Source organism: Microtus oregoni, unplaced genomic scaffold (assembly GCF_018167655.1).
Source record: "Microtus oregoni isolate MIOR12 unplaced genomic scaffold, Mior012 000063F_ref0000156, whole genome shotgun sequence".
NCBI classification, from domain to species: domain Eukaryota; kingdom Metazoa; phylum Chordata; class Mammalia; order Rodentia; family Cricetidae; genus Microtus; species Microtus oregoni.
The window spans coordinates 3,639,118-3,711,206 of record NW_024543873.1 but is presented as its reverse complement, the minus strand read 5'-3'; the positions used below and the strand labels follow the sequence as shown (position 1 = coordinate 3,711,206).

General features: G+C 43.4%; 1 protein-coding gene across 1 annotated transcript; it reads right to left on the bottom strand.

The window, feature by feature from the left end:
* Nucleotides 1–28,761: 28,761 nt before the first annotated feature.
* LOC121439824 (glypican-3-like) lies at nucleotides 28,762–70,544 on the bottom strand. The gene is made up of 2 exons (XM_041640442.1): nucleotides 70,388–70,544; nucleotides 28,762–28,931 (listed from the first exon to the last, which is right to left on the bottom strand). Exons 1-2 carry the CDS (start codon nucleotides 70,533–70,535, stop codon nucleotides 28,762–28,764), a joined length of 318 nt encoding a protein of 105 aa, XP_041496376.1. The 5' UTR covers nucleotides 70,536–70,544.
* Between the last annotated feature and the right edge of the window lie 1,545 nt (nucleotides 70,545–72,089).

The following is a 72,089-nucleotide window of genomic DNA, read 5'->3' as shown; positions in this document are numbered from 1 at the left end:
AGAGGGTGATAAATTATAATATGCCTTCAGCATGGCGTGGACTTGGAGCAGCTAGAGGAATAAGGAAGGAGCGAGGGACTAGGGATGTGGCTCAGAGTGCTGAGCAGCCCGTGTGAAGCCCTGGGTTCCATTCCTAATGCCGACTGCCCTCCAAAAAAGAACAAAGGAGAGAAAGAAAGGAAAAATAAGGAAGAATTAAAGAAAAAGAAGGAGTTGGAAAGAATAGATATGGCTGAGATCATGAGGTGTCTTCAGTATTCATCGAGGATTTTAGAATTTAGTCTGTTGATACAGTCAGGAATCTCTCCTTCTCTCCCTCCCTCCCTCCCTCCTTTCCTCTCTGCCTCCCTCCCTCCCTCCACCCCCCCCCGTGTGTGTGTGTGTGTGTGTGTGTGTGTGTGTGTATGGGGTGCTCATATGTCTATGAACACAGGTATCCTTATCACGCTCCACCTTTTCCCTTCGAGCTCGGGTATGTAACTGAGCCAGGAGTTCACTGCTTTTTGGCTAAGCTGGCACTTGGCAAGTCTCAGCATCCCTCCTGTCTATCTCCCCACTCACCTCATCCAGGACAAGGGTTACAGGCATGTGTGGCCACGGCCAGCTTTTTGCATGGGTCTCACCCATGGAGTCATCTCCTTGATGAAGAAAGGCTTTGAAAATCGGTAAACATAATGGGCTGTGCTTCTGGAAGACCTTCCTATTGTCAAGAAAAAGATTTCAGAGGTGGGGGAAAGTGGAGACAGGGGAACCAATGAGGAGAGCCTTGCTATAGTTTAGATGAAAGATAATGAAGGCATGAAACAGAGAAGATACATCAGGCATGAAGAACAGTGACATTGAACCCAGAAGTTGAGCCTCCACCTTCCCTATTTAGGTACTAGACTCCAGGCAGGTGAAGTAGTTAGGGAAACTGAAAATATTTTAGAAGAACAATGCACTTGAGGATTCTATTACTTACCCATAGTGCTAGGCCAGGGGACAATTCGATGCCTCAAAGGCGCCTTAGGCTTGTGGTCTCTTGGACAACATCCAAAACCGAATAGACAGGCTGTTGTGACTGATTAGAAATTTGGAATGAAGAGCCAAAGGAGACGTCAAAGTTTAAGGCCTTTGTGACTGAGTAGGTCTGGACATGTGGAAGTAGTGTCTGGGCATGTTGAGTATGTGAGGTGCTGGGAGACACCCAAGTGGAGCCATCTGCAAGGCAAGTGGGTATATGGGCCTGGAGCCCAGGACAGATGTGGGCTGAAGATGGTGATCTGGGAGGTGCCAGCTTGGAGACTGAGATGGAGCCATCAGGCAGAAGAGATCACCAGTGACAGTGTGTGAAGGAAGAAGAAGAACAACAACAAAAAAAACCCACTGAGGACAGAATCTTAAGGAAGCACACATCAGAAGAGGAAGTGCAGAGAAAAAAGCCCACAAAGAGACTAAGGAGGAGAGGAGCAAGAAGCAAGGAGGCAAAGAAGCCATAGGACAACAAGAAAGAGAGAGGGTCTATTCCAAAGAAGTTGTACAAATAGCCAACAAGCACACAAAAAGATGCTCGACATCATTAGTCATTAAAGAAATGCAAATTGTACCCACAATGAGGTATTACTTCACACCCACTAGGATGGCTGTAATTCAAAAGACGGGAAACAACAAGCGTTGGCGGAGATGCAGAGAAACTGGAACCCTCATACCATTGCTGGCGGGAATATAAAAACTGTTGTCACCTCAGCAAACAGCCTGGTGGTTCCTCAGTAAGTTAAACCGAATTGCCAAATGACCCTGCAAGTTCTTTCTGGCATGTACCCTACAGAATTTAAACATGTCCAAACAAAAACATGTACACAAATACTCATAGCATCACTCCTCCTAACAGTCAAAGGTGGAAACAATCCAATGCCCATCCATGGATGAACAGGTAAACAGCATTTGTGTTTACACAATAAAATATTATTCAGTCATAAAAAGGAATGCATGGCTTGTGCATGTTATGACAAGGGTGAACTTTGGAAACATTAAGCTAAGTCACAGGAGGCAGACATGAAAGGCTGTATACTGGATAACGCTTTATATGGAATATTTGAAACATTCAGAGTAATAGGCAAAAATCAGATTAGTGCTTGTCAAGCATTCATGAAGCTTTAGGTCCTATGCCCAGCACCACCTAATCCAGGTGGGGGAAGACATGTCTGTTCTAGTACTTGGGAGGCTGAGTCAGGAGGCTCAGAAACTCAAGATCAGTTTCAGCTACATAGCAAGTTTGAAACCAGCCTATCTCAAAATAGCAAAAATAAAGGAGAGAAGAGGAGAGAGGTAGGGAAAGGACACACATGGAAGGGGGCGTGTAATAGAAAAGAAAAGAGAGAGAGAGAGAGAGAGAGAGAGAGAGAGAGAAGACAAAAATGGAAAGGAGAGAGTTGAAGAAAGAAAGGAGGGGAGAAGGGAGAGGAGAAAGGGGAGAGGAAGAAGAGAGAGAAGGTGAGATTGATTTTGAAGTCTGGGCTGCAGAGTGAGACTTGTCTCAAAACACTCAAAAAACTAGATGGAAGCAAACTCTGACATGAAACTGAAGTATGGCTCAGAGAGTTCTTACAGCAGCAGACATTTGTAGCAAGCATCCAAGGACATGAGCACAAAATTTCCACCTATTCGAGAAGTCTTTCCACCTGCCCCATGCAATTATAATTCTTCCATTCCCCCAAACATGCCCCCTGGAGTTTTATATATAGATGGGGAATTCCCATTTATGGAGTAATTACTTCCTGCCCATGCCCAGCAGACTTCTTGTGCTTTATCTTGGTGAACCCTCGCACCATTATGAATTATATATCATGACTGGTTTCATCAAAGAAGTCAAAAACTGAACTTTAGGAAGATGTGGAAATTTGCCCATGGTAACGTGGGGGGCAGAGCCAGGGCTGTAACTGTGCTGTGTCTGGTTTCCAGAACCCTCTTTCCTCCTCCCACCTTGTTCCCTGCTGTATCTCCCAGCTGAGCTCTGTGAATAGCCCCAAAACAATAGGCTGTCCACGGCCTGTGCACAGCCTGCCTACTGTTCCCTGCCTTGCTAGCATAGAGGCTGCCTTCCAACGAAAAGCAGTTCTCAGCAGAGAACTGAAGGCTGGAGTCACCGATCAGAACTGGCAACAGAAAGCTGGAGCATGCTGACTCTTGCCCTGTGGTCGGAGCCAAGCCTTTCTTGGACTCCTTCAAGAGAGGGAAAAACAACACCACAGAGAGGAGAGAGAGCCCCAACAGATTTGCAAATGTCCGTAGTCTACATCCATTCTCTCCTTGTCATCTGAGGCTAACATCTCCCCATTACCCACTGGGAAAATAAACAGTGTATGGCCACACCAGTTAAAGTGTTTAATTACGTACACTGGGAAGAATGACATTTGTGTACATTCCCAGAGGACGTGGATTAAAGAACTGACCTTTCCCTTGGTGTGAAACTAACTTGTTTTGTATTGGAATTCTGATGGCTTTAGTTGAGCCAGGCATTTTGTTGCCCCGATGTTTATGTCTGAGACTAGAGATCAGGCTGAATGAAGTTCCATTTTAGCTTGGATTGATTTGTATATTAGTATTTTCTAAAACATTATCAAGTGAAATATATTTCTAAAAGTGTCTCTTCCCGGTTTTTTGTGTGTAAATTTATATAAATGTGTATGTCTATGAAAATATCCGACGAATAAAAAAAGTGACCTTAAGCTAGGGGATTTTTTATCAGGTAAAGCAAAGGGAGCCTGAATTTGATCCCTGGAATCCACTGTAAAAAGCTATAGCATCAGGATTCCTATAGTGAAATGAGAGGCAGACCGAGAAACTCAGAAACTGGAGTGATAACCGGCCTGCTGTGTACAGCACAGAAGCAGAAACAAGAGAGATCCTGCCTCAAAAATAGGTGGATGAAGAGCACCTGCTCCGAACGGTGATGTTCATTGTAATAGAGCAGGGAAAAGTCAGGCATAGTGGCACATGCCTTTAAGCACTTAGGAGGCAGAGGCAGGTAGATTTCTTTGAGTTTGAGGCCAGCCTGGTCGACATTTCAAGTTTCAAGACAGCTAGGGCTGCATAGAGAGACCCTGTCTTCCAAAATAAAGCAAAAGAAGAGTGAAGAAAAATACCCAGAGATCAATGATGAGATGATGACTATTTCAAAGACATAGGCCATCGCATTGATGGGTCTTGTGTCCTTTTTATAATTAAAATAAAGTCTGGAACCAGATAAAAAGTCATGGAAGTAAATGCCAGGTGTCTCATAGTGAAAACTTTATTAATTACTAAGCAGAAAACTTCATTAATTCTTAATTAACTTCACTCTAATGTTCTTCTGGAGAAGCAGCACCCCATTCCTTTTCAGTGTTCTTTGGAAATGTGCCACCGTGAGAGTGCACGGAGTAGTGTTAGCCCTTGCTTAGCACGTACAAGACTCCGGGTTTAATCCCAGCCCTGAAAAACGAAACTAGTCTCTACTTAGATTCTGGGGATTCTTGACTGATATCTTGGCTTCTCTCTCTCTCTTTAATGATTAAATTTATTAATTATTATTATTGTGCTCATGTGGGTATGGTGTGTGTATGGTTGCATGTGTACATGCTGTGCTGTGTCTGTAGAGGTCAGAACACAGCATTAGGGAGTCAATTCTCTTCCTTCCGCCTTGTTTTTGAGGCAGGATCTTGTAGTGCTATTTCATTTGTGTTTTAACAAATAAAGTTTGCCTGAAGATCAGAGAGTAAAACAGCCACACTGGTCAGCCATACAGACCAGGCAGTGGTGGCACACACCTTTAATCCCAGCAGCCATACTCGTTAGCCATAGAGGCTGAGCGGTGGTGGTGCACACCTTTAATCTCACCAATAGAGAGAGATTATAAGGCTGGATGAGACAGGAACTTGTTCTTTCAGTCTGAGGATTTCTTTTATATATATATATATATATATATATATATATATATATATATATATATATATGTATATATATTTCTTTTTTATTATGTATACAATAGTCTGTCTGCATGTATGCCTGCAGTCCAGAAGAGGGCACCAGACCTCATTACGGATTGTTATAAGCCACCATGTGGTTGCTGGGAATTAAACTCAGTACCTTGGAAAGAGCAGGCAATGCTCTTAACCACTGAGCCATCTCTCCAGACCAGTCTGAGGATTTCTTAGAGGTAAGAGCTCTCTAGTGGCTTGGCTGCTTTGCTTTTCTGATCTTCAGTTGAACCCCAATATCTGTCTCTGGGTTTGTTTTTATTTAATTTGCTGTGCTTTGTATTGAAAACATCTAAGTGATTCTCCTCTGTGTCTCCCATTTTGCCACTGCTCCTATAGATGCCTGAACTATATCCAGCTTTTCACATGGGTTCCAGGACTTGGACTTTTTCCTGCTAAGCCAACACTAGATCTTGCTACCTTTCTCTCTCTGTCTCTCTTCCTACCTCTCTCTCTCTCTGTATGTGTGTGCCTTTCCCCCTCTGTCCTTCCTTTCATTATTTTTGACAGGTGGAGTATCTCAGGCCAGCCTTGAACTTCTGATCTTCCTTCCTCTACCTCCCCAGCACTGGAATTCTAGGCATTTACCACTGTATCTGATTTTATGTAGTCCTGGGGTTTGAACCCAGGGCTTCATATATGCTAGGCAAGTACTCTACCAACTGAGCTACTGGCTGCTACTGTGTGGGCTGTTGAATTGCAGGTTCCCCAGTTTCATGAAAAGAAATGGCAACAGTCAAACAGGAAGTGTCTCTGAAGTCCCAGTGAGCTCTCCTGGCCACCAAAGACAGTAATAGATTTGGGGTTGTGGTTTTAATTATTTTTTTTCCTACATTGCTTTTTCAGAGATAAAATATTACCTGACAATCTATAAGAAATGTCATTTAATAGATTCCCCATAGGCCGTGACATTATTTTAGATGTTTATTTTCAAAAGGCTTGAACTCCCAATAAAATATACCGATTCAACAAACAGAAACTTTCCTAGATGACAACATTACTAGCTGTATAAATACGCCCAGAGCTACTCATCTGCTTCTGACAGGAAGGAGGCATCTTCCCTTAGCAGAGGGGAATGTTATGAAGCTGTAACTCAACCCCAGACACTTCCTGGGCTCTCTTCATTGTCTTACTTGCTGTCCCCAGCCCCCTCCACCTTTACCTCCCAGGACACAGTGCTAGCCTAAGGTGACTCCACATGCTCAATACCTAGACGACTGTTTTCTTCATCTATGGAGCCCTGATGCCACCTCTCTGACAATGGGTCAGAACCAACCTAAGGCCCTATGGCCTGACCTAAGCTGCCGAGGGGAGTCTAGAGGCTGAGTGGGTTTGTGTTCTCCTATATTCCCAGACACACTAACCCCCCTTTACTGCTTTGGCCCTCTTCTTAGCTGGCGTGGCAGACTCAAATCCACCTTTTCAGTATACTGGCTCCCACAGCTCTCCTGAAGTTACATTCTCCACTGCCAGTGAGTACCACTGATCCTGTGAACTAGGGAGCTGGGCAAACACACAAGGAAGCTGCAAATTTCCTTGCACCTTGTTCAAGTAGGCCTGCTTGAAATCTTGGGGTCCTTTCCTCCGAAGCCTCACTGATAGTTTTCAAGGTCATACGTTTCTGCATTTTGCTTTAAGTGTCGTAGGTTGCTCAACAGACAACAGGTGTCACTCAAGCAAGCCAAGAACTAGGAAGTACTTTCCCGACAGTGTTCTAACTCTTGAGGCCTATGATGATACTTGGATCAAGCAATCAGGAACTAACTGCTAAACAGTTTAGTGTTGGAATCAAACTCCAGAACGTAATTCATCAGATTTATTTGCACAGGCTAGTTCTACCTAGCATGATATCCAAGCCTATGTAATGGGCAGTTGATGATGAAATGGCGGGTACTAATCAGAACACTAATTGCTAATGGTCAGCACAGCTATTTTAGAGAAACTTCTGGAAGCGGGGGAGGAAGGAAAGTTTTTACATTGTTTACTTCTGCAGGTCAGTTATTACTGTGATGACATGACACACTCTTTTTCTAGCAGGATGAATTATGCCAGAGCTGCCCCTGTCTCATCTCCAGCACATGTAACCTTAAAGATCAAGTAATTCTGGGACTCCAGGGTCCTTTCAGTCTATGGGAGCCATTGATCCTAGCTGTAGATTTTTCTTGAATATCTGCAAGAGAGTGAAACTCCTTCTAGCCTTTACTTAAAGTCTCACAAGAGCTCCTTGTTTCATTTCTCATTGCCCCATTCTTCCCCTTCCAGGCAGGGGTGTCCAACCTTTTGACACTGTGATGCGACATTGTCACATACAAATGCTGGGCTATGTTCGTAGCTATTCCAGGATGCACGTGGCCCATGGATTGAAGGTCGGACATGCCTGAGAAGAAGATTAAGATGGAAGTCTGGTTTCAGAAGATACTTCTGTCTCTTCATGCAAACCTCCCAGGGTTGTGAATTAGGCCAAGTACCGAGACTGAAGCAGCCATTTCTCCAACTTGGCTGCATATTTGAGTGGGAGTTTTTTTAAAAAATACGATTATCTGGGTCTCATCGCCAGAGAGTGTTCTAATTGATTCAGCTTGCAACTTGTGTATCAGGAATTTAAAAAACTCCCCCTAGTAATAACAGTCAAGGCCAAGAGAGAGAGAGAGAGAGAGAGAGGGAAGGAGAGAGACAAAGGGAGAGGGAGAGGGAGAGAGGGAGAGAGGAAGGGAGGAAGGGAAGGAGAGGAAGAATGTGTTTGTAGATAATTTTGAGCTAAGGATGTAGTTGAGTAGCAGAGCACTTCCCTACCTTGTGTGAGGTCCTGGGTTCCATCCCCAGCACTGCAGGAAGAATTGAAAGTTTATACAAAGCTCTTTTAATTTAGGACTCTCTGGACCACCTGCCAAGAAGGTTTCAGAAGCATCAGTGCCAAGATTCATGTGGTTCTCCCTTGCCAGTGAGGTTTCTGGGAGGTACCGGACCTGTCACAAAGTTTTTCACCACTCCAGTGTCTTTTGTAAATTCCAAATGCCTATGATTTGACATCAAGTAACCACCACTCTTCTCTGGGCTCCCCTGGCTTCTTGGGCTCCAAAGTCTCACCCTATGGAGAGTGAGCTATGTGTTACCCCTGTCATTATTCCCTTTTGGGTATGTCATAATGGGAACAGACCTCTCTATGAGAGCCAGCTAATGTCTTCCACCAGCCTAGGTTCTTGCCTGAACACGAGAAACATCTCTCTTGTATTTGATTCCTATGGCTGCTGTCAAAAAAAAATTACCACAAATCTAGTGGATTAGAAAGCACAGAAATTCAAACTCAGGTTTGGTGACACATGCCTGTAATTCTGACACTTGGGAGGTAGAGGCAGGTAGATTAGGAGTTCAAAGATGCTGCTTAGAACCCAGTTTGTGCTACAAGAAACTTTGTGTTAAAAACACTCTTTTTTTTGAGGCAGTGTTCCTCTGTAGCTTTGGAGTCTGTCCTGGAACTAGCTCATATAGACCAGACTGGCCTCAAACTCACGAAGATCCACCTGCCTCTGCCTCTGCCTCTTGAGTGCTGGGATTAAAGGCGTGCGCCACCACCACCCCAGCTAAGACAAACACTCTTCAAAAACAAACAAACTACAAAACAAGGAATTTTATTTTCTCACTAGTCTGGAGGCAAGAAGTCCAGAATTAGTAACTGACCCGAAATCAATGGTGAGCACACAGTTCTTCTGTAGGCAGTTGCTACCCTTCCCCGACTTGTGACCACATCAGTCTCCCCCTGACGTTTGTAGTCACAATGCCTTCTCTTTATCTCCCTCTTACAAGAGCATTTAGAATCCATTCAGATAATCCAGAATCATTTCTACATCTCAAGATCCTGAGTTTGATCACATGTCCAGAGATACTATTCCCATATATGGTAGCAGCCATCCTTGGGCTCTTGATAACCGTTATTCTAAGAGTCTGAATTCAGCCTACTGGGTCACAGTGATCTTTTGAGCTTGTAGGGTCACAGTGATCTTTTGAGCTTATAGCTGCCGCGAGTCCCTATTTAAACCCTTCCCTGACTCACGTGCTAGGGAGCTGAGACCTACAGCCCAGGGATAGCATCTCCACAGATGCTGAGATCTGGCCTCAGCACAGGAGAAGGGAGAGAGCAGGAACTTGGAGGAGATGGCGTTTAAACTGGGCTCCGCCACTCAGCTGCTTGTATGAGTTGCAGACAAACAGGACCAGAATCCGGGCTGAATGAAGGCGAGGCACGTGACTGCATCTGGCAAGGGTGCTCACTGACTTCAATGGCCCTCCTATCCTTTCTCCATTTCTGCCTTTGGAGACAGTCCTGGAAAAGAACGGAGGCAGTGCAATGCCAGAGAGATTGCCTCACCAGCCACTAGCGCTATGTGTGTGTAAGTGCCCGCAGAGCTCAGAGACGTTGGGTCCCCTGGAACTGGAATTACAGACGTTTGTCAGACCAATATAGGTTCTGATAATTGAACTCAGGTCCTCTGGGAAGGCAGAAAGTCACTCCTAACTGTTGAGCCATATTTCCAATCTCCATGTTTTCCTTTTTACACTTTTATTTACTTTACTTTTATGGTTCTGGTGATAGAAATGAAGGCCATTCACTCACTAGGCAAACGCTCTACCACAGAGCAACACCCACGTCTTTTCATTTGCCACTGGAAATGCCTAACTCGGACTGAGGAGGTGGCTCAGGGGTAGGACTGAGGAGGTAGCTCAGGGGTAAGAAAGGTCGCTCTGCAAGCGTGAGGACCAGAGTGTGAGTCCCTAGCACTCTCGTCAAAAACAAAAATAAAAACAAAACAACAACAACAAAAGGCACGGGTGCGTGCTTGTAAACCTGACAGAGACAGATTTGGAGCGTTTAGCCACTCATCTGTCTGGGGCACTTGAGTTCTTCCACCTTTTGGTTTTTGTATGTGTGTGTGTGTGTGTGTGTGTGTGTGCATTACCTCGTGTGTACACACATGTATGTGCTTGCGTGTGGAGGCCAAGGTTGATATTAGGTGTCTTCCTCAATCATTTCCCACCTTTTGTGTGAGACAGGGTATGTCTGTGAAACCCTGGCTGTCCTGGAACTCGCTCTGTAGACCAGGCTGGTCTCGAACTCAGAGATCTGCCCGCCTCTGCCTCCCTAATACTGAGATTAAAGCTGTATGCCAGGACACCTGGCTCCCCAGCTTAGTTTTTGAGACAGGGTTTCTCGCTGAACCTGGGGCTCACCAAGTCCTGGAGATCTGCCTGTCTCTGTCTTTCCAGCTCTGAGATTATAGACATGTGCCTCTATATCCATTTTTTTTAAACATGGGAACCTGGGATCGAAACTCAGGTAGGTCCTCGTGTTTGCAAAGACGTGTTTCCCCACTGAGCCATCTCTTCAGGACATGCATGGGTAGTGGGACTGGTCCTGCAATGCACGGGTGTGCTGTTGCGGGAGGTCCTTCCATGCAAGGGCATGAGCAGCTGAGCTCCAGTCTTCAGCTTTTTGGGGGCACATAGCTGGAGCTGAATTGCCATGTCATGCGATCCCTCTGTAGTCTCCTTTCTGAAAAGCCCGCTAGGCTATTTTCCAAGCAGCTGTGCAGTTTCACATGCTCCCCAGCAATTGGGGAGAATTTCGACTTCTTCATTCGCCTCCAATCACGTAGTATTTGCTGGTATTTTTGTTATAGCTATCTGAGTGGGTGTGAAATAGTAATTCACTGGGGACTTGATTTACATTTCCCGAATGATGACACAGAGCGTCTTTGCATATGCTTATTGGTAATTTGTATTTTAATTTCTTTTTGAGACAAGTTCTTACTCAGTAGCGCAAATAGTTCTGGGGTCTCTGATGCCCCTGCCTCAGTTTCATGAGTAACTGGGATTATACGTATTGCCATACCTGCATCCATTCTCCCCATTTTTTTTGTTTTTTTTTAAGGGGAGCTTGAACCCACAGCCTCTCGCATTAGGTGGATCTCTACCTTGAAGACACATCCATAACTCTTCTTTCTCCCACTTTTAGTTGGTTGACTATTTTGTTATTGAATTTTAAGGATTTTTAAATCTTTTTGAATTATTTGTTTATTTTAATTTTGTGTGCATTGATGTTTTATCTGCATATATGTCAGGGTGAGGGTGTCAAAACTCCTGGAGTTGGAGTTACAGACAGTTGTGAGCTGCCATGTGGATGCTGGGAACTGAACCTGGGTCCCTTGGAAGAGCTCTTTTCTTCTGGGCCATCTCTCCAGCCTCAGGATTCTTTATGATAGATTCAAGTCTCTTATATGATTTTAAACACGGTTTCCCACTCTGTGGGTCATCTTTCCCTCAATACTACATTCAAACATTATTTAAAAATGTTTAAATGTATGCATATGTATGTATCTATGGGAATATATGCCATGTGTATGCAGGTGCTCGAAAATGCCAGAAGAGGGTGTTGGATTACCTGGAGTTAGAGTTACAGCTTGTGAATTGCCCGACATGAGTATGGAGAAGCAACCTGAGGTCCTCGGGTAGAGTAGTAAGTACTCTTAACCATTGAGTCAACGGTTACTACCAATGCTACATTTTAAAGCATAAACTTCTATTTGTATCTTCTTGCTTCTTGGTTTGATGTTATGGCTAAATAGATATAATTAAAAATAATGGTATAAAAATTTGCCCATGAGGATGCTGTAGTTAGAGTTCTCATATTTTAGTGTTTGATCCACTCGAGTTAATTTTCTGTATTACAGGAGAGAGGGTTCAGTATAGTGTCCACTTGTCTCTGCACCCTTTGTGAAAAACTACTTTCCTCCCTTTTGTCAGACACCAATAGATTTTAGATACTCAGGCCCAGCTTTAGAATCTCTATTTTGTTTCATTGATGTTCTTCAATTTGATGCCATTATTCTACTATCTTGAATCTCTTTGCTGCTGCTTTGGTGTATGTTTTGAAACAGATAAAGGTGATTTCTCTCACTTTGCTCTTCTTTGTCAGTATTGTTTGAGCTATTGTGTGTTCCTTGTGTTAGGCAATTGCTAGGTCCGGTAAATTGTACAGTCATGATGTCAATTTCTGCAAAACCCAAAACAAACAACAAAAACTGAGATTTTGATAGAGGTTTGAGGCATATGATACTTTCATTCTCTTGAGATTTTTCAATAGCTGTAGATCAGGCTAGCTTCTGCATGATTACCAGGAATCTAGGGTGGCCCAAGAATCCAATTAGTTAAGTTTTGTATTAGTCCTGAACTATACTGACTACTTCATATGACACTGTCCATGTATAATAAATGAATACTTCAAACATGGCTAGTCCAAATTTAGATGAGCTATTCATTAACTTACAGACCTGACTTCAAATATTTAGTGCAAAATCCTACTGGAAAGTTGTAGAAGGAAGAGAGTGAATTGCTTGTTCGTTCCCGGCTGCTCAGCCCTAAAATAAAAACACAGAAACTGTATTATTTAAAATACTGCTTAGCCCATTAGCTCTAGCTTCTTGTTGGCTAACTCTTACATATTAATTTAACCCATTTCTACTAATCTGTGTATCGCCTCATGGCTTACTGGGTAATGTTTTCAGCATCTGTCTCTGGCAGAGGATCCATGGCTTCTCTCTGACTCCATCCTTCTTTCTCCCAGCATTCGGCCTAGCTTTCCCTGCCTACCTAAGTTCTGACTTGCTATAGGTCCAAAGCAGTTTCTTTATTCATTAATGGTAATCACAGCACACAGAGGGGACTCCCACATCAGAAAGTATCCAATTAATTTTAATATCATTACATGTTGTAATAATATTTTAGATATGTTTATATAAAATATATTTATTAAATATATTTATACTTCTTTTTTAAAAATATAATTTATTTATTTTTATTTTATGCACATTGTATATATGTCTGTGTGAATGTGTCAGATCACTTACAACTGGAGTTACAGGCAGTTCTTAGCTGGCCATGTAGGTGCTGGGAATTAAGCCCAGGTCCTTTGGAAGAGCAACAAGTGCTCTTAACCACTGAGCCACCTCTCCAGACCCATATTTTCTTTCTTTGTTTCTTCTTCTTCTTCTTCTTCTTCTTCTTCTTCTTCTTCTTCTTCTTCTTCTTCTTCTTCTTCTCCTTCTCCTTCTCCTCTCTCCTCCTCCTCCTCCTCCTCCTCCTCCTCCTCCTCCTCCTTCTTCCCCATCCTCCTCCTTCTTCCTCCTTTCTCCTCCTTCCTCCTCCTTTCCCCTTTCTCCTTTTCCTCTTTTCTTTATATTTTGGGAACAGGGTTTTACTATATAGCCCAGGCTGACCTTGGATTTATAGCAATCTTCTGCCATGGCCTCCAAAGTGCTGTGATTAAAGGCATGAACCACCATGGTTGGCACTGGTTCCTTTTAATGTTTCTTTTTTTTTAATGGTTACTAGAACATTTAAACCAGTCTCTGAATGCACCATGTTTCTGTTGACCAACACTAGTCTAAGGATTTTTTTTTTGTTTTTTGTTTTTTCAAGACAGTATTTCTCTATAGCTTTGGAGCCTGTCCTAGCACTTGCTCTGTAGACTAGCCTGGTCTCAAACTAACAGAGATCCACCTGCCTCTGCCACCAGAGTGCCGGGATTAAAGGCGTGCGCCACTGCTGCCCAACTAGTTTAGGGATTTTTTAGCATAGAATTAGCCTAGGAACAATGTGCCATGAGATGTAAGATGTTCACATAATTCCCTGAACATCTAGCAAAATCTAGTGCACATGTTATCCCTTTCAGCATAGCAAATTACTGCAGCACATAGCAGCCTTAAAAATTATTTAAGGGCTAGAGAGATGGCTCAGAGGTTAAGAGCATTGTCTGCTCTTCCAAAGGTCCTGAGTTCAATTCCCGGCAACCACATGGTGGCTCACAACCATCTGTAATGGGGTCTGGTGCCCTCTTCTGGCCTGCAGGCATACGCACAGACAGAATATTGTATACATAATAAATAAATAAATATAAAAAAATTATTTAATATCACTTGGTTCCTTTGGGGAGGAATCTGAGTATGGCTTCACTAGTACCTCAGGCTTAGGGCTATTCCATACTGTAATCAAATATTGACCAAGTCTGTATTTATCTCAGGGTTTGACTGAAGATGTATCTTTTCCAATATTCACTCATGTGGCTGTTGACAAGCCTCATTCCTTGATCGTTAATGGACAGAGGCATTACTATTTTGCCATGCCGATCTTTGTACAGAGCTGTGCACAATGTGGCAGCGAGGAGAAGTGAAGCAAAACAGAGCAACAAATGTGGAAGGTAGTCTTTCTAAAAATTATGTGCAAATATTTGTATGGAAGTCACATGTATAAATTTACGTTAATCTCATCCCATTTGCTGCAACCCACTTATAAAAACAGGCCATCAGATCTACACTATTTTCCAGAGGAAGGGATTATACAAAGGGATAAATACCAAAATGCCATTATGACTCAAAGATGCTTCCTGTTACAGAGTCTTTGTAATTGTTTTCTTTAATACAGAGCCTTGACATGTAGCCCGGGAAAGCTTGGGACTCACTATGTAGCTAAAGCTGACTGACCTTAAGCTCACAATGATCCTTTTTGTCTTATGTAGCAGGCTTTTTTGAACTGCCAGCCCCCAAACCCAAATCATGACACAGAGACTTATTAATTATGAATGCTTGGTTTTAGCTTAGGCTTCTTTCTAACCAGCTTTTTTTTTTTTAAATTTAAACTAACCCATTTCTATTAATCCATGTGCTGTCCTGAGACTTGTTTACCTCACCTACATGCTGTCCATCCTGCCTTCCTGCTTTCTCTGTGTCTGGCTGGCTGGCTCCCTGCTGGCTGGCCTGCTCCCCTTTTCTCTTTGACCGCCAGCCCTGCCTATCTCTCCTCTGCCTAACTATTAGCCGCTCAGCTTTTTATTAGACCAATCAAGTGCCTTAGGCAGGCAAGGTAAAACAGCAACCCATCTTTACATAGCTAAGTAAGTGCAGCATAGACAAAGCAACACATCTTTACATAGTTAAACAAATATTCTATTCCACAGTAGTCAGCCTTACTAGTACTGGCTATAAGTGGCTCCACTTTGTTTCTATAGAGAACCAAGCTCCCAGCTGATTTTCAAAGATATCTTTGTATAAGTCTGAGAGAGAGAGAGAGAGAGAGAGAGAGAGAGAGAGAGAGGTAAACCCTGAACATTTAAGAACTAACTTGGAAGCCAGGTGGTGTTGACACACACCTTTAATACCAGCACTCAGGGAGGCAGAGGCAGGTAGATCTCTGTGAGTTCAATGCCAGCCTGGTCTACAGAGTGAGTTCCAGGAGAGCCATAGATACACAGAGAAACCCTGTCTCAAAAAACCAAAAAAAAATCTGACTTGGAGGAGTTTAACAGATGGCTCAGTACTTAAGGGCATTGGATGCTCTTGCATCAAAATTCTGGGTTAATTCCCAGCACCTACAGAGCAGCTCCAAGCCATTTGTAACTCTAATTCAGAGGGATCCAAAATCTCTTCTGACCTCCAAGAACACCAGGCAACAAGTGGTAGTCATAAATACACACATACATACAGGCAAAAGACCTATACAAATTACATAAATAAATCTTAAAAAAAGAACTGACTTGGAAGGAATTAAAATACAAGTTTTGATTAGGGAAGATATTTTCATGAAAAAATTTAAGGCTAAACACAATATATAACCATTTGGAGTAAGTTTTAAAATGTAAGGAACATAGAAAGGATAAGATCAAATGAAATATGCGTGTGTGTGTGAAATATATAATTTTTGTCACAGTTTGTATGGTTTTCCACTAGGCCAGTTAGCTTTTCTGAGCCGATAATGTTCTGTGTTACCACCAGGAATAACCTGTCAGAGAGGACTTTTGGTGACTAGATTTGAGATGCAGATAAGATTGCTCTAATCCAGATGTTTTTTTACAGGTTCTCAGTGCTGTCCTAAAACCCATGAAGCAGAGATACAAAACCATCTCAGAGGAAATTACACCAATGCCCCAGGTTAGGTCAAGATTTTAAAAAGTATTTAACTTTTTTCCATACAATATATTTGGATCATGTTTTCCCCTACCCCCAATTACTCCCTAATTTGTCTTACCTCCCTACCTACTCACCCAATTATATGTTCTTCTTCTATCTTACTCTTTAAAAAGAAAGAAAAATAAAATAAAAAAAAAACAAGAAACATTCACATGAGAGCCCCTGGAAAAACACAAAAATGAAAATTCAAACAAACAAGCAAAATAGCTCAAGTTTTCATCTCTACATCATACAACATTACTGGAGCTATAGTTCAAACGAATGATTTCCTTCTGTAGGGAGCGTATTAGTTTCTCCTCACTTGTACTTCTTACTTGTGTCAACCCTTCTTCCTGGTTCTACGAGTTTTAGAAAAGGGCTTTGTCCAGGACTCAGTTGATGGGGGTGGATAAAACTTCTTTATTCTGCCAAGAAACAGAAGTGAGAAGTATAATACATTGAGCCAAATGTGCTATTGTTCTTGGAAAATGGTTTGTGAAGTTAGCAGTTCAATTCTGCTTCCTTATAATTAAAGGCTGAGCGTACTTGTCAGAGGCAGATCTCCAGATAAGCACATGGCTAAATTAGTTTCCAGGGTAAGGGGCAGTAATCTGTGCATGAGTTAACTGCAGAAGAAAAAGATCACATCAACCAAGCAATTTTTTTCTTCTTCTTGACCCTGTAAGTGAATATCATTTCTCTTAGGAACATTCAGAATTTTAGGACTGATTGGAAATGCTTGTCCAGTGGGCCCTCCAATGAGTACCCTAGCATCCATCTTCCAGGCAATTTAAAGTGCCTACAAAGGAGTTTATTGGCTGATGTTTGTCAAAAGGACTGGTGATAAGAAGAGGCAGCGATAAGAACCCAGGATAACTGAAATGGACAAAGATACGGCCTGTCAGATGTCTATCTTGTTTCTGGTTCCTCTTAGGAGCTGGAAAGAAACCAGGAGGCTCCTGGATCTAGAACCATTCCAACATTCCTCATTTACCCCGAGGTCTTTCTTATCCCGTCAATGGAGAAATCAGAGCTAGTTGACCTCAAGGACCTACCTGCTTTGCCCTGCCTAACTTCTGCTTCTTCCAGCACAGGCCAAGGAGAAAAGCCAACATCGGGGCCTTGGACTGACTGCAGCAGGAAGCTCTGCTCTTGCTCTGGTCAATTTCCTGCTGGATCCTAGCATGGACTTTGGCACCCCTCCCCCACTCTTGCCTCTGCTAACCCTAAATCTTACAGCTATCCCATTCAAGGCAGCCACCTTGACTATTAATAGAAAAACTATTTTTTTTTATTGAGGCTGGAATCAGCACTGTCCAAGGGGCTACACGGGGCCATTAATTTCATGTCCCTTGAAAACTCAGTCCCGGAGAGCCAATGCGCCCTTCATCATTGAGCTGATCCCCCCCCACACACACACACTTTCTCTCCCAAATCTCAGTTGTTGTAAGAATGTCGAGTGGTTTTGGAATGATTGCAAATAAAAGCTGCCAGCAGATTTGTGGAGAAGAAGCTCTAAGCTCGGCAGCTTCGGCAGAACTCTCAGGGCAGAAGAATGTAGAAGGCACTTGAAACTGCTCGCGGCTGCCTGCCTGCTCGGGAAGCCCGCAGTTTCAGGCAGACTCCCCGGACCCTTATGGCCAGATGCGTGGCGCTGATTCCAAGAGCTCTGAACCAAGGGAAGGTGGGACCAGCTGCTCTCAGTAGCCTTTCTGAGCTGAAGTCCCATGGGTTAAGGATGGGGCTCCGATGGTAGAGTGCTTGCCTAGCCTCTACCAAGCTTGGTACTAACTGGGCGTGGTGATGCTCACCTGCAATCCTAGCACTAGGGAGGTAGAAGCAGGAGGATCCCGAGGTCGTGGTCATCCTACTGAGTAAGATCAAGTGCGGTCCTCAAGGTTATCCTTGGCTACATGATTTGAGGGCATACAATTGCTTCTCAGACAAAACAACAGATACAACACAAACTGAAGGCCTTGAACATAAAGGGAGCCTCAGAAGGCCAATAGGTCAAACTGAGTTTGCTTGCTGGGCCATTTTATCTGAGAATGGGGACTCCAGGGAGGGCTTGAGCCAAATCTTAGGAATAGTCACTGCACATGCTACTCACACTATGAGCATATAGCAGACCTGAAGACGTTTTACCAAGCAACAAGAGCAAAACTTATAGGCTCACACACTAGATATACCTACTGGTGGCCCACAGCACAGCACAGGGAAGCCCCAAGGCAGGCACAGAGCAAGCAAGCCTCGCAAAGCAGGTCTGTGTGGGTTTTAGGCTCCTGCTGAGTCAGGGAAGGGGATGTTCGTGGCTGTGATTGTGGGAGCATGAGCAGGTGGACTTCTTGCTCATTGCTCAAGGAGAATCTCTGCAAGCTGAAGTTTTCACTGGGATTGAGTGGAGGGCCCAGCCAGCCCTTGGAGGACATGAGTCCCTCCTTCCTTAGATCTGTGACTGGCTTGACTCAGGCTTTCGCTGTTCTGGTCAGCTCTGGGGAAACCTAAGCTTTCTGCACAGTCTGTCTACATATAACATCTCCTCTTATTAGACCATGCTCATTCTGCTCCCAGTCTGCAGCTGGGCTGTAACTGATACTCATCCCTAAGTCGTGGGGGACTTTGCTGAGTGCAAGCCTAGATTATGACCAACAGTTGACAGCTGACTTAGTTCATTTGGAATGTCTCCCCAGAATGACTGCAATGGCTGGCCATTCTACTGGCCTTGCCTCCTGCCCTAGACCAGGGATGGGACAAAAGTGGCTAAGGAGGTGTTTGAAGGTATCCAAGGTAGCTGTGTGAGTCCCCAGCACAGATGGGGTGCTAAACTCCTGTGGTCTTCTTAGACTCAGACCACTGGTGAGGCTTTCAAAGGCCATTTCAGGAAAGATCAATGGAGAGCTGAAGGAAGACAGGCATAACAGGTTTCTGCATGGGGCAGGCAGGCTCTTGGCCTTGGCCACTTGTGAGTTTTCTATAATGTTCCCTTCAAAGGGAACATTGATTCTCTGCACCAAATGTAACTGGAGTGCTCCCTTCTAGCATCTGCTGTCGCATCGGCCTTTTGAAGACGACCTCCTGTCCTTAAGAGAGAGCCACTTGGAAAGGGCAAGGTGGCAGACTGCGCTGAAACTCTAATGCTTTTTCCCGTGAAGTGGAAGAGCTGAGATTGTTTTGCATCTGAGCTGCACAGGCTAGCCTTCTCAGTGAATAGATATTCTACTGCTTGCTGGAGACAAATGGAGCCCTTGCCACACTATCTGACAGAGTTCGGGACGCTCAGAGGATGCTTCTCCACAAATGCCTTATTTGTGATACTGGTTGGAAGAGTGCCATGTACTGTGAGTGATCCCAGGTCACGTGACCTCGCCTACTATTGGCCTTCAGGGTATCTTTTTATTTGGAATTCCCAGTAGTCCGGAAACATCTCTGATCATAGATGTGGTCCTGTGGAGGCTCTGGAGCAGAGCCTAGTCAGGCCTCCCAGGAGGCTAGAACTTACTTTCTATCCATCATGAGTCTTTAGAGTAAAAACCAGCAACATCCACCATGTAAACTGTGAAACCCAAGTCACACTTCTACTGTACGATGACAGCATAAAACTGAGCGAGCAGGGCTGGCGAGATGTCTCAGTGAGTGAAAGCACTTGCCTCGCAAGCCTAGCCATCTAAGTTGGATTTCTGGGACCCAGAATCAAAGGACAGAACCAACTCTTTGTAGTTGTCCCCTGACTTCCACATAAATGCCAAGACATGCATGCACACACATACACACACACACATGCACACACACACAGAACCTCAAACCAGTTGCATCAAGATATCAGATGACACTCCCTGTAACTGAATTCAAATAGCCTCCACCCTGTCACATGCCCCTCTCCCCCATTTCCTTCCGTCTTGCTAGACCTTTGTTTATGCAGGTTAAAGAAAAAGCTACAGCCCTTCAATTGTGGAGAGACGTGTGACAGCAGTTTCAAGGATACACGCAAAAAGGGTACTTCTCCTTTTCAGTTACTACCCTAGCTAAGACAGAAAAGTGTGGCCAACAACTTCATCTCAAACGCCAAGCCAAGATGGCAAGACGATGATGGGCCTGGAAGAATTTTCAGAGCCAGACCAGAACATGTCCCGCCTCCTGCCGGAAGTGATCCATCTACTCTTCTTTAAGTGAACCATCTACTGCTCTTTATCAAGGATAGTTTGGCTTGGGGACCAGGTGCAGGTTAGTGGTCTCCAAGCCTTTGCTGATAGGCAGCCCAGAATGGGTTACCTCATTCCACAGTGGGAGTTTGCTCTGCCTCCTGGAAGGTTCGGGGGTAGGTCCATGTCTAGACTGATTACAAAAGCCCCAGCAAAACAAAACAAATACCTAAGGTCTTAGCGAAGAGGCAGGAAAGCAAACAGTGCAGGGAGGAGAACAATGCCTCTGTTGTGACAAGAAGCCTTTGGGAGGAGGATGGAATTCCCGCACCCCAGGTCTAATTTGGAAGGGCAACGTTAAATGTCTTGAAGCAGGCCCTGGCTTGAATGCATTCATTTGGAAAGGCAATGTGTTTTGTTAGATAAGGGATTCAGAAAAAAAAATCTGCCACTAGGATCAAAATGAAGATGAGGAGTACCGACTCCGCCTGCCTGGGTGCAGGTTTGCTGGAGCAGGCCTTTCCCCTCGCTCACCAGCGGAGCCATTTGTTATTTCTGCTAGTACAAAGAAATGAGGTGTGTAAAGCCGTCGCCAAGACCCAAGTGCCTTGACTTGGCACTCGCCTTGCTGTGTGGCCTTAAACTAGTCTCTTAATCTTCCCTCAGCCTCGCTTTCCACACCAGAGAGAGACGTGCATGAGCATCGGAAACCTACCTGAGTGAAACCTACCTGAGTGAAACCTACCTGAGTGAAACCTACCTGAGTGGAGATTTCCAACCAAGGAGAGCACAAAGGACCATCTGACTTCTTGTGGTATTGCAAACTGGGGATTCTCGCCTCGAAGGAGAGCAGCAATCCTCATGCCTGCTTGCTCTTAAAAATGTTGTTATAGGGGCTAGACAGATTGCTCAGTGGCTAAGAGTACTTGCTATTCTTGCAGAAGACCCAGGTTTGATCCCCAAAACCCACAGGATGGCACAACCATCCAGTTTCAGGGTATCTGATAGCATTTTCTGGCCTCTGAGGACACCACAAATACATATGGTGAAAAGACATACCTATAGGTAAAGCATCTATACAAACAAAATTAAATTGATTATCAAAGATGTTGTTAATGGGGCTGGCAAAGTAGCCCAGTTGATAGAGCACATGCCAGCATGTACAGAGCTCTGAGTTTGGTCCCCAGCACCTCATTAGCTACCACTTGGGAGGCAGAGGCAGGAGGAGCTAGAACTCAAGTTCACCCTCAACTATATAGAGAGTTCGAGGACAGCCTGACTATGTGAGACCTGCCTCAGAAAGAAAGAGAAACAAAAGAAAACAAACCACCAAAAAAATTCCCTACCAAACATTTCTTACAAAATGAAGCTTCCATTGAGCAGTGGGATACAGTTCATATTCTGAAGTCAATGTAGAACCAGGCAGCAAGAAGGTCAGGCAGTTTCAAGTTACATTTACTTACTCTGTCTGATGTAGAATACTCGAACTGTTCTTTGTTCATTCTCTCAACACGCCTCTCGAACACTCGCTATGTTCCGCTCCCTGGAGATGAGGCGTTTTCCTGAAACCCCGTGACTTCTTTTCTACTTCATCCTCTCTCTACCTCCCTTTCTATTTTGATTATTTTTAAATTATATTTTCCGATTTACTTATTTGTGTGAGGAGAAGCATATGACACAGCATGCATTTGGAGGTCAGAGAACAAGGTGCAGGAGGCAGCTCTCTGCTTCCACCGTCTGTGTTCTAGGGTTTGGACTCAAGTCATTAGTCTCGAAGGGAAGCGCCCTTCCCCACCGAGCTATCACACTGACTCTGATTTTGCTTGTGTTCACGATGTGGGCTACAGGGGACTGAGCTGAAGTCACTGCTGTGTCATCATCGTTGATCTAGACAAATCCCTCCTTCGCGATCCGGAACCAGTTGTGATCTGTGTGAACACAGCTAACTCTTTGGATACTGTGGTAGTTTGAATGTAAGTGGCCCCCATAATCTCATAGAGAGTGGCACTATGAAGAGGCGCGGCTTTGTTGGAGTGGGTAAGGCCTTGTTGGAGGAAGTGTGGCACTGTGGGAGTGAGCTTTGAGGTTTCACATATGCTCAGGATACTGGCAAATATGTCAGCTGGCTTCCTGTTGCCTCCAAGATGTAGGACTCTTGGCTCTAGTACCATGTCTGCCTGCATGTCACCACGCTCCCCACTGCGATTATAATGGACTGAACCTCTGAAATTGTAAGTGAGACACCTTAATTAAATGTTTTCTTTCTAAGAGTTGCTGTGGTAATGAAGCCTCTTTCTAGCAATTAAAACCCTAACTAAGACAGATGCCTGGCCTCCTTAGCAATGCTGTACCCTCAAGGCTTATGCTGGACTTTGATAATAAGCCCACTGTTGCTGGTACCTAGCTGGATGACCCTTCCTAATCACCGACCTTGGGTTCACCAAGGTTGCCCTTTGGGATGAATAAGGCCTCCAGTTGCTTCTGCTGCTTCTAGGTGACTCGCAGCTCCTTGAGCTTCTGAAGGGCCATCTGGTTCAATTTTCTTTCCAGCTTCCTCAGCTGGTAGAAGTAGCTCTTCTGAGAAGAGGCAAGGCGGGCTGCACTAGTAGGTGGCAGCGATGTTCCCAGCCAGGTACCACAAGGGACAGCCCATAGTGGGTTGTACCTCCTCAAGTCAGAGCTGTCTGTAGCCTATGCCAGCACACCGGGGCAGTGCTGCAGACTTGTAACTACGACCGAAGAGCCCGGTCCACTGATGGCTGAGCAGAGCTGTTGCTAGAATCAAGAGCCCGGAAGTCACAGGAATTTTTGTTTTGTTTTGGAGTACCAGAGTTTGAACCCAGAATTCTATCTTCCATGGCATCAACTCTGGTTTATGGGGTGTGGAGGGAGAGTCTTACTGTTAGGCAGGCAGGTCTCCAATGGAGGACTTAGCACCTAGTACGCTTGGTACTTAGAATGCTGAGACTGTAGGCATGTGCCACCACTCCTGGTCATATTATGATTTTATATTTTTCCCTGACATTTATTGTGTGTGTGTGTGTGTGTGTATGCACGCGCACTCGCACACACTCAGAGATTAGAGGACAACCTGAGGGTATGTGTTTCTTTTTCCACAATACAGGTGCCATGGCTCAAACTCAGATGTTCAGGCTCTGCAACAAGCACTTTTCAGCATCCCATACTGTGTGTACCGTGCCTTTATGTTTTCAGGTCTACACACGTTCGTCGCTTCTAATTGCTGCAAATACTTCACATGTGCTTCACTGCACAGGGTAAGTGTGCCTTATCTCAGGAAGGCACCTGGGGTCTTACTTTGCCTCACTATACCCAAGAACACACCCACGAACTATCTTGTGCATAGTTCCCTACAGACTCGTCATGTACTGTTTTGGCTAACTTGCTCTTCACCCCCTCCCCCCGGCAAGGACATTTTCTTTACTTCCCTTATATTTTACAATCTGTACAACTTCTGTCCTTTCTTCTACATCTTCTTTGAGAGTTGAGCCTTACATGTACTGCATTCGGCTGTCCTTTGCACACCACAGTCGTATTGCATAGAGTTTAGATTTTGTTGCAATTCCCTATTTGAATCAGACAGTAGATATGAAATCTGAAAAAGGCAGGGATTAGGACTGTCATAGAGTGTTTTTAGTATGTCACATGGCATATGCACAAAGCATTACTCAAAGTATGTGTATCATAAATACAAACACTTACTAGGGGGCCGGGCAGTAGTGGCGTGTGCCCTTAATCCCAGCACTCAGGAGGCAGAGGCAAGTGGATCTCTGTGAGTTTGAGGCCAGCCTGGTTTACAAGAGCTAGTTCCAGGACAGGCTCAAAAGCTACAGAGAAACCCTGTCTCGAAAAACCAAAAAAACAAAAATAAACTAAAAATAAAAACTCAGCAACAAAAAATAGAAACAAACAAAAAACACCAAAAAAACTCCACGTATTAGGCAGCAACTTCATGCCAGCCCTTTGCTCTATTAAAAATTGAAATTTATTTATTTCTTGTATGCAGGGCATGCATGCCATAGTCAGTGTACACGTAGAGATCCCCGGTTGACTGTCAGGTCTAGATTTTCTCCTTCTACCATGCGGGTCCTGGGGCTTGAGTTCAGGCTGTCAGGCGTGGTGGCAGGCCCTTTACCCACTGAGCCACTGGTGACCTCTGCTCTATTTTCACTGTCTATCTTTCCAAGTTGCTATAAACACATGAAAAGCAGTACGGGTATTTTGTTGGCCCTTTGGCAAACTGAGCAGATTAACTACATCCTAAACAGTGCCATTTCTTTTCAAGAAGCCCCCTTGGGCGACAATGACTGTGTCAGGGAAGGTATTTTCAATTTTTTTCTTGGAACTTTTCTTTGGGGAGAAAAAACAACCAACCTTCCTAACCCACACCACATTCTTTGAATCTTCTGGGGGGTGGGGTGGGGTTGTTTCTTGAAGGCAGATTTGATTTTTGGAACCAGCTAAGAGCAACTTGGCAGCAAAGCTAGTGAATGAGGTGTGCGATCAAGCTGAAGAATATCACTATTGGCTCCAAGCAAGGTGTGAGCTTCAAGAAACAAGACTGATTGCTTGTATGGCACATAACGCAGCTCGGCAGTGCTTCCAAAAGAAGAATTCCAAACATGTTGAGGCCTTGGCAAGAAAAAGAATTTCTCTATTACTAAGTACCATCACCACCACTAAATTCAGTGTGCGCGCATGTGCACAAACACACACACACACACACACACACACACACACACACACACACGAGGTGGGGAGGGAGGGAGAATACTATCTGGTATATCATGTAGGCAAAATAAAATATTTAGACTTTGGTGGGTCTAGTATGATGGCATGCACCACATTTCAGCAGTGGGGAGGCAGAGGCAGAGGCAGATGGATCTCTGTGAGTTCTATGTTGAGATAAACTTTTTGTTCACTGTGTGAAGATATGTCTCTGTTTTACCTCACCTACCTAAGCACCTTCTGATTGGTTTAATAAAGAGCTGAATGGCCAATAGCTAGGCAGGAGAGGATACACTTGACTTCCCGGCAAAGATGGGGATTCTGAGAAAGAATCTGAGGCAGGAGATTCACTAGCTGGATGCCGAGGAAGTCAGACGTACAGTAATGAGAAGTAATGAGCCATGTGGCATAATGAAGATTAATATAAACAGGTTAATTTAAGTTTTAAAATCTAGTTGGGAACAAGCCTAAGCTAGGCTAAGCTTTCATAATTAATAAAAAGTCTCTGAGTTGTTATTTGGGAGCTGGCATTCCAAAGAAAGCCCTGTTATAGTTCTAGTCTAGCCTTTTCTACATAGGCTCACCAAAGTTACATAGGGAGACAAATTCTCTCTCTCTCTCAAAAAAGAAACAAGTAAGCAAATGAACAAGCAAACAAACCATCAAAATAAACACAAATCATACAAGTATGAGATATAAGAGACTTACAAGCTATCTTGGTAGTTAAGCTGGCCACATGATCATTTGTCCAGTGTGGTATGAGGGACCAGGGTATAGCTCACTCGGTAGAGTGCCTGGTATGTATGAGGTCCAGCATTACATGAAACAGGTATAATGGCACATGTCTCTAATCCCAGAACTCTGGGAGTCAGGGTAGCAGGAGAAGTAGAAGTTTAAGGTCATCCTGTATTACATGTTGTGTTTTAGGCTAGCCTAAAAGAAATCCTGCCTTAAAGTCAAAGTATACAGCTGCTAAGCAAGCCTCTGCATCCTGGACCTCTGTAGAAACATAATGGCTTCTCTTCTACTTGCTTAGGCTATACCTATACCACTGGTTCAGCCAATAGCTGAACAGTTCTCCAGAACTACTGAGCCATTTCAGCATGGAAAAGGAAGATGTTTATGGGGTTTACAAGACAAGGGTGGAAAAGCAAAGAGCTGAGAAGAGGCACAGTTATTGTTGTAGGACAATTGTGAAAAGCCATATTACCTCGAATCACATGATCTTTATAGAAGGGTCAGATTAATGGGCTGACATAATACGAAGGGAGATGTAGATCTACCTAATAAGGATTGGGTCACATTCTAGAGTCGCATGTTAATAGAATCTCAAATGTGTGAATGTACATCTATAGAGAGAAAGGGGAGAGTGACTGACTGAAAAATCAAATGCTTAACACTCGGAGCTGAGGTTTGTGCTAGGTGGTAGAACATTTGCCCAGCATGTGCAAGGAGCTGAGTTAATCTCAAGCATATGCCCCGTTCCCAATTAACAGTGGACACCCATGGGCGTTTCACTCAGCTTTCCATTAGTATAGCAAATTACCTCAGATAAGACTTATGAATAAAAAGACTCATTGCGTTCATAGTTTCAAGGCCTGATTGATCTCTTTATTGGTCATGTTGCTGAAATAGACAATTTCCTTTGCCTAACTCTCAGAGTGGAGAATTTAAAACCACATTCTTGTGGGAGCAAAATGTGGTTTCGCAGTCACTTATTATTACTATTATTATCATTAGCCACATTAAGTGGAGCCCTTTCTGTGGAATGACAGGAAATTTGTAGATGGTAACTGGGGTTAAGGCCTTCTTCTGGTCTGGCATTGCTAGCAAATCAGGCTCGAAGTGTAAGGAATGGACCTTCTCAGGATTTGGTTTTCATAAATCCAAGACCAAAGGGTCTTTACAAACCTCATTCAAATTTAGAAACAAGAATAGCCTCATCTTCTATCTTCAAAACAAAGATAGTGTTTTTGCTTTTTGTGTCTCACCAACCACTATGAATCATGTAAGTTATGTTAGGAAATAAAACTAAAACCAACAACAGAACAAAAAAACTAAACTTGATAAGTCCTAAATTTCCACTTTGTATTTGTAGGCATTTCTGCCCCCCCAAAAAAACCCAGTGGAATATTGGAAAGTTATGGTCCTCAGGAGGCCAACAAAAGAGTATTAGTGACAGCAGGGGTGGGGGAGGTACAAGGAATGCTAAGCTGTGATAAACTGTACCTTCTACTTCCCCTGTGGCGATTTCCTACTATTGGACTGAAGCTGGAGCTTCTGTAGGGGACCATTCCCTGGCTTCAAAGAGGGTTGACCATCTTCTCCCTGCACCTCACCGTGGCTCTCTGTATTGACATTACCTGGTGGGAAGGCCAGGTCTACAGAGCATTGCATACATGAGGAAAATGGCAAATCGCTTATTCCTGGAGCTCCTCCACAGCAGGAAGACAATCTAAGTAAAATGGCAACCGACACAAGTGTTTGAGATGCTGGATGTGCACGGAATGGAATGAAGTCAAAATCCCGGGCCTGTGACTCCCAGAAGGTCAGTGTTAGAATCAGTGTGAGGGCAAAGGTAGGGATCAAGGGCTATGGCACTCTCTAGAATCTGCTGCCTTACCAGTCACTCAATAGCTTCACAAAATCAAGGTTGAAGTGTCCGTTGGAGAAGCCACCTGAGGTGGAGGGTTCGAAAAGCTGCTAGTAAATCAGAGGCTTGCTGATGACAGCTTTTACAATGTGACCCAGGACATCTGTTACCCTGCCACGCTGCAGTCCTTGAAGAGAGACATGGCCTAAGACGACAGGAGAGAGCTGAGGGAATTCTTTGTTTGCACTACTTGGGTTCACCTCTCAAGCTTAGAGAAGGGGGATATTGGTTTTAGTGTTCATATGTAGCCTATGCAGAAGCTTTTCTATTTGAAATTTGTGTGTGTACATGTATATGCATGCTGGTGTGTGTGCGCGTGCGCTGATGCATGTGAAGGCCAGAGGGGAGCTTTAGGCTCCTCAGTATTTTATACCTTTCCTTTTGAGACTGCATTTCTCACTAGCCTGGAGCTCATTGAGCAGTTTAGGGTGACTGCCTAGCAGGCCCAGGGTTCTGCCTGTCTCTGCTCCCACAGAGCCGAGATCGCAAGCACACGGCACCACATCTTGCTCTCTGCACGTGAGTTCTGGGGATTGAACTCAATTCCTCATGCTTTTAATGCAAGCGCACTACCAACAGAGGTGTCTCTTCAGTCCAGAAGGGAAATCAGCAAAGAGAGGCCACAGTGGACCTCTTTTGAGCCACCTTTTGTCTCACAGATAGGACAACCCAGCCGAAGGCTTCTCAGTGGAGACTGAGCATGCGATTGATGCCCGCTGAGAATGGGTGATTTAATGCTTGAGGTTAGCCTTGGTGCTCGCCCAGACGGTCTAAGGACCTTTTGGATTCTAGTGAGATTACACTGACTAGAAAGCAAGATGACAGAAAAAGTTTGGGTGAAGGGAGGAGAAGCGTATGACTCTTTTATAAAAAGGACCCAATGCCATTTTATTTGAACGTTTATTTTTTTTTTCAAAGAAATCCATGCAGAGAAAGAGAGAAGAGGGAAACATGACAACCATGTTCTAGCAGTCAAATGTAAGAAAATAATTTGGCACAACTTGAAGGTTTTTTTTTCTTTTCAAAGAGACAATCTATCCTACCACTAAAATTTACCTTCCTCATAAAGATGCCATTTGATTTTCGAAAACATAACACATGGTCAATCTCCTACTTAATGGCGGGAGGAGGCACAGAAGACAAAAAAAAAGAAAAAAAAAGAAGGTGGCTCCCTTTATATAGGAGGACCACAGGGTGCTGCTGCAGGGCAGCACAGGCACTGGGCAACTGGCAAGTCAGTGCACCAGGAAAAAAAACGATGCCGCGTAAACGGCCACACTGATCAGAATTTTCAGTGGGGACAGCATATTCCCCACGCTGTGAGAGGTGATAATCTCGTTGTCCTTCTGATCTACATGGTCCTTGTTCCCTGGAGTATCGTCCACATCCAGATCATACGCCAGCTCTGTCAAAAGACAAGGAGAATTTGAATTGCAGGATTACAAACGCCACCAGGTCTACATCATTCCCAGCCACCCTCCTCCCCGCCAGGATTTTTCTTTGGTTTGGGAAGGGAGAGCTTCCAGAGGCAGGAAGGAGAAGGTGCTGTTTGGAGGGTGTGGCCTGCAAGGAGATGCCAGAAGGACATCTGCAGAGAGTGCTGCAGAGGGGCATGAGACAGTCAGCCCTTCCCCCTTGGCTTTGGCTCCACCAACACAGCAGGGTGTTCGCTGGCCCTTTGCAACATCCCCCAGGCTGATCTGTACTGTTGAATTGAAGGTCATTTTCATCAGAACTTACATCAACATGTGCTGTGTGGGTGAACATCTCTGTCCTTGTGTGTTAGCGAAGGGAGTGGGGAGAGGCTGGGGATGTAATGTTCTTTCCCTTAGCTCCATATAGCCTACTGATGCTCTTAGCCCAGGAAATTTGGTGAGTTAGTGTTGAAGGACAGGGTAAATTGCTGTTGAAAGTTGTTTTATTTTCCCTAATATTTCCTCTTTTATAGTTTCCTCTCCCATAAAAGCAATAAAACCTCACCGAAAAGTCACATGCATTGAGCAAGCATGTCCATCCAACCTTTGGATGCTGTGACACAATACTGTCACCTACAAAGTTCACACTTGAGACCCTCAATCAAGTTACCCCCTTCCAAAAAAAAGCCACCCCAAACTCTCCGAATGCTTTAATATAAATTTATGATTTTGTGTCGGGCTGCATTGATCTTCAGGTGTATGAGGCTTCTGGCTGGACGTGCCTGAAAACATCAGATATAATTTGTTGCCAAGTGAATTAAGGTTTAGGAGATGCTAATGGAGACGAGTTTCCCATTTTTTGCCTGTTATGTATAAGACAGGTACATGATTCTGGAAAGAAACAGGATGTCTTTCATTTGGCCTAAATGTCCTCTATGAGGCAAAGCTAAACAGACAGAGGTTTCTATGTGAAGTTCAAGATCACCAGCCCAAGGTTTCTTGCACGTTAGCGTCTTCAGATCCAGTCCACTCCCTCGTTTTCCTTGACTCTGTGGCTAATATTTCTATTTCAGTATTTTCTGAAGGTGATGGGAGCGACTCACCCACCAGCCAACTGTCCCATAGCCAGGGGCCACAAAGATCCCTTTGGGGCACTGAGAGGCATACCAACAGGCTCAGAGGAAATGGCTGGGATTCTACTGAATGAAGGCAAGGAGAGGAAGGAAGAGCTCCGATTACAGGCCATGAAAAACCTCAGTAAGTCCCAGGAAGCAAGTGTGTGGACTCAACTCGTCCCAAATATACGCAGAACTGGGTCCAAGACCAGGGTAGCTCTGGGGCAGGCATGGGTTAGTACAGGAAGCAAAATCAAGGAGATCAAAGCCAGTGGCTCTGATTTCACAGGCTGTGACCCCACTTTCCGAAAAGGCTATTGCAATGTATACCAGGTATGATGGGAGAGCCAGTTTTGATGTGTCTAATCTGAAGAAACAAGACATTTTACCTCAAGGTTTCTTTAATTTGCATATATTTGCTCATCAGTGTAGATCAAGTTTTTCTGTGCTTTGGCTTACTAATTATATTTCTCGATGGGTAATAATAGTTTATATTTGCTGTCTTTTAGTGTGATAGCTATTGATATTTTTCCTATTAATTTGAATGATATGTACTATATCGAACCATCTGCTTATATTAACCAAAACAAAGTAGTTTTGATCTTGTAATTTATTATAGTTCTCTTCCATTGCATCTGAAGAAGATGATGACCTAGCTTTAAATATGTATAAATTTGATTCTACCCAACTCCTGGAAAACTGAAACAAGTTTCTTTTGCCTGAGTGCTGATGGTAATTCCAATCTTGTTTTTTGGGGGGAACTCTGTCACTCAGGGAAAGTGATTTAGCAGGCTGTCATCCAGATCCCCCTCAGTACATCCATACAGAGAAAATAAAGGGGGGGGGAGGTCAAAGAGCAACACCCTACTTGAAGACCAGACCTCTTTTTCTGAAAGGTGAACCATGTGGGTGCACAAGGTGGCTGGAGTCAGCTGTCACTTGGCAAGGCTAGCACAGGCTTAGGTCATGATCGCCTTTCACTGAAGCAGAGAGCGCATATGACTGATCTCTTGAAAGCCAAGCCTGGAGTCCCAAGGCAGTTTCTCCACTTAAGCGAGAGGGGTATTTTTAGGGTTGACCCGAATGAGAGGGCTCTTAGCATTGCTTTCACATTCTTCTCTGGATGATGCTCTTGCCCAACATTAAGATGAAACAATATCTATTAATGTTCCCACTTTGCTCCTCCTCTATTAGTTTAGCTCTTCAAATAATCCGCTAACACTAAACAGTCTTGATGGTTGGAGCCGCTACAGCAGGTGCGGCACTTCGGCCCAATCCAGTAGTTTTGAGTCCCTTTCATGCAAGTTTTACTTTACACTTATTTTTTAGTTAGTGCGTGTGACGTGTGTGAGTGGAGACGCATAGGGGGAAGTCAGCAAGCAACTCTCAGGAGTAGCTTCTTTTGTTCATTTGGGTTCTGAGGATGGAACTCAATCTTAGGCAGCAAGCATGTTCTCAGCCTGCTAATCATTTTCCTTGGATCTTATACTTGGAAATGGTAACAATGACCTCTATTTAAATTACCGAATGCCCATGCTTACCAAACAATGTGCTATATTATTTACACATACTATCTCATTGACTTTAACTTTCCCCACAACCTTATAAAGTAGGTATTGAAACTCCCATTTTACAAGCGAGGAAACTCAAGTTCAGAGTAGTGCTTTTGGCCTATATTTCCTCAGTTGGTAACCAATAGCTTTAGTATCTGAATCCAGGCTCTGACTAGGAACCTCTTATGAAGCCATAGTGCTGCTTCTTTAAAAGGTTTTGTGTGTGTGTGTGTGTGTGTGTGTGTGTGTGTGTGTGTGTGATGGAGAGGGAGAGAGAGAGGCAGGGAGAGAGGGAGAGAGCTGGGGGGGAGGACTTCTTTTTGTAATAGCCTTGGCTGTCCTACAACTTGCTTTGTAGACCAGGTTGGCCTCAGACTCACAGAGAATTCACCTGCCTCTGCCTCCCGGTTTTAAAAAATAATTTATCTATTTTCATTTTATGTGCATTGGTGTTTTGCCTGCATGCATGCATGGTGTGAGGGTGTCAGATCTTGGAGTTTCTGACAGTTGTTAGATGTCATGTGGGGGCTGGGAACTGAACCCCACTCCTCCAGAAGAGCAGTCAGTGCTCTCTTAACTGCTGAGCCATCTCTCCAGACGCATCATACTGCTTCTTGAACAATTCTGCATAACGGACACGCTACAGGGCTGAGTAGTACTAGATTCCCATTACAAAAACCCAAACCTCAATTACTGAATGTATATTATAAAAGGGAACTTCTAAAGCATGGGAAAAAAAACATTGTTTCTACCTCAAGTTCACACATACTTGATTAAGAAACCTTGGTACGCTTTGTAGCATAGTGCAGATTTCTTGATTTGGGGATCTGACATGGAGATTATCAGTTTTGTTTCCCAAGAAATGATTAATGACAGTTAAGGCGATTAGATCCCAGGCACAAATCTAGGCCACCAAATGGCCTCTCAGAATCTTCTTATCTAAGTTATGGCTAGCGACTGCCTGAGGCTCTCCATTCAGAAGTCTATCACTCAGTCCCTCAGTCCCCTGCCTGTTGAGTTACTGTCCAGAAGCCTAGCAAAGCCACACTCTAGGCCAGGGCCAACACAATGAGGATTAGCGCTAAGGAGGGAGCCAAGAACAATGAGAGAGTATTGTGGGAGACAGGGAAAATAGGATTTTGGTTAAAGATAAATAGGGACATTTCTAGATGGAGAAAATAGAATCCAGTTTCATCCAGCCAACAAGGCTAGGCTATGCGTGATGTCCCAAGGAGTAAGCAGAAGTCTGAGAAAAGATTTAGCTACTCCTTCAAGGAAGCCCAAACCAAGACATCTAAGTAGACAAACCTAGTAGACATCACTCTGGAAACAGGGCTCATACAAAGGCATTGGCAAATTACCAAGGGGACAGATAAAAGCCTCAAACACAAGTATCTGGGATGATTACTTAAGCCAGTTTGGCTTTCTACATCAAGAAGCACGATGACGACTCCAGTAGGGCTCACTGAAGTGGTTTTTCTAGATGGGTCACTTTAAGAAAAATGACCAAGAACTGAGGCAGTGGATTTTCAATAGGAGCAAGGGGCTGCTATGGTATAAGGGGATGTAGCAGTGGAGAACTGTAAGGCAAGAAGGACAAATTGGGGCCAAAATATGCGGGCTAGGAATGTTAAAAGCGTTGTGAAGGCAACAGGGGAGACGGCCTGAGGGTTTCTAAGAAAGGACGCTGCACAATCTGACCTGGTTTTATCAGTGTGAAGCACAGCCCTAAGCCAGATAGACGCAGACATCTTGTCCTGAAGAAGCAAAAAGCCTGTGGGAACAGAAGCTGGGGATCTGTGAGTAGCACATACAGGGAAAAAAAACTAAAAAGAAGCTAAATCTATACCAAATTAAATAAGTCGTTTTTTGCTATTAACTAGATATATAACACCACAAATGATTTTATTTGAAATCACTCATATTTTTTAATGATTTCCAGACTACATTATCATCATGTTACTGTTATGTGTGTATTTTGAAAGGGACATAAATTGCTTCTATCTTGGAGGGATTCTTCTGTGAGAACCTTTTGAGCCAGCGAGGAGATTTTTTTTTTCCCCAAGCTACGGCAAAAAGTCTGTTTCTATTTGTAATCAGTTTAACTATGCCCAGGGGGTAGACCCAACTATCTGTACTAATTACACATCAGCTCTGACTCTCATTTCGCCTTCATGGCCTTTGTGCTGTAGATTAGGTGATCCATTTAAAACAACAGTCAGTCATTAGGGGCAGCCTGTTGTTTGTGTTGGAAAGCTCCTCTGCACTGGGCAAAGCTCTAAGAGGAGAGCCCTCCATTCCCGGTTATTAAAAAAATCTCCTCCTGGGATCCCCAAGGAGTCTTTAGCATTCCCAGGGGACTGGAACTGGAGATTCAAGGCCTGGCTTGGTCCCAGCCTTCCTCCTTCACCTCTGACAAGTCATTTCCTTCTGCGCTTCAGTTGCCCATCTGGCAAATCAGGGTGCTGAACTGATGACCCCCACATTTCCTTTGAGTTTTATTTCACTCTAAGACTCTTGGGACCGGGAAAAGGGGCATAGTCTGCTGCAGGCTGTAGCCCTCCCTTTCCTCACAATAGCCAAGGTGGTCTTTTCCAACAGATCCTCCCCATGCTGCATGGCCAATCAGTACTTTCCCTTGGGATATTTCTCTAGCAGTCATCGGCTACTGAATTCTCTTGTTTCTTGACTTCCTATCTTGGGTGAGAGACCCTGGCAATAAACAAATCCATGGTGCACTTCCTTGGTTTTTTTCTAACCCATGGTGGTGGTTCTAACCCTCACCAGAGCCACTGCCCATAAGGCTTTGGGAGAAAAGTTGCCAGATCTGAGGGAGGGTCCTCCAAGCCGGCCTGCGCAGGCCACGAAGGAGGAGGATTCGGCAGCCAGTGAGATCATCTTGGGTCTTTTTTGTAGCCTCTGAGGGCCTGAGTATATCACAACAAGCTCATCCTCTGAGTAAACGGGTATCGAGAAGTTGCTATAGGAGCTTCGCTTTCTTTTTTACGGTGTACGGCCACTCTGATTGCCCTCAAAACAGCATGGGGGGAGGCTACAGCTAAGTTGTACAATGCTCCATTGTCACAGTGCTCGCCTCAAATGTCCAAGGCCTTGGGTTCAATCTTCAGCACTGTATAAACTGGGCACAGTGGCCAATAATGCCGGTCATATCAGCACTGGGGAGGCGGAAGCAGGAAGATCAGAAGTTCAAGGTGATCCTTGGCGGAAGAGGCTGTCTTAAAATTAAAAATGGCAGGGAAGAGGATGCTACTGCTAAGCCAAGCATGGGGGTTTCTTCCTTGCCAAGCCTGTTCCAGCAGATGGCTTCAATCTGGCCCTAATATAGCAACAGAACAACACTACCATCCATCCCCGTGTTTTCCATTTACTGCGTACAGTTAAGACTTGAATATGTGAAACCTCAGGACATTGCCTGGCATACCCCAGAGGATAAAACTGGGGGCAATCTCCAAGGAAACGGCACTCATTGCAACACTGCTCAATTTGCTGCCCATTCACATGGACATCCTGGGGCTCTGCCATTGGTTTCTGATTCCCAAACAGATCTTGGTTGCCTTGTCTTCGGAACCACAACAAAAGCCCCCTTCCTGCCACAGTAACCCCACCTCCTTTATGAGTACTTGGACTTGAAAGCCGAAGCAAGCGAAGTCATGCTCTCTGGAGGTCTGCGTTTTCTTTTTCATAGTTCAGATGTGAGCACACAGGCATACTTCTAGCCTTAGGGTTTTAATTCTTCTAATGGGACCCCTTCGAGAATAGACACATTTTACAGTATGTCTTATTGACAAATAAATGAGTTCTTTATTTTGCCCGCTTGATAACCGATAGTAAAATCCAGGAACAGGGCTAGGCAGTCAAATCACCACTTCATTTTTTTTTCTAATTCCAGCCTGCAACATCCTCAGTTACAACTAAGGATTATTTCTATTAAAAGAATAGTGTTGAAAGAACACAGTCGATGGTCCCCATTCAGGAAGAACAATCTGTCTCATAATGGGCCCGTTTTCCAAGCTGGGAAAGAATATCTGTAGGTTACACTGCACTGGACTATGGGCATAGAAACCATGGCATACTTCCCAGGGATGCAGTAAAGCAAAAGTACACTGCTTTATGGAAAAGCATTCAAGGCTGGGGCTGCAGAGATGGCTCAGTGGTTAGGAGTGCTTGTTGCTATTTCAGAGGACCTGGGTTTGGTAACCAGCACACACATGGCCGCTTATACCACTCTCTAACTCTAGTTCCAGGGTGACGCTGATGCCCTCTTAAGGCCTCTTTGGGCTTCTGTATGAACACTGTGCACCTACACACATCGAGGCACACACACACATACACACATGCACACACGCACACACACACACACACACACACACACACACACTAAATACATTAATAAATCTAAAAAATATTTTAAAAAGCATGTGAGTCTGTATGATCGAGTAAGAGTACAGTGCAAACTCAGTGAAAACTTCATAAGACATTTCTGACTGGGCTAGCCCTTCACACTGGGTTCCATATGCTCAGGGTCAGAGACTTGATGGCGCGTTTTTATGCACATAGAGTGGAAAGGTCTTCGAAGAATTGTTGGGCAACTCGGATCACCTGCTACCATATGTGACATTCTGACCCTCAATTTCCAATTGGTGACTCAATACATGCTCTTCTATGGTGACTTCCTTGTCAGGAAAGAAGGCCATTGGCCCTCAGCTATGGCTCAGGCTGCTTAGTTTTCCAATATAAAATTGTTCCCAGAGGTCTGAAAGACTAACTGTGCTATACGGTTGTTTGGCAGTTAAGAATCAATGAAGAAATCACTTCATCTTTTAGAAAATAGCAAATGGTCTGATTAAGTAATCTTAATCATAACCTGGGCCACTATTGTACTTACTTGGGTGTGTCATGAGTCATCTCATAGTCCTAAAATGAGAATAGGTCTGTCCTGGAAACTTGGGGTGTAAGAGTGGGTGCTAGCCGTCCCCCAGTAGGCTCTGAATTACTAGCACCGCCATCTTCAGGAGTGGTACTACACTCGGGTCAGTGCATGTTCTTTTCTGGAGGTGGCCTAAAGCGCTAGAAGAATCAGCTCATCATAGTCTTTTTCTGCACAGGAAAACTTCCCTTAGTCTCAAAGGAAATGGCGAGGCTGAGGGACAGCAAAGGGAGGCTTTTCAGATTCATCGTTCCTGTATCACCACTGCTGCTATTGCTATCACTGTCTCAGGAGACTGTCAGCAAGGGTTTTATTGATTTTTATTTTATGACTATGTGCGTGTGTGTGCCTGCTTGTCTGTATGTTCACCACGTATAACAATAAGGCTAGAGAGATGGCTCAGTGGATAAGAGCACATGTTGCTCTTCCAGTGAACGGGAGTTGGATTCCCAGCACCTATATAAGGTGGCTCACAACCACTTGTAACTCTAGCTCAAGAGGGATTTGACTCCTATGGCCCCTATGGGCACCTACACTCAAGGGCACATTGCCCCCACGGCAAATCCTGTGGATCTGGATGGCCAGAGAGCGCTCATTCTCACACAGGGATCTCTGTCCCCTCTGTCTGGATGCTGGTCCTTTCTCCTCTGTTTCAGTCCAGGCCACTGACCTAGTCCTCAACAACCCAGTTCTATACTGTACCTGCTTCTCTCCAAAGCCCCGTGGGGTTTTTTTTTGGGGGGGGGGGTGTCCAGGAAAGAATGTTCTATTTTGTGGCAGCTAAAAATCAGACATCATTCGATTCCTAAAAGCACATGTGGGAGTATATTCTCCTGCCTCACTGCTCTTTGATGGCTCACTACTGCATATGGGCGAGAGTCCTCGGTCCTTAGCAGCGGCTCTGCCTCATGCTTCCCTGCTTCCTCACTAGAAAACTGCTTGTGTATTTTTCCAGGCATCATATACGGTAGTCCTAGCAGTGTTGAAAATGCCAAGGACTTGAGGTTTTTTTCAAGCTCTTTCCTTAGACCAGGATGATGTCTGTATGTTCTCTTGCTCCTCCTCCCTCCCCGGCTCTCGATGTTTTATTTTTTTTTCCACTCCATCTCTTCTACCCACAAATATATCTTCCAAGTTTCAACGTATACACAGCACATCTTTCAGGAAGCCTACTCCTCTCGCCTTGGCCCATTTCAATAGCTTTGCATTTCCAGTATAGCACAAACTTCAATTTGCATCATAACAGAGTTAGTCATTCCCAGGGTCTCCTCCTCAACTAGACTGACTTTGGGGAAGTAAGAAATAATTTTTACTGTGCTCCATAGCTCCCACGCAGGACTTGGTTAAGACAGAACTCATGCACATGCTTGTTGCCTGAATGAGCGGATGCCCAAATGGACACCTAGTCCCAGCCTATAGAGAGTTTGAGATGAGGGGCAATCTCCTTGCAAGATGTCCATCCTCAGGGGACCGATACTTCTGATTTCATCAGGGGAGTTACCACTGACCCATGCAGAAGACAACACAAATGCAGGTTCAACGGTGGGGAGCTCAGGAAGCAAAGGCAAGGTTCAAAGCCGGGCCTTTCAATTCCTTGGCACTGCTAAGCAGTATCCCGTTTTCAAGATGCACAGCAACACTTTACTGTACTCAGTGTAGATGGAATCCACAAAGATTATTTTCGTACTTGCTTTTGTTGCCTGGAACTTGATGCCTTGCTATGCAAGCAGCTGACACATGCCAACATTGTGCATGACAGGCAGAGCAGGAAGCAGGTTTTCTAGCGAGGGGTTCCACTCATTGCTTACTTGTGACCTTGATGACTGTGTCCCCATACCTTTGGCCTCTGTCCCTGCCTCATGATCTCCGCACCCATAGGCCATACCCCATCCTTTCCCTCACCACTGATTCCCAAGAGTAGGAGCTGATGTGATTGAAGTCTCAATGCCTGTCTCTGGAACATCAAAGTATAGCCTTGCTAATGAAGTCCACCGCCTAGCTGTGATCAGACAAAGCCACAGGACTTCAATCCTCTCGGTAACACCTGCCAGCACCCCTTTCTCACTGCAGAGGTCCACGGAATGAGTGCCAGTAAAATACAATGGCAGGCTGGCACAAGCATGCATACAATACCTTAACCTGGAAGTTCTGTGTTTTCATCCCCATCCCACTGTTCCGTTTCTCAGTTCACTTCTTTTTCTTTTTCCATTGCTGTCTAAAGTAACTTTCCTGTATCCAATTATTTTTTTTCTCACTGGTCTAATCATAGCTTTCTCGACCAAATATTTCTCTCCTGTTTCCACAGCGTTCTTTTCCATATCCTTAGGCAAAGGCAAGGTCGGAATCATTGGATCGATTTTTATTTTGAGAATGTTTTGGTTTTGAGACAGTATAGTGCAGGGCCAGCTCCGAGCTGGCTCTGATTCACCTGCCTCGCTCCTCTGACTGCTGAGGCTGTAAGTGAGAACTGTCACACCCAGGTGTGGCTTTTTAAGAAACTGCAGTCATCCTCTGTCTCCCCTCACCCCCTTTGAGCACTGAGACGCACAAGAGGCGATAGAACAATCTACTCAAGCCTTGTTTACGATGAATCTCCCAGAAGAACAATTTGTGATTCCCAGGTGGTAGACACCTTGCTCAGTGCAACGGCTCAAGGGTAGCGACCCCTCAGGACATGGGAAGCAGAGAAGAGGCGTTAGCTGGAGCAAAGTCCTCCGAGGACCATGCTTAGAACCTAAGCTGGAAGGACCCAATGGAGAGGCAGGTAAACTGAGGCAAGAAAGCCAGATGGTCTGCACACAAATAGCTCTGTGGGCTTCAAAACAAAGTCAGCGAGAGCAAAATGCGGCTGGGAAAGGTATGAGTGATGGTCACTTGAGAGACAATTTCAGTTATTGCATGGCCAATAAAGAGTCTCCATTAAAACACAAAAAAAAAACCCCAGAGGCCATGAATTTGCAAAAAAGCAAGAAAGGATGTATGGGAGGCCATGGAGAGAGGATAGGAAAAGGGGCAAAATAATGTATTTATAATCTCAAAAATTCAGTCATCAATAACAAAACCAGGTAAAAGCTGTGTCTTTGTAGCTGCTTTTCTAGAATTCAGGACTATGTGTCAAAAATAAGTAGAAATACATGCAGTCAACCCGTAACTATCCATAAGAGGATGGGACATAGGATGCTAATATTCATGGCTTGGGGAAAACCAAATCAACACACAAACTTGGTATTGCTATAGGAACGGGAGAGCAATCAAAGCATGGCACCAGGAACCTCATAGGCCCCTATGGCTTTTTTTTTACGGCGCTTTCCCCACACTAAGAAGAAAATTGCCCCTTGGAAACATGGCTTTTCTCAAAGTAAAGTTCAACGTATTCTTTCTCTTTCAGTTTATATTATTAATAATCTCAAGGTAAACGTTTCCCATCATGAAATCCACCCATTTCGAGTCAATTTCAAGTGTTCAGAGGGTTTTAGTGAACTTACTGAGGTGTGCCACTGTCACGGAGTGCGACTGTAGAACACCTTCATCTGCCCAGTAAATCCCTCATACCAGTCACAGTTAATCCTTCGATGGCGTCTCTTGAATTTTTCATCTTGAGCCCTTTGCAGCATTCAATACTGTTGGCCATTGCCTGTTTTGAAACTTGGCATGGGCCCTGCTTCCTGACACTGCTGCTGTCCTTCTCCTCTCCTACCAGTCCGATCATTCTGATTCCCCTGCAGGACTTACCCCCCCCACACACACATACACATTGTTCTTAAAGATGGGTCTTCCCTTCCTCCACCCTTCACTGTTGCCACTCCGCACATCTTCCTCCATATGTTCACTGGTGCTCCCCCCGCCTCCCCCAGTTATCTCTAACAGAGGACTTCCACATCTGAGTTTATCTCAGACATCTTTCTGGACATTTTTAAGATCACTGGCTGTTCCCAGCTGCATGTCTGGCAGGCAGTCAGACTTAGCATATCTCAAGTGGAATGAGGTATTTCCCTGCCTTACTGCTGTCCTCCTCTTCTCCTCCTTCCCCCCCCCCTCAGTCATCACCAGGTAGCCCAAGTCAGAAACCTTCCAGTCTCTGCTTCATCTTCCCCACTGAATTAATCCCCTCTTCCTCTAAGTACTGTTTCTTCGCTCGATATTTGAAGAATCCTTTTCCTTTTGATTGCCATTGTTTGCTTCTGGGCTATTGTAGCAGCACATTTTATCTCTCTCCAAAGCACTGGATTGCTACCTACCCAGCTACCCAACATGTACAAATACCTGTGGTGGGCGATTGATCCTTTAGGATGTATGTCTAGAAAGACTATCTAGACTATCTAGCTGGTCCCAGCCAGATTCCAGGGAGTCTCCTGTCTCCACCTCCCATCTCTGCAGAGTAACACTGAGATGCAGATCCACGCTACCCAGTCTGGTTTCACGTGGGTTCTCGGGACATGGGTCTTCATGCTTGGGCAATATGCACATTCCCCACTGAGCCAGCTTCTAAGCCTCTCTTTTATTTTTTCAAAAAACCTCCACATGGGATTTCCATGAGTACATTCTTTTTTTTTATAAAATATTTTTTATTTATTTATTATGTATACAATATTCTGTCTCTGTGTATGCCTGCAGGCCATAAGAGGGCACCAGACCCCATTACAGATGGTTGTGAGCCACCACGTGGTTGCTGGGAATTGAACTCAGGACCTTTGGAAGAGCAGGCAATGCTCTTAACCTCTGAGCCATCTCTCCAGCCCCCCATGAGTACATTCTTGAAATTAAAGATTCAAACAATACCAACTATACACAGTCTAGACACACATGCACATGCGCACATACACACACACTCCATCTCACCATTTCCTCTGACAACTTCCCAGTGATGATTACTGGTGAGTGTGTTTTATATGCATCCATGGACTCAGATTCTACCATCTTGTAAATCTGTGTGTTAATATTTGTAGAATGACCTCATTCTTTTGAACCATTGCAAGGAATTCCATAGAGAGAACATAATAACGAGCTATTTCCCATGGCTAGGCGTTTAGGTTCTTTCTGACTTCTCCTATATAAAAGCAGCTTCCGTTACTATGCTTTGATATACGCCTTTGGCATGTGATGTATGTCTGTGAGATCTGTTTTACCATGGCATGTAGGAATGACAGCCAAATATGGTCAAGTTGCAGGACAACAGAGCAGAAGGCAGGACAGACTGGTTGGAAAATAGAATTATGCGAGAAGAGGAGTTAATGTCTTTCTAAAAAAGACAATTATAGAATATGATATCATGGTAATATTAAAATGTTAAGGAATTGGGACAAAAATCATCTTATAATAAGTACCATAATTCAATAGATATTTTTAAATACCAGAGTCAGACATAGCGGTGTACATCACTGTATTTTCTGTTACGTGGCAGGCTCAGACATGAATGAAGGTTGTAACTTTGATACTAGCCTGGGTAATACAGTAAGACTTTCCTCCCTCTCAACGAACCAAACCAAACCAAACCAAACCAAATAAACAAAGACACCTCTTAATCATTCATTTAAAAGCTGCAATTTCAAGATACAAAATGAATCTGGTTGTGCAGAATTGCTGTGGAAGATAAACAGGGAGTCACAATCACCTATTACTGAATATGGCTAGACAACAGAATGCTTTCATTAGCACACTAGCATGACTCTAGCTATATAAATTGTTGGTGGATCAAATCTCAGTGTGTAAACTACCTTCATGGCTATTGCTTGGACCCATGTCCAATATCTCTTTTATCTTCTCAATTTTAAGATGTTAGAAATACTTTGTAGCGAAGATGATTCAAAGCATTAACAAGGTAGAAAATGAGGAAGTGCTATAAAGAAATATATTTGCTGGGCAGTGGTGGTGTGTGCCTTTAATCCCAGCACTTAGGGGAGACAGAGGCAGGCAGATTTCTGTGAGTTCGAGGCCATTCTGGTTTACAAAGCGAGTTTCAGGACAGTTAGGGCGGTTACACAGAGAAACCCTGTCTCAAAATACCACCCGCTCCCCCAAAACAAAGGAAAGAAAGAAAATATATTTGTCTGGTGACCTTTGATTTACTTCCAAAAGTGGCGACATTGTGATCCAGAGACCTTCAGGGAGTTTTGGTGATGAGGGTTTAATGCTGGTACTTAGTTTGTTGCTCAGCCTGAAAACCCACAACTGCACAAATAGCAAACAACATGTAAGGGGAAAATCAAAATGAGCACGCTGTAATTAAGTATGCAATGCCACCAGGAAAAGCAATTTACCAAAGGGATTACCGTGATTAAAGATGCAGGCCCCTTAAATAAAGATTGTTCTCTTCAATTGATTTGTCCCAATCGCTTCTCTTTATGCCACGTAGAATTCCAGTTGGCTAACAATTTCTAGTTGTCGTTTGCGTTTCTCCACAAGAGATTAGAGGAAGGAAATCGAGCCTCTGTCCTCACTATAACTTCCTCACAAATGCAAGAAGTCTTGACAGAGGGCTAGAGAGACAGATTACAGTGTAGGTCACCCCGGGGAGAAATCTGAAGCGCCCCCCCCTCCCCTGACTAACAACAAGATAAGTAATCCTCAAGTCTTTTTTCCTTACTATTAAGGCTAAGACCAAGGTGAAATGGCCTCCTTTTTATTTTGCTTTTTTTTTTTGGTTTCCTCTTTCTCATGCCCAGTCAGGCAGGTAGCGTAGAGGGTTCTGAGCCCTCAGACAGGTGGGCTTCACCTGTCACTCTTTCTTAGTCTGCCTTCTTTACCTCATGGCCTTTTCTCTTTCCTCTCATAGCTTTGTTCCCTAAAACCGTTTCCAACCCTGGCCATGTCGTTTTGTTCAGGGAGAATCGTGGCAAACATGTATGGCGTATAGATGTGACGGTGTGATTTCTGCTACAGTACCCGAGTCCACATACACACGTGTTTACGCGTGTGAACATTAGCCATCTCTTGAAGTGGATGGGGGTGTAGCAGCCATAGATGAACAGGCGAGTGTTTGATAAACATGTTTTAATTAATTTGTTAAACATTTCTTGAGTGGTAAGAACGTTTCTTGATGTACTAGGAACCGGACAACCAGGCCCTGAGGACACTGGTAAGCTATGGCGTCTACCCTCAAGGAGCTCTCAACCCAGCAAGAGGCAACGATGTGTATGATTCATTTTTGGCACTAGCGCCTTGAGCCAGGGTCCCTGGATATGTAGCCCAGGCTGTCCTTGAGCAGGTGTGAGGTGAGACAGTGGTGAGCAGGAGCCAGGCCCTTGTCATTAGCTGGGCATTGTGCCAGGTGCTACAGCAGAAGAAAACTCAGGCTTGGCCTTCTGGAATTCTCTATCTTGTGAGGTAGATGACTGGAGTTCCCAAATAACTTGTCCTCTAAATTCGAGTGTGCTAAGTGCCACAAGAAAGGCATGCGCAGAGAGCCCTGGGAGCCTGAGCAAGAGCAGAGTTTGTAGACGGTCTAAGAAGAAAAACCCGGCGAAACCTGAGCAACGGTCCATACTGCTCTGCTTGTAAGTAAATTGTCTTACTTCCCAAAGGACAATGACATAAGAGCTGGAAATATGTGTAAACCTGAACAGGCATATGGTTCCTTTATTTTGGCACCAGTGCTTTGAGATAGGGTCTCTGGATATGATCCTCCTGCCTCAACTTCCCCAGTGTTGGGATTAACAACTGTTCACCGCTCACTCAGCAAGATGCTGCTTATATGGGCTAACTATAAATATTTCTTGAGGAACATTCTGGAACATAAGATCTCATGCTTTCATATGCTCCTTTCCCCTCTTTTGCTATTTACCTGTTTTTCAATCTTTATTGTTTAACGAGCTGAAGCATTCAGGAGAAGCTCTCACACTTTGCTGTAGTCACTGACTGACTAAGAAGAAAGCAAAGTCAAAAACCTTGGGCCGACTGTGCAGAAGGCCTCCGTTGCCTCTGGGCCTTGTCCTCCAAGGCTCTTGCTATCACTGTGCCTGGGGCCTCTTCCAAGGTCTGCCTGGCTTGTTGGTTTTTGGTATATCAGACTACAAGCCCAGAAGGGTGCAGCTGTTCTTCAGATGAAACCCTAAACCCTTTTAAACCCTCGGCCATCCCCCCCCCCCATAGCTTGAGACACTCTGAGTATTTCTCTTAGTACATTTTGCCAGCATGATGCGAGAGGCCGGTTAAGTGAAAGATTTAGGAGAATGTGTTTTAAATGTGAACTCCTTTAAAAAAGAAGTTTCCTTTCCCCTGAATTGTTTGTTTTTTTTAATCCCATTGGCTGTCAGTTTCTTTGTACATCTTATAAAATGAAGAGCAAATATCCTATTACTAAAAAAAAAAATCCAGTCACTCCACATTATAAACATACAGGAAAACATCACATTGTAGCCTATAAACATATTCATTATCTGTTAATTAAAGATAAAATGAAAAGGCAACCTAGGAAGGGTTTCTTTGCTTTTCCCAGTTATTGAAAGGAACACAATTAAGCAGCCAGACAGAAATCATCAAAGGGGTCAATGCGGTCTCATTCCCGCTTAGCGAAAGAAAAGTGAAGACTGGCTGCCTTTGCTGAGGAAAGCAAGGCATGAAGTGCTTGCCGAGGAGCTTCCGACTGAGGGGTCCTTCTGCCAGTTACAGTCCCCCCTCGATCACATGCTTTAAGATGCCAGCTCACCTCAGCAGAGGAACACACCGGGGACGGGATGGTACTGTAGTGATGGGCTGCTTTCAACCAAAAGCCCGGTGAAGAGAGACTATCAGCTTGAGTTACTGAAATTAGCAAGGCTAATGCAATGTCACTATTCAGAACCGTGCCAATTTGGAATTTCTTAATGGCCTCAGGAGAGGGAGTCTTTATACATCCTACAATCTCTCTTCATTCTTACCTAAATTCCTTCTCCTGGATCTTGTGAATGGCCTGTTTTGTAGCCAACACAAACTTTGTCCAGGGAAAATAATGGAAGGAACTCCGAATGAAAAGAGATTAGCTGTTCCTCGCTCCTGTTATTTGAAAGCAGAAATACCTTTGGCTTCTACTGATTGATAGACAAAGCTTGAAATGCAAAGCATGCTCAAGTCTAGATTCAGCATGAAAAGGACCTTAAAACATGCCCCAGTGCAAGTAATGGACTTATTAAAGGGAAGAAAAGAGGCACTTTCACACACTCCCAGGCTCTTTAGCCCTGTCATATCAGTAATCTTGCTTAAGAATTTCATCCTATTTACCTTGTGTCTCCCTTTAAATATCCTCAGGACTCACAGGGCTTCCAATATTGAGGCTCTTAAGACATTAATTTCTTTATGTTAATTATGAGTGATAAAACTTGGAACACTTGCAACGGGTTCAATAGGAATTAAAAGCAGCTCTGTAGTTTTCATTGAACACCTGCTAACTTATCAGGACAGATGTTAGGAACCAAGCTTCCAGTATCGTCTTTGGGCCATTTCTGGCACGGTGCCAGAAGAATTGCATTTTTCCCCCCTGGAGGACATTAGTTTTCTATTTGATGACAAAAGCATGAACTGCGCCATTTGGGCGATTATGAAAATATTTATTAAATCAAAATAACATGAAAGGTTTTCAAGCCAAAGTGCAAGCAGCACCCAGTTCTAAAATGTGTGTATGCAGACACATACAGGCCTTCTGTTCTAACTTTAGAGGAATAAAAAGATGGAAAATTGTGCCTTCAAAATGTTTGAGGAGCTTGGAATATTTATGTGGAATATAAAAGGCAGAGGTGTCACGAGTGTTTTTTCAAGCAACATTAAAGTACAGAGGGAGACTCACCCTGTTCTCTTTAGAGGTACTAAGGTCTCCTAATTTTCCTGATGATTTTTGCTAAGATTAAGAATGAAAACCTGGTTGTGGTGCTGTTTGCCTGTAACCCCAATACTTAAAAATATTAGGAGTTCAAAGTCAGCCTCAGCTACATAAGGAATTGGAAGGTAAACTAAGTCGCATTAGACGCTGTATCAAAAGCAAAGCAAAACAGTATTAGCCTTGCATACATGAAGTGGTTTCATGCAAAGGACCAAAAACAACAACAACAACAACAACAAAAGAATCAATGATTGCCCACCTCTCAGTCAGTCTCCAATCTTTGACATAGTTTTATTTTGTTTTTATGGGGATTACTTAGCGATAGGAATCACTACCACAAAACTCCTAATAGGAATCTGAGGGAACAGACCCAAGGAGAAAGATTGCGCATCTGACATCACGTGCTACCTGTGACCACACCCTTCAAAACTGGGCTTCTGTTTGCTAATCTGAAAACTAACAATACAGAGTTCCATTACAGGACTATAGCGGGAATGAAATGAGACATTTTCTGTATCCTGGCTGATGGACCAAAGAGAAAGGAGGGGTCCTGAACAGGGAGAAAGTAAAAGGCCAACTGGAATATGTTGCTTCTCAGAATAGGGCTTGGGAAAGAATTATTCAGATGTATTTAAAATGTGTTTAGGAACCAATAAGCGAAACTGGGTTTTAAGTCTACTTTTGGGACAAAGAGGCAAGCTAACTAATGTTCTGTCTCCAAGACAGAAAGAAGATTGAATTCACCTTTGTGTGTGACCGAGCACAAGCGTGTGTGTGAGCGTGTACGAGCAATATGTACTCACGTGTGCATGTTGACTAGAGGTCAATGCTGAGTATCTTCTAACACTCTCTATCTTCTAGTATCTTCTAACACTCTCTATCTTCTACTCTCTTTTCTTTTCTTCTTTTGAGACAGGGTCTCATGATGTAGCCCTGGCTGGCCTGGAACCAGCTCTGCAGAACAGACTGGCCTTGAACTCTGAGAGATTTCCCTGCCTCTGCCTCCTTAGTGCTGGAATTAAAGATGTGTGTCACCACGCCTAGCTTCCATCTTATTTTGAGACAGTCTGTCACTGAATCTGGAGCTCACTGAAACCAATATTTCTAGCCTGACTGGCAGGGCAAAACCCTGGCACCCTCTTCCCTTTGTCTCTGGGCACACATCTGATCTCCATGAATACACAACTCACTGAGGTATCTTCCCAGACCCCCACTTTTTTCTTTTCTTTTCTTTTCTTTTCTTTCTTTCTTTTTTTTTTAAGAAAACCAATCCAACAGGCTTGTATCTAGGTGGTCATATTGAATTAGAATCTAATGTAGCTGTATTAGTATCTTAAAATGTTAAAATAATCAGAATCACAATTCTGTCCAAAGGAGCCAATAAAAGAGATGATTCTAAGTAACAGCTAAATCTGAAGTCATGAAATATGGTATTTTGTTAAGTTAAAGTAACTAAAAGTGCTAAATCCTAGATTTTTATGATAGACATCAAATTATTGCTGCTTATAGCCTTATTACTAATGGGCACGGCGACATTTTGAAGTAAGAAAGTTCAAATTCTGGCTCTTTCATTTTGAGACAGTTCAGTCTACCAGGCTCTTCATTTTCTGACAAGACTGTTCTATATTTTAATCCTCCCTCAATCCTCAGGCCCACAGTCCCAGGCATTAACAAATGTTTGAGGTAATAAGGCACAGTGGGAAAGTAGTTGGGCCCTACCTAACCTTATTCACTGGGCCCTTTTTCCTACCTCAAAGCTGCATCTAGAATTAGTAGGAAGCGAATATGCTAGAAATGTTAGGATTATGACAGGTTCCAAAGTCACAATTTCAAATTGCTGCAAACCTTAAAGGGCTGTGAGGATTGAGTGTGTAATTCAGGCCCACCCTTGAGTGACTCCTCACTGTTAGTTTGGTTTGGATCCATTTATTACCTAGAACTCTGACATGAAGCAAAAGCCTTTGGGGCAAAGTAGATCCACAGGGGTGCCAGGGATCCGTCACCACCAAGAAATCTGATGGTCTTTTTGTATTTGTTTTTAAATATTTTATTTTATTATTTTAATGTATATGTATACGGTGCATTTCTGTCTGGGTATGTGCCATGGAGGTCAGAGGTATCACATGCCCCGAACCTGGAATTACACCCAATGTGCTTGCTGGGAACCGAAATTGGGTCTTCTGCAAGAGAAATATGTGTTCTTAAACTCTGAGCCACCTTACCAGTATTGTCTTGTTTCATTCCTACTGAGGACAAAACATTGCAAAGTAAGGGAATGGGGATGTAGTTGTTGACAGAGGGCTTGCCTGATATACAAAGGCCCTTGGGCATGCACACCTATAACCTTATTACTTAAGTAGGTAAAGGCAAGAGAAAAACAAATTTAAAGTCAACCTTGCTATATAGTGAGTCAAAGGCCAGTCTGGGGTTTATAAAATCCTGTCTTTAAAAACACATTTTGAAGAAGGACAAAGTATCTTTATTTCAAGCTTTTGCCATTTCTACTACAGCTCCCCTTTATCTTCTAGAAGAGAGATTTGTTAACTTTGTGCTGTTTTGTAGCTGACCAGGGCAAGCTTACTGGTTTGGCATTACTAAGCATCTAATTCTCTCAATATGTTGCCCTCCTACGTCAATTGCAGTCAGAGCCTCATTTCCACAGGGCCAGGTGTTTAGTTTAAGAGGCAATAGGTGCTTATGAGCAAGTCACAGACTCTGCTTCCTTCCTGTGACTCAGTATATACCCTAGGAGTATGAGACACACACGAGTGGGTGGTATTATGGCAGAATGCTAGACTCAGAACCAAATAAATGTAGCTGTCAGTATTACGTGCTCAATACTGATGTGGATATTCATATCGTTTTTATGGACCATAGTTTCTTCACCTACAAATTTAAGATTGCTGTGAGGATATGGGACAGCATTTAGGATGGTGTTTGGTACTTAATAGATAAATTAACGTAAGCATCCCATGAAAAGTCAACATGGATGTGAGAGCCTCAAGATGGTCTTCAAGACTATATGCTCTTAATTGTTCATGTAAGGAATTTAATTCCCGTGTAGATTTTACTCTCTCCAAAGTAACCATTTGCAGGTTCTTTTTGCAAGATTTCTGGTGGAACCAATACAAATATGCTAGTAACACAAACCATAAGAAGAATGGAAGATGAACAATTAATATAACCGCGATGAGAATATCAGGCAGATGCTCTTCTTTCAACTGGTTCAAAGTTGCTAAGTCTTCATGCTGGGGTTTCCTTTTTAAACAAATATGTTGTTGCAGATGGTTGCTTTATATCCTTTTCATTAAACTATGGAAGTTCACATGGAGAGAAGGTGCTAGGCAGAGATGCAGACACTCTCCCAGCTTCCATACCTCTGGATAACAGAATGAGGATGTTCAGTAATCACTGCCCATGCTCCTCCTGATCGCTCTTGACCCCCTCCCTGAGCAACAAGTTAAAAGTAAAGGTAGGTGGCGCACGCCTTTAATCCCAGCACTCGGGAGGCAGAGGCAGGTGGATCTCTGTGAGTTCGAGGCCAGCCTGGTCTACAAGAGCTAGTTCCAGGACAGGAACCAAAAGCTACGGAGAAACCCTGTCTCAAAAAATCAAAAAAAAAAAAAGTAAAGGTAGACCTTGGGAGAAGCTGCCACATCTGTGCTCATAGGCAACACGTGCCCCACTGCTGTACACACTGTATAAAGTCCAACAGTAAGTGCTGTCATAGTCTAACCTTGTGCCTAACAGAATTAGACATAAATGAGATGCTCAGTAAACCTCCATGTTCGGCTCAACTGATTGACTAAACTGACCCCGTTCTCTTTGGTAATTTCGACCTTGTGCCTTCTAAACTCAACCGTGATCCCTGTGTCATTAGTGAGGTCATTTTTTCACTATGCACTTGTCATTTATTAATCTGAACGTGGTAGATGTTGAGTGTCTCCTTTAAAAATAGGTTATGGGGTACACTCCCCAAAAGATGTTTATAATCAAGAAGCCTTTAGCAGATAAATGTGAGTCATGAAATAATTTTGAATAAGGAAATAAGAATGACTACAATTTATTTTTAACTGTAATTAATATTTTAAGGGGCAGGATCTCATGTAGCTCAAACCTCAAAACCCCTATGTATGTAAGGATGACTTTGAACTCCCGATCCTCCTGCCTCAACCTCCTGAATGCCGGGGTATTAGTATGTACCACAACATCTGGTTTATATAGTGCAGGTATGAAACTCATGGCCTCATGCATGTTAGGCAAAGACTACCAAGTACAGACACAGTCCACTTTTTGTGTGTATATATGACTGTAATTTTTCTTAAGAAGCAGTCTGTTCTGAGCCCGATTGGCCAGAGACCTTTAAGTATAGTCTAGCTTTACATATTGACATTTTCATCTTCTGTCCTACTCTGACACCTCTCCCACTGCCAATGTGAAATGCCGTGCTGTGCGTCTCTGTTTCAGAGACTACCCTTTGTTTGGACGGTGCTGTGTCTTCTGGCAAGATGAATAGACTGTTTTTCTGATATGCAGGAGGCATGGGGAGATAGTGAAGGATTTAGAAGCGCAGATCAGGAAATGCCACTGAGGTTTCTGGAATGCATGATGGAGCAGGAATGAAGCCCTGGGTTTTATACCCAGCACTTCATAAACCAGGCATGATGTCTCATGCTTGTAATTCCAGAACTCAGGATGTGGAGACAGAAGGATCAGAGAGAGGATATATCAACCCCCATTGATACATTAGTGCTCGCTAAGGGAGTAGGTAGGCACTAAGGACTATTTTGAATTTTGTATTTCATTTTGCGTTGTGTCTCTTAAGAATGCCAGGAGCTATACTGTAAAGTCACACTGACATGATGGCCTAAGCCAGAGCCAAACAAGGACAATAAATATGTTAAAGTGGATGGGGTGAGGGAGAGACCACAGGGCTTCAACCCCACACAGAGAACTATTGGGAACTAAGGAATGCTGAGAACAGGAGAAATCATATATCATATCGTCACACACCCAGTCTGTCCCATCTCTATAGACTCTTATTATGGAGTCTACAAAGCCAGAAGCAACAGTACATGTAAAATATCCCATGCAGTTAACAACTATGGCCAACCTTCTGAGGATAACCATTCCTATTCCAATAAATAGTGTTTTCCAGCTCCTGTGCCTGCAAAGGACCACACGGTCATTGGCAAACAAGACAATGGTCTATGGCACACTTCTGCTCGTTACTTTCTTTTCATTTGTGCTCTTTGATTTTCGAGTTTATGCTTATCTCCTGAAAATATGGCTGAGTCCTATCGGCCAATGTCTTTACCACTGAAGACCATTTCCGTCTCTCTCTCTCTCTACTTTCTCCTAGGAGTATTTTTTTTAAATAAAAAGAAATACAGAAATGTTGTTTAATTGAAAGTCAGCGTGGACTTCAAAATATTCCACACTTGCCAAAAAAAAAAAAAAGGATTGTAGACAAGATGTAACTCAACAAATGAAAACTATGGCTCATTATAATACATGATTTCCTATTGCCTTTACCAGAAGAAAACTTCAGCAGTAACCAAGGAATTTCTCACTTATTTACATATAAAACATTTAATGAACTTTGAGAGTACCAAAAACTTAAAGAAAATTTCAAAGAGATGTTGAGGAGAAAAAAAAATCGTATTTTTTCCTAATGCCAGAGAAATAACCTACCAAACCAGTTGAAAAGAAGCTTAAAAATGCATGCATGCTCTCTTTTCAATAGATTCTCTTCTGGGCAAATGGTGCGCGTGTGCGCGGGCCCACACAGGAGGGCGAAATCATCAGTGACTAATCATGGAACTGCAAGGGAGCCCTAAGCTCTCAATTGCACTGGGCAATCTGATTCCCAAACTGGGAGGAGAGAAGGAGGGTCTGAAGCAATGTGCAGAGGGATGCTCCTTTTGGTAGGTTGACAAGAAAGCCACCGGAAGCCACTTCTGACTCGTCATCCAGTTTCTAGTACTACAAATATTTATACGGTATCCAACCCGAAATGCTAAGTGCTTGGAACACAAGGTTGAGCCACACTGTGTCTGACTTTAAGGTGCGGTCCATATAGTGTAATCTCAGTCAGCCTTACAAGAAATTCTAGATGGAAGATAATAGCTCCAGCTTACTAATTTGGGGTCTGAGATTCAATGATTGCCCAGAGCGCTACAGTTCAGAAGTGCTATGTGTTCTCTTATCTATTGCTCTGTCTTGAGTTTGTTTAGAAAACCAGAGGAAGTTTAGAGATGTGGCTGTTCCCTTGCAGATTGGATAGGAGTGAGGATTCAGGATCAAGGAAAACTTTTATGGAGGAAGAAAGATGTGACTTTGTGCTGGAAAGCACGGATAGGACTTGGATATGTGGAGCCTGAGTCAAAGGAAAAGATGCAACCATTCTGGAAAGAGGAAGAATGTGCTGGGGGCACAGGAGCCTGATGGAATGGAAGCGCGCTTAGGTACAGCTGGGCTGGACTATGTGGGAAGACACCAAAGGTTACACTGAAAAGGTGGGCTAGGACGAAACTATAGAGGGCCATGAATAAATGAATCACAAATGAAGATATGGATACATATGCTTTTTAGCAGTTGCTCATTCCAGATGACCTTCCAACCTTGGAACTGAAATTTTAGAACCTTGTTTCCCCTGTCCCTAGACAAGGACAAGGAAGACTTAAGAATGATCTATGGCATGGTAGGGGTGTAATGGAGTAGAGTATGCGTGGTAGACTGATTCAGAAGCCATGGGCCGTGAGCATAGAAGCTGGGGCCATGAGCTGCCTTTCTTCGGAGAAGAGTTCACCGCTGTGAACCTGCTTTTTCTTTTCATGTATGTATGCGCTTGTGGTGCGCATGTGTGGATGTGTTTGCATATGTACGGACATGTCGGGGGCGTCTGCATATGTACATGTGTTTAAATGCACATGGAGGCCCAAGATTGATGTCAGAAATCATCTTCAATCACTTTTCCACTTTGTTCTCTTAGTCTAATCCAGAACCCCACAGCATGCTTAGTCTCTGAAGCCCTCCTGCTCTGGGGATCTCCTGTCTCTCTGTCTCCTGAGGCTGGAATTACAGGTGGGGGGTTATCCACATGCCATTTTACATGGGTTTGGGGGGATCTGAACTCTGGATGTCAGGCTTTTAGGGCAAGTGTTTTAACCACTGAGCCGTCTCTTCAACGCTGAACCCAGTTTTTCATTGGCATCCATGGGAATCTGAACCTAAGTAAAGATATAACTTCACTTAAAATTGCCTTAGAGCTTCACTCTATGGCCTTTTGTTTTCCTCTAACCAGAAAAGCCATGTATTTTTGTGAACAAAACTAACATTTGGCAATTAAATATTGCATTTTAAAGCTCTCCGTGCTGAATGGATGTTGGTATCTATTTTATGGTTAAATGTGAGACACATGTGGTAATAAACACCTATCCATGTAGTGTCCCTGTAGATATAAACAGCAAGCTCTTAAGAGCAATTTCCATATTGCAGAATGAGTATCAGCAGATGGAATTCATTTCTAGATTATACAAATTTCGGTTACGCTAGAAACATCAGCCTTAACACATTTGTATTGGAAAGGAACATTTTAAAACAGAGGTATTAACAAATCGGAGATGAAATGGGCACATCTGGGGATGACTCATTCTGTGTTGAACAAAAGAATTTCCTTAAAAGCATCCACTCTCCAAACTCCCAGCAGAGTCAGGGGCCTTCGACTTGGGGCTTCCTCTTCTCAGCATGAGACTCACTGCCTTCACTATCTTGATTTACTAAGTAGAATTAGATGCACAGTCCAGGTCTGAGAGCATGGTGTTTAGTCCCATGACCAATTGCTTAAAGAGATTCACCATTTCTTGTTGGTCCTTCGCCATCTTGTATTGCTATAGCCAGTGTACTCAATTTTATTACTTTAGAGGCAAGGTATATTGTGGTTGGATTTTAAGAGCGCTTATATAAGAACTAAAAAAAATCCTAGGAGATATAGTTCTCTTGTGTCTGAATCTTAAACCTGCCTACTGTGAGAGTCTGGGACTTTATTGTTGGATGGCTTTATAAACTTACGCATATGTACATGGCATAAGTATCATGAGAATTTTGAAGCCTGAAAAGGGATCGGGCTTTTCTTTCTTTTTGTCTTTAAACCAACGTCTTGGTTGAGCATAATAGTTTTATTTCTTTGATGTGTATTTGCATTACCTTATAAATCTACAAGTGAGAATGGTTTCTCTGACAAAAAGGCAATTCCGAATGCCATTTAAAATAGGAAATTAGTTCCAGAACTTATTTCTGAGGCACAGCTGGTTTTCAAAAAAAAAATGCTATGAATGATAGCAATCGAGTTTAACCATCACAGTTGACTTCGGCAAGCCACTCCCACTCGGCTACTTTGCTCAGGTGTTCTAATAGATCTTTTACAGAGCTAATTAGAGTAGGTCATCAAGGAGCCTAGGACCACTAGCCAGATCTGACTTCTAAATGGTAATTGTAAACTGAATGTTCTTTTCTAAAAGCCATGGAAAAAGATTATGGACAAAAGCTTAGTCTTAAATATGAAGTTAATGCTGAAGGAAAAAAAAACTCACTTTACACTTTTTCCATTAATCCTAAAGTTGGGCGAGTCCAAAGTCATTCATACATTCTTGTTACATGCATGTAGAGCTTTCTCTAGAACAGACTGGGTAGCCATAAAAAGCTACAATATATTTTAAAGCATGAATACCACACAAAGTGTATTATCTAAGCGTCACGGAGCTTGGGAGCAACACATGGCTGCAGTTTTAGTTCCTTGGGAAGCCGAGGCAAAAGGATCCTAATTTTTTCTGAGAGTCCAGCTCAGAAAATTTAGCGAGATTCTATCGCAAAATAAAGTTTTGAAAGGGTTAGGGGTGTAGCTTAATGGAGCTTGTGTTTGCCTAGCCTCCTCAAGGCCCTGGATTTAACCCTCAGTGCTGTGAAACTAAACAGGAGCAACAATAAACTCAGAGAACTCCACAGAGCACCGTGGGATACAATTAGGAATCAGTAACAGAGAGCTGTTTGGCAAATTCACCAACACAATTACCCAGCACAATTCTGAGTCACAGAAGAAACCAGAGAGAGGATACTGGAAGATACTTTGAGATAAATTAAAAAGAAAATACAATGTAGAAAAATCCACTGGTCACAGGGAAAGCAGCGATAGGAGGGACATTTCGAGCTATGGCCAACTACATCAATCATAAAGATTTCACACCCATAATCTTCTACCTGGCTTAGAGGTATAAAAACCCATGTAGCTCAGTCCTTAGCATAAGCTCCAGCTCAGGCAATAGAGCATACACGTTTGCGCCCTCCTGACTATGGCATCTGATTTCTGGAAGTGGTTGCTACTTGCAACACTAACATAGCCCAGCCAGTGAGAGGACCAGAGAGATGTGAAGCTAAAATGCAAACACAACACGTCTATTACCTACTAGAACAGCCAGGTCCTCAAAGCACTGGGGCCCTGTAACATTCAAATGACCAGGAGAAAGTGTTTTGGAACATGAAGTTGTTTTACAAATGGAACAAGTATAAATATTTATATACACAGACACACAGAGCATAATTATTGAAATGAGAAAAGATTAATCTTTGGAAAAAGCAACACAGCTTCATGTGATGTATTTGTAAATTCAATACCCTTCCTAACCTTGCCCTTTTCCTTTGTTTCTCAGGATGGAAGTAATTTTGTTATGGTACCACAGGGTGCGGGGAAGCCAGCTAGATCTCAACCTCTCTTCCTTTTAGTTTTAAGACTAGTACATGTATTCTATATCGGAAGATTCATTTGGAAGTCATTCAGGTCATCAATTGGAGAGGCTTGTTTGAATTCTATTCCTACTGGTGTCTGCCTTTGCAACTAGAACAGATGTGGATGGCAGGATGGCCTCATGCACATGGAAGCAGCCCTTTTTCTAAGAACTGTAAATCCCCTGGTTGCTAAAACATCAGAGATGAACTAATAAACCCTTTCATGGGTATCTGGTGACCTAGTCGCTTCCATCCATATTCATTTGGATGACGCAGAGATGTTTTTCAGCTTTTCTTTCTGTGAAGTGCTCCCTTTGGTCCCCCTCGCTGTGCTTACTCTCTGGTGTTCTACTCTACTTTGTATACTCTCGGCTGTAAGACAGAAATAAAAGCATCTACCCGACAGCATTTTTGAGAGAGTAAAATGAGTTGATTTACATAAAATGATTAAGCTTGTGCAGTAAGTGTTCCAAAACGTGAGCTCCTGGGCTGGCAAGATGGCTCAGTGTGAAAAGGTGCTTGCCACCAAGTCTAAAGACTTTTGAGTTTAATCCCTTAGACCAGTGATTCTCAACCCGTGGGCCATGATCCCCTTGGCAAACCTCCATGTCCAAAAATACTTACATTCTGATTCATAAACAGTGGCAAAATTACAGTTATGAAGTAGCAACAAAACTAATTTTATGATTGGTGTCGTCATAACCTGACGAACCGTATTAAAGGGTTGCAGCATTAGGAAGGTTGAGAACCACTGCCCACGGTGGAACGAGAGAGAACTGATTTCTGCAAATTGTCCTCTGAATGCCATACCTTCTCACACAATGCTGAATGAATGTATTAAAAATTCTAAAACACCTGAACTATTATTATTATGCCTACCCCAACATTACCTCCTTCCCACTCTGCCTTCTGATGGATTTTTGTATCTGCTCACCTGCCCAGGTAGGCACACAGACTTCCTTCTCGCCACTTTTTTCTTCCCCACTTTGCCCCATTCGAACAAGGAGGCCCTGCTGGCACTTCCTATGCCTTCACCTCTCTCCACAGAGTGGGGCTCTCCAGTGTGGAATCCTGGCCACATCTTAGTTCTCTCACCACTTGGTCTCTCTCACCACCTTCTCATCCTCCAGGTACACACACACTTTTCTGCCAGCCAACCACAGTGGCACATCCAGCAATGCTCCTCTGTAATGTTACGTCACAAAGGCTAAGAAGGTTCCATTTGCCCTCAGTGGAATGGGATATTATGACTGATTCCTAGTGACTTCCATGGAGAGGGGTAGGAGCTAGGAGATAGCTAACACACCTATTGTAAATGTAGAGGCCCTGCCAAAGCCTCCAGGCCAAATTCTCTGACAAGGTGATGGACTCTCTAACAAGTCTTCCAGCCTTAATTCTCGCTTCCTTCTATGCCAGCTACACCACAGAAGACCCCTACATTCTCGCTCACCTCCATCCCTTTGCTTATACTTGCCAGTCAGTTTTCCCTCCCTTTCGATCTGGTCTTTCCTATTGAAACTTGCTATGTTTTTTCAAACTCAGCTCAGGTCTGATCACTCCAGGATGGGTTTGTAGCTTTTCATTTGTGTTTATATAACTCCCTGCGCACACTACAATCTGTGTTTGGACAGCATTATAGTCTACTTTTCCAGCTAGATGTGTATATCCTTTCTGTTTGCCTCCTTTTCTTCCCTCAATCTCAACCATATGAATACCAGCAGGTACTGTGCCCATTCGGTTCTGTATGGTCAGCGCCATGTAACGGACCCTAATTGAGCACTAATTATCAGCTAGGCACTGGGAGTTACCTGACCTTGAGTTTCCAGGGAGAATATTAACAAAGCACTCTGCCTAGGGTGAAGCTTCACAGGAGGGGGAGGTGCCTCTGAAGTGGATTTAAAAGATGGCGAAGGGGAAATAATTATGGGCTAAGAGATCAGCATGTGCAGAATATTAATTGCTCATTGAAACCTATCAAAGCAAAGGCACTGGACGAAGTGCTTTATGTGTATTACAGGGGACTTTACAAAGTCCTAGCCAGGCCTCAAAGCCTACAACGGCAGTGTGTGAGAACTAGAAAGTAACCGGAATAGAGGGTGGGCTAGGGGTTAATGGGAACCAAGACTGGAGAAGGTTGGAGCCAGATGGGGAACGACGAGGTTCAAATAGTTGGCTTCACTGCCACTCATTCCTCCTTGGAATCTAGGGGCAGCGAGGAGGACCTCTTTCTGACACTCAGCTGGATACTGAGAAAACTCTAACCTCTCCTTCAGGGAGGGCATGGCACCCTTCACTCCTTAGACGAGCCCTGATTCCAAACTCCCTTTTAGCAATCGCGAGCTAAATTATGGCTTCTTTGTTTACCTCTAGAAAGTCCTAGAATACAGTATGTATGAGTCCATAGATCTTGCCCAAATCATCATCACTGCCTACCTTCCCAGTCTATCTTTCTTCTTGCTCCAGATGTCATTCCAGATGAAGTAGCATGTGGGGGAGAAGTAAAGCCAGAACAGAAATAATAATAATAATAATAATAATAATAATAATGATAATAATAATAATAATAATAATAATAATAATAATAATAATGGAGAGAGAACTTCATGGCTCCACATTCTAAAAATTCCCGGTTCAGAAAGTAGTGTCTCAGATGTGGAGTGTAAGATGGAAGAGCCATCCAGAACTTAGAAATTTGCAGCCATGAAATCCCTGTATTTCTCTTCATTATGGAGTTAGTCTTTCAGTGTTGTGTGTCTCAGACAGGTTCAGAACTTGGCAGGAGCAGAGTGTGGCCCTTCTTAATATACTGCTGCATATATGTGTGGTTTCACCACATTTGGGGAGGCTCTCATTTCTTAGTTTTCCAGCTGTATTTGAGTATGGGATCGGTGGGGCGTGTGAGTGTGGGATCGGTGAGGCGTGTGAGTGTGAGATCGGTGGGGTGTGTGAGTGTGAGATCGGTGGGGTGTGTGAGTGGGAGATCGGTGGGCCGTGTGAGTGTGAGATCGGTGGGGCGTGTGAGTGTGAGATCGGTGGGGAGTGTGAGTGTGAGATCGGTAGGGCGTGTGAGTGTGGGATCGGTGGGGCGTGTGAGTGTGAGATCGGTGGGGTGTGTGAGTGTGAGATCGGTGGGCCGTGTGAGTGTGAGATCGGTGGGCCGTGTGAGTGTGAGATCGGTGGGCCGTGTGAGTGTGAGTAATGCATTGTCCCCCTGCACAAACCAAAAAGAACACTGAAAAGGAGAGTGGGGGTGTGTTCCAAATTTAGCTTTCTTTCCTACCTCTGCCCATATGGTTGGTAGTTTTAAAAAAATGATCACCAAGCCAACAAAGTGTAATCTGATATTAGGAGTTCCATTCCCTGTGAAAGCAGAGCTAATAGCAGCACACGGGATTCATTTGTCCTAATACCCTCTGATAGAGAAGCTGAAGGGACTCTCCAAGTGGTCCTCGCCTCTATGCCCCAGTGAACTGGCCTATCAGTCTCTCATCCAGATTTGGGATGGAACTGATGAGATCTCCATTGGTTAAGAGAGACTTCCGAAGGAGCCTGTCAAACTCAGTAAGGAACAAAGGACTTTGAAAAAGGAAAAGTTTATGGATCTGGTTAGCAGTCTCGGAGTTAAGGAAGTTTCCAAGCCTAGGATTCCTAGAAATCAAAGTGACTAACATGGAGGGGCTCTTTCATTTATTAGCATAACTTTGGAAGACAGGACCTTCTCTCTCTGGTGGAAAGAGCTACCCCTTTAAGCGAAGAGCCCCGAAGGATGAAGGAAGCAAACGTATCTTCCAAGTGCACTTCCTCACTGCCGTGGAATGCTAGTAAATATTTAACAACTGGCTCTCAAAACAAGAAGTATGCATGCGCTTTTATTTTCCATTTTATTGGAATAAAGGCTGTGCAGCAACTGACTTATAGATAAAATATATGATATGCTTTATCATAAATTTCATACGGGAATTGGTTTTTACAGAATGCTTTCATTGACCTTTTCTTTGCCAAGTTTGTATCGGCAACTAAACTACATCGCAACTGATAAACAAGTGCGATTCTTACAGGAATCAGTTGATATATTGGTTTACATTAAGAAACTTCAAGAAAGTGAAGAAACAAAAGCGTCAGTGGGGACTTGCCTCCATCAATGACCAGAGTGAGTTATTTCCTATTAGGTAACAGTTTTCAAATTCTGCAAGAGTATTTCCTCAAATGGTGCGCTACTCACCATGAGAAGGCTATAGTTATAACACAATAACAAGCACAAGCCACAGTACCAACATTTTTTCCTGCTATCACTCCCTGAAGCCTGGATTCTAGACAACCGACACAGCAGTAACTCAAGCCCTGATTTACTGTGTTTTCTTACTTCTAAGAGAGTTCTACTTCCATCATCAGGCTGCATACGTGCTGGCACTTGATGCGTGTGCGGGGGGGGGGGACTCTATAGGATTTCTGCCACACAGATGCAACAGACACGATTATCTGATGGGACACAGTGATTAGGATGGGATGGGTTTGGAAAATCATCCTTCTTGGAATAGAATATATTTTATTACAAATTCATGAAGTTCAATCTTTATTAATAATGGTTATGTCCAACAACTGGCTCACAGAAATTCTGAAAATGTAACAACTGACGTTTATGGCGCAGAGCCTCTCAACTCAAGTAGACCATTGCCGTCATCCCATTTAGATTGCTTTGGGGCGGTTCCCACCAAGGTAAGGAGGGATGCCAAGCAGACATACACAGAATAGGCTACTTATTGCTGATTTGTAAGAAGATAACAGAAACTGAAAGCTGGCATTTAAACTTTTATAGCATTTCTACAGATACTTTGGTTGGTTGAATCTTGTGATTAAAAACCGTGGTTTATCTTTGGAGGGCCTTTCTTCTAGCTCCTTTTTTCTAGTAATGTGTCTTTATTATATACTACAAAGTATTGGTCCAAGATAGCTCTTGTGGAGGGAGTTGTGGATCTCTTCTTCCATGGGCAAGACCTCTAAACGATGGACAATGTCCACATCTCCCTCATTCTTATCTTGTGTAGACTGAACACTGGTACTTACTTCCCCTGTCTTCCCATCACCACTGTTTAAATTCTTCTTGATGCTTTTTAGCTATAGATGGTCACTCAGTGCCTGGACTGACTTGCTTAGTTGACTGAGTCCCTACTCCTTGGACTAGAATAGGGATCCTCCTATCCTAGTTCTCACAAGTTCAGCTATAGGAAGCTGAGGGGACTGGAGTGAATCAGTCCATCAGACAGCGAAAGTGGGATGCTTTGCTACCCTGCCAGATATGGGGTAAAAGCAAGCAAATACGAAAACTCAACATTGTGCATGGTGTTTGGGATGTAGCTCAGGGCAGGGTGCTTATTTCGCATGTATGAAGTCCCAGGTTTGTTTCATCCTCAGTACCGTGAAAAGCAAACCAGTACTGCACATGGATAATTGCAGTATCTTTCTTCTCACTTTGAGGATGGAAGCCAGGGCTTCCCGCATGGTAGATAACCATTCTCCACTGAACTTTCTGCCCCCCCCCCCGTCCTGAAATGTGTGTTGAAGGGACAGCTACTAAGCAGGTGGGGGAGAGGAAGGAAGGTTGGGGCCTGATAGCTAAGTCCTTAAAGGAAGGCTGGGAGCAGAGGACCCAGCACAAACAGACCCTCCTAATGTGTAGCTCATTGATAGACGCGATGAGCAGTATAACCCCCGAGGGAATAAAAGTGGAGTAAAGGCTTTCCTCCAAATTCTGGTGTCTGGGATAGTCTGAGAGCAGGAGGAAATCTCATTAGCACCTTCAGGATAAAAAGTGTAGATATAGGATGAAAAAGACATGCTTGAAACCTTCCCAGGAGCTCTCGGGTACTTGGGCAAATCGCTTTCCTCTGAGAGCCATCCTGGAGGTGCTAATGAGATCCCCCCCCCCCCCCGCTTTCACACACAGACTGCCTGCAGATCCCAGCATTTGTAGGGCAACCTCCACTCTGGTTTTATATACTTGGTAATTATATCACTGCTTAAATCCACCCACAAGTTACAAATAAAGAAAGTCTATGCTTAACACAAGCCATGTACATTAGGACTTATTTAAAATAAAAAGATAAAAATCAGAAAGTATATTCAGAAATTATCAGAACCATAATTTTTTTTTAAAAAAAAGCTGAACATGGTGGCGGACACTTGTAGCATTTGCGGGCCTGAGCAGGAAGGATTGCAATGGATTTGAGGTGAACCTAAGGCTACTTAGTAAGTTTTAGACAGACCTGGGATACAGTATGTGATCGTGTCCCAAACAAAAACAAAGCAACAACCAACAAACAAAAGTAAAAATTTTAAGTTAAGTAAAACCCATGGATCATTTTGCCAGATGATCATTTTTTCCCCCTTAGGGATCTTCTGATTACAGCATTGATTTAACTAGAAATCTCCATCTTTCTTTCTGTTCTGATATCTTATCTAGCAGAAGAGACCATCCCACTTGATGGTCACTCTCCCAGACTCCCAGGATTGCCTTGTTTCTGTTTGCCAGCACAGACAGAAGCTTTGACCTTGCTACGTTCTGGCTGGTTCTTCCTCTAGTCCTCTCCTCTCCGAGGACTGCCCCAGGCTGTCCACTTCCTTTCTGTCTATACTTACAAAGTTGACTTGAGCCTGTCACTAAATTGGTCAGCATTGCTTCTTTCCAGAGAAAACCAGCTGCAATCCAGGGAGACAAATTCATAAAGGTATTTTCTTTTTAGTTGAAATATAATAATCTTTAAGAAGTTCATATTATCCATAATATTAAGCTCATTCTTGGTGCTATGTCTAAAAAGAGCAAAAGGAAAACTCATTAAAAAATGGCCCTAGATATAAAGGCATCATAGCCCAAGCTTCCTATGGGGCAGTATCACAAGGTGTAGACCTGGAAAACCAAACCTAAGACTAATCTCATCCCAGATAACAGACTCCTCAAAAGCACCTCCAACCGTGGCAACTTTATAAAACGATTTCTACTTTTCCTTCTCTCGTCTATCACCAGCTTACCCGTGTTAACTCCCCAGTCAACACTAAGATGTCGGGAAGGCTCCTTTCTTGGTATATGTCTCAATTGGCAGATAATATCACTGTGAAAGCTCACATCTAAGTCCTTCTTTGTAAGCCCCAGGAGCTGCAGAAAGCTCTAGGGGGAGCAGAGATTGGCTGTGTTGTCAATCTCTTAGCAAGAAGCACCTGGTCTCTGTGTGAAGCGTGTTATTAGAGTGAGCTCTGCTTCCTTCTGCATCCCCGTGGAATTAACTCCCTGAAATCAGAGACGTACACATGAAAGCAGGCTGCTTGTAGCCAAGAGCAAGGTAGAATGGAAAGAAAGCATCCAGGGCTCTTTCTTGACCCTCCCCAACAAGTTGTCCACCCCTGCCCTCACTGCCCCACTGCCACCAAAGAAAACAAAATGTAACGAGCTGTGATTCTTTCAAGATGTACGTGCCTAAGACTGTTGAGACTCTGGTTATTTGCACAACTCAGCAGACATAGTTGTCATTGTTCAAATACTTTCTCACTGTAGACCACCCTGGGCTAAAACAAGTTAATGAGTAACCGAATGCCCCCTGGGGGGGGATGGAGAAGAGAACACGTGCATAGTGAAGATTAGTGGACAGAACATTTGGACCACATTTTTTTTTAAATTTTAGTTAAAGACTTTGGCAAATCAAACTAATTTAGAACCACTAGTACTAAGTGGTAGTCATTGTCTTTAAAATGGGCATGCTGTTCTATAATTTTATAAATATGTTTCTGTCCACCATCACATATGCTTCAGTAACTCATGAGCTGGGCTGGCACTTTATCAGCAATTTCTTTTTCTTTTTTTTTTTAAGATTTTATTTATTTATTATGTATACAACATTCTGCCTGCCTGGATGCCCATACGCCAGAAGAGGGCGCCAGATCTCATTACAGATGGTTGTGAGCCACCATGTGGTTGCTGGGAATTGAACTCGGGACCTCTGGAAGAGCAGCTGGTGCTCTTAACCACTGAGCCATCTCTCCAGCCCTTTATCAGCAATTTCACAAGTGCAGATGCTGAAGCTTAGTGGAGCTTCTAAAAGTCTAAATGATGTCTAAAAGTCACAGCATTGGGAAGTGGCAGAGACAGAACTCGGATCTAGTTTCTTTGACTTTGTGGACGCCATGTTTTTTTTTTTAAATGTCTTAAGCTTCAATGCTCTACATATTGAGAATATCCCGGTTGCTCATAGACAGGATCCACTTCCTAGTAGATAGAATGGGTCCTTCTGCACTGAAGCCATGTATTCGAGGAACTGACACCATAATAAAGAAGTTTGGACTACAAGAGCTTTCCTGGGAGTTGCAAACATGGACTACTCAGGGAGTCGCAACCTGCAAGATAAGTGTCAGAGTTCTGGAGGCTGTGTTTCCAGTAGGTTGCACAAACTGTAGAATTCATTTTGGGAAATTGCCAAGGCTTATAACTGGATTTGTTGCCAACTGGTCAGTACAGATGGATATATTACCGCTTCTAATGTATTTTGAGCTCTGCATTGGACTTGACATGTCTCCCATTAAAACAGCAACCCAGGATGTTCACTCCTCCATAAGCTCTGTGTCTGCAGATGTCACCTGGGATAAAAGGCCGATCATAAAGTTCCTCCGCTGGTTTTATCCCTTTCACTAGACCAGCCCATCAATGAATTCTTAATACACCATGCTTACCAGCTCACATTTATTAGGATTTGAACTGACAGTTTAGAAGAATACACCATTGAAACGTCCATCCCCTTTGCTACGCCACAAGCTTGTTGGGAATAGATAAGGTTGTACTTGATCATTTAAAAAATATGGGGGGAAAGAGGCCAAATGTGGTAGCACACGCATGCAATTTACTATAATCTATTTAGGAAGTAGCTACAGAAAAAAATCAGAAATTCAAGATGATTCTAGGCCACATAGTGTGCTGGGAGACAAACCCAGGGCACACGAGACCCTATCCCAAGGAAAAAGAGAACAAAAATAAAAAATAAAAGTACATGGCTTTAAAATAGTTCTTAATCAGTATTTATTCGAAGTTGTTATTTTACCTGTCAAGTATAAACTAACTGCAGAGAAAGAATATCTGATATAGGACTATTGGGTCTGTGGTTGAGAAATCCTGTAGCCACTTCCACAGGACTTCTAGGAGGAGGCGAGTGAACAGGATTAGTTAACTGCCTATCCCCTCCACACACACTCTCTCTCTCTCTCTCTCTCTCTCTCTCTCTCTCTCTCTCACACACACACACACACACACACACACAAACACACACACACACACACACACACAGAGAGAGAGAGAGAGAGAGAGAGAGAGAGAGAGAATGGTAAACGGGACCAGAATTGGCCAAGGTTTCATCTTCAGACTTGTCTAGTTAATGACCAACGAACAGGTTTTCATTTGCAGTCCTCAAACACATGTCTGAGAGACTGAAGTGTCTTCAGAGCAAGCATTTCTAGAAGAAATATTTGTGGACACAAAATCCTCCATTGATTTTCATCCAGGTTTAAGCTCTGAACTCAAGTTGACTAGGAAGAGGTCAGGATATATAGCTGAAGGCTAGTTACTTGTTTTAAATAGCCTCTTGTGTGTTTTGAATAAGCAAAAAAAGGACAGATCTTTATTTTGAGACATGATCTCATATGGCACAGGCTGGTCTCAAATTCCCCAAGTAGCCAAGTGGTAGAAGATAACCTTGACTTTCTGATCCTGTCTCCACCTTCCAAGTGATATGACGCCGTGCATTTTTCACCACAGTGGGTTTCTAAGATAGTGCTGGTTTCCACCTGTAGGCTCTTTGAGAGCCTATCAGTATCAACAGAAACGAGAGGTCAACACCATTCATAGCAGGCGTGTGGTTTTGAGTGTGGGGGTACTGGGGACTGGGTCCTATGCTTTACATAGATCTTTGTTTTAAATATCTACAATTCTTTAAAATAAGAAACAGAGCTGCCCCATTCTTCAAATGTGGAAAGATGAGGAGATAGATGAAGTACATGACGCTGTGATTTGAATGCTCATGTGCCCTCCAAAATTTATTCTGAAACTTAATTCCCAGCACAACACTATTGTGGTGGAGATGGTGGGCTGTTAGGGGGTGATAAGGATGTGGGAGCGCTGCTCCTATGTAGCAGATTAGTCTTTTTCAAAAGGACTGGAGAATACCAGACACGCTCATTTTTGTCCTTCCATCTCCTCTGCTAGGTGAGGAAACAGCATTTGCATCTCCAGCCATCTAAGAGTGCAACAAGGACTTTCGCAGATGCCAGATGCTGCTGCTTTGATGTTGGGACTTCTAACTGCCAGAACTGTGAGAAATTAATTGCTGTTCTTTACAAACCACCCAATCTAAAGCATTTGCTAATAGGAGCACTAAGACACTCATGATGAGGAAAATGCGCTACTCTTGGTAAGTCATGAGAAAAGATGCAACTGTGGGCGAGACATTGCATAGCACCCATCTCACCAAAGTATTAAAGTCAACTATCAGAAAGGAATAGAAACCTTGAGGAATTCTATTTTCAACGTAGAAATAGGAATTGTGCCACACTGGTCTTCATGGTTTATTTCTACAGTCCCACCCGAGGCAGGAAGATTTGGGGCAACTCAAGGCCACCCTGGGCTATACTGTAAAACTTTCTCCCCCCCCAAAAAAAACCCCAAACCAAACAAACTCATCAATACATCAATAACAAGTCCATCCCTGAATGAAAAAAATTTGTAAAATACAGAAAAGGGAAAAGATGGAAGAAAAGAAAGATGGGATGGAAGCAAGACCATTAAAAGTAGAAGCATCTGGAAGACTTTAGGATGAGTTTTAAAAGTGACTACACCCCAGGAATCTCGGACACATATAAAATCTTGGTAATATCCAGCTGTACAAATGAGGTCTAGGTGCAGGTGGTTCTTTGCAAGAAGGCTGGATGGAAAAGTCAGAGTGGTTAGAATAGGAAAAATCAGGTCCATTCTAAGTGGAAATATCTCAGAAGAGAACAGAGAACTTGCAAGGTTATCCCCCAAAAGGTATCCCACAAAGACTCTTTTAAGTCTTTTGCCAGGAAACACAGTCAAAGAAATGATCACAGACTGCTGGCAGTAGACAAGTCTGTAAGAGTTGTCTAGGCATTGTCTTTATGTTACAGATGGAGAAACTGACTCCTAAACACTGGAAGGGACTTTCATTAGGACACACGGGAGTTTGAAATAAAGCCCAGGAATATAACCTGGTAGACTCTATTATATGTAGTGCATCAAAAGATGGGAAGAAGCGAGCCAGGAAAGCCAGCTAATAGCATCATTCACTGGTTATGACGCAAAAGGTCTGTTCAGGGACAAAAGGAAGATACAAGAGAATTGAACAGAGTCTAACCCATGCTCTTTATTCCTGAGTTGTCTTCTGGGGGAGGCAATTTGCAGTACTAAATGAAATGGTAAATGTACATCATGTTCCAAATCAAGTTGACTCAATAAATGGATGATGATGAATCACCAGGACCACATGGCATCTACCCAGATTTTGGGTGAAATTATGTAACAGCTAACCAATGCGGATAGCCTGCCATTCCAAATAGCTATTGTGCCATGAGCATGACAGGCTGGCAATGAGTTTCTTCCCTACAGGAAGCATTTTAAAAGAGATCCGACAAAGCACAGGCTGGTAGAGTCATTGATCTGATTAAGCACATAGAATACTTTGGAGGCAAGGCATCATTTCCCCTATAAATTAAATGAACTACCTCTGCATAATACACTCTACAGTTTACAAAAGCCTTCCAGCTAATCACACCTAATAACCTGACTAGCATTCTTGGAGAGGATCAATGTGCGCGTGAACAAAGGGACCCCCGAGGATGCAATCTAAGGCCATTTTGACAATGCCCTTGAGAAGGACCCTGCCAAACACTGCTTACAAAAGTTAGGTCACCTTGAAACTATAGAACTTTTTTAATGGAGAGGGCCAAGTCTTACAGGCAGGAAGTCATGGGTTTGAATAAGCAGAGAGACTTTGCTGGCGAAGTATGAGTGGTGTTGTGTCCTCAGGGCCAGGGCTGGGACGAGAGAACATTTTGATGAATCATCTGGGCAACCTTTAGAATGTAGATGGACACGGAAGTTGCCAGACACAGGTTGGGGCCATCCCTAACCCAAACTGCTTCAGGTTTTGAAGTTTTTCTGATTCTAGAATATTTGTGAGGTTTTTACTGGCTGAACATCTCTTAGTATCTGACCCCGTTTGAGTATCATGTTGGCACTCGAAGGGCTTGAATTTCATAGTATTTTGGATTTTAGGCTTTCGGACAAAGCATGTTCAATCTGTAGCAAAAAAAAAAAAAAAAAAAAACAAAAAAAAACTGACTTTCATATTCTCATGGCTACCTTGAGGAGCAAAGGAAGCATTTGAGTAGACTTGTTCAAGAGTGGCTTCTGAAACCAGACTATCTGGATCTCCATCCTGATTCTGCCCCCACGGAACCGGGAAATCGCTCTATAGAGTATGTCTTGAAAGCACTGGCATAACTTACTTCAATAATTCAGAAAAATCTTTTTAAAAACATAACCGCTGGTTTTAAAAGGTTTCAGGAGGGAAACTAACAATTACGGAGCACCTGGTATATGCTAGTACATGCCAAATATGATCACATATGCTTTGTCAACTTTTCCCTTGACATATTCCTGCCACAGACCCATGAAGTTAGGTTACGCTCTCCATTTGATAAAGAGTTGGAGAATTAGAAAGGAGGTGATAAAACTTGAGGAAATTTGTTCGAAGTCATACTAATATGTAAGAAAAAGTCAAATATATGCTTGCTCTGTACGGAAACTTACTCCCTTAGGTTTTCAGGGGCTGAGGAGTGCCTGGAAGAAATGAAGAGGTGCTGTTCATTGAGCATAGTGCCATGCATGATGGAAGATGCTAGCATCTGCTGTTGACCAAAGTGTGCCTAATTCATAATACTGAACAGTACATGAACAGTACTTAACAAACAGAATTTGTTAAGAGGGGAGATCATGATAGTTTTCCCCAGTGAAAAATGACTGATTCCAAGAAAATATTTAAAGAGTGAGCAAGAATAAGACATGTGTGTTCTCTCTAGAGAAGAGGGAAGAAGAGGCTTAAAAAGAGACCTCTGGCGGGCGGGGGCAAGATGAACAGCAGTTAGTAAGAGAATGGGGCTATGGGAGAAACAGGGAATGAAGCATTTTGGAGACCTTGGACAACAGAGTTTCAGGCAGAAGGGATGCACTGAGGAGGAAAAGGCATGGCGATGAAAGTCTGACTCTCTCCTTTCGAGAAATCTCATTGCTTCTCGGAGCCCAGCTTTATTAGGAAGAATTTGATAAAAGAAATAACCTGTTGATACGAAAGGACTTAAAAACTCTGAGATACAACAAATGTTAGAAGACTTGGTTCTGTTTCTGCACTTCCTTATTGACGCCAGCATCCCTGGCATTAATTTTTTTCTACTGCTATTGTTTCTCCCCAGCTGTACATAGCCTTTCTATATTAGACTGTTGTGAGAAAAGAAAATAATAGACATTCTCTCTCAAGAAGGAAAAGTCAACATGTAGCTCTTCCTTTAAAGTTATTCCATGGGGCTGGAGAGATGGCTCAGTGGTTTAGAGCACTGGATGCTCTTCCTGAGGACCCAGGTTTGATTCCAGCATCTCCTGGTGGCTCACAACCATCTGTACTATAACTCCAGTTCCAGGGCCTCTTCTGGCCTCCAGGGCCACAAAGCACACACTGGTACACATACATACATGCAGGAAAAAATGCTCATATATTAAATAATAAAGTTATTCCATTGTTGAGTTACTTCCTTTTGGTGGTGTTGGGGATTAGGGCTAGTACCTCATCTCATACATGAGATGCAAGTACTCTACCCGGCTACAACCCCAAGCCTCACTGTAGGTTGGCATAAGACTCCCAAGGTAGCATTGCTTTCTACAACCAAGAAGAACCAAGGCCAACTCCAATGGGAAAACGGAGCCAATGGCTCAGCTCAATTCACTTTCAGAAAACGAGAACAGGACCTTTCTGATCTACCCAGGGTCAGAGGTGGGGAAACTAACAAAAAAAAAAAAGCTTCGCTTTCTGAGAATGTCATCTTTCTTAAAAGAGTTTATGGCTTCATGGCATCGTGTGCTGCAGGGATTTTAGAGGAGGTCTAGAAAGCAATTGATTTTTGACTCCTGAGAGCATCACCATTTTCAGGCAGTTACCTGCAAGGAAGCGCAGTTGGTTCTTCACTTTCATCATTCCGTCCCCAGAGCTCCCAATGCACTCGTCCTCATCATCGCCACAGTCTCCACTCTCAAGTCCTTCCTCATCCAGGTTTTTATCCAGAACTTTACCCTTGGGCACAGACATGGTTCTCAGGAGCTGAAAGAAGATAACAGGACTATAGAAGCTCTCCTTACTTTTTGCTTATAGGTTTAGAAGAACACGTTCCTATAAGAGGTATTATAAAGTACACAGCTTTTAACAAAGCTTTTCAACTGGGCATAGGAGCAAACACTACTAGGTCCAGCCAAGAGGGAGGTTGAAGCAGGGAAATTGCTCGAGTCCAGAGATCACCACCAGTTTGTATAACATAACGAGTCTCCATTTTAAAAAATCATTTTTCAAATTTAACTATGTGGAAATTGCTTACACATTTTCGAGCTTCATACTGAGAGACAATTCTACAGCATTTGACATGACACATTCTTCATTCTTCTGCTCCATTCAAACCACACTGAAGCCAGAGGATACATTGCATGTTGCATTTTTATAATATTGTATCTAAGTTTCTGAGAGTCTCTGTGTTAGGAGAATACGTATAGAGAACTTAAGACTTGACAGGTAAAATATATTTGTCACCTCCAAGGACAGCAAGATCATAAACAAATTCCCTACCAACGTGTCCTGGACCTGCATTTATCTCCATTATATAAAAGCAATACCTGTTCTTAATGGAATAAAGACAGAACTGTCTCTTAAATGAATAGTGCCAAATTGAAATGATCACTTACAATTGTCAAATCCCATATTTTGATCAGTAGAAATAAGGAAACAAAACCACGAACAGTTCTCTCTCTTGCAGCTTTTAAATCAGGTTGCTTCATCACAACTAATATGCTTAGCAAGAGACATGTTTGTTTGGAACTCTGATGCAGAGCTTTTAGTCATGTGACCTAGTTTTATGGGACTCCTATCATCCCCAAGTCTCTCCACTGACAGAACTAAGCTTGCAGTATGATTCACCCTTTAGGGTCCATTTTATTTCCATGGCTACCGCTCTCCAAGACTTCATGTCACTATGCTCAATTCCTGCTCCAATCACTGTTCTCAGCACCCATTTGGTCCTCTCAGCCCCACCCCTTGTTTTTCAATGAGAGTTGGGGACAGTTGGTCTTGATTGTCAACTTGACAAGATTTGGAATGAGCGTGGAAGAAAGCCTCTGTGGATGCTTCTGAAGGATTTTCTAGATTAGGCTGGAAGAGGTGGGAAGATCCACCCCTAACTGTGGATGCCACCACGCCATAGCTGGAGTCCCAGACCGTATGACAAGGAGAGAGGAAGCTGAGACTCCCATTGTATGTCAGGACTGTGATTACAGTGTGCCCAGCTGCCCCGTGCTCTCGTCAACCCTTAGCCTTCTCCTGGGAGCTCGAATTGCACCATTAATTATTAATTATTATTAATAATTGTATCAAATATGGGTAGTTCTTTTCCTCATGCTGACAGCCTCTCGTTGTTCCTTTTCCAGACAATAATGTGTAAACATTGAGTTCCTTGAAATGCATATTGATGTATAGTTGAGGCGTACTTTATGTACTTCCCACTTCCATAACAAAAATATTAAATTCAAAACACTAGTGATGAAATCGGCTTAGTTTAGTTCACAACACAAATAATCTCACAAGAGTGTTTCCTTGTCA

Coding starts and splice junctions, on each gene's coding strand:
- LOC121439824 (XM_041640442.1), bottom strand. CDS start 70,535: ATGTCTGTGCCCAAGGGTAAAGTTCTGGATAAAAACCTGGATGAGGAA. Junction 28,932..70,387: donor CCAACTGCGCTTCCTTGCAG/GTAACTGCCTGA, acceptor GTCTTTTGACAG/AGCTGGCGTATGATCTGGAT.